The following is a 72089-nucleotide window of genomic DNA, read 5'->3' as shown; positions in this document are numbered from 1 at the left end:
GGATTACCATGTATTCATAACACGCAGCGGAAGAAAAGAAAGTAATCCTAAAGATCTATTTTGTGCTTAAACTTTATTCCAATAAACAATATATATTTTAGATTAGATCTAAATACATGTGTACGCTAGTAAAAATCCTTTTCTCCTTCGATACGAAGGCACTGTGCGTATCCACACCGAGACCAATCTTTGCTGTCAACTCCTTGACCAATGGATATCTTATCTAAATTGAGAAACTTCTTGCAACTTTTTGCACGCCATAAAATTCTTCTCTAAGAATTAGGCTCACATACGTTTATGTTTGTAGAGGTAAAAGAATAAAACTCTTGTTATTCTCTTCTCTGTCACATTCCTCTACTCTTGGCATACATATATATAGTATGAGATTTGTTATTGATTTTAAATTTGATTCTCAATTCAAATTTAAATCATATCTTGTTATTTTAAACTTGAATCTTTCACATTTATGAATCATATCATAACTCAATTTGAAACAGAATCAGTTAGGATCTCATCCAAATTTAGAATTCAAGTTTATAAATAGAATAACTAATTATTCTCAAATCTCATATAATATTCTCAATTATCATACTATTATTATATTCTTGGTGCTAGCAAAAAATATAATAATATTCTATTTGAATTAATATAATTATTTATTTGATCAAATCAAATTAATAATTAAATAATTCTACAGCAAAGATTAGAACACTCGTTAGTGTGTGACCCCATAGGTTCAATACTAAGCGGGTAGTAAATTAGTCATACTAAATTTACTAATTAAGGTTGGCGTCTAGCAACACTCCTCAACGACCCGATAGTATGAAGTAATATATTTTTACTAAGAACCTCAGAAGAACAAAGTATAATTCCTTCCATCTTTCCAACTCTTGGTTAACCTTTAGAGTATGGTTTAATTGTCAAACTCTAACTTGTTAACATTATTATAATGAACTGTGAATGACCTAAGAAACTCATTTCTTCATTCATATTCAATCCCCATGGCCAAGGTTTTATTTATCTCAGTCATTATAATCATAGAGCTCAAACTCTTTACCGAGAGTTGACGGATTCCTTATTGACTAATTATTAATTCTACAAGTATTTAAATCATACCCAATATCCATTCAACTAGCACCCTAGGGTATTAGGTGTCCGGAATCAAAGTATAATAAATACATTGTTAATTACTATGACAGTCGCAGGTCAAAGGAAACTCTATTACTATGTTCATCTTGAGAATATCCTATTGACAAATATACGGTAATTATAACCATTAGGAATTCTCAAAGTGAGTCAGTTCAATGGTCATATCTCTATATGCACCATCTATATATATAATTTAATAAATGAGATCTATTAATCTTCATCCAATGAAGACCATTATATATATATTGATCTTTCCGGATTATTAATGTCCTTTTTAATAATCCTATGACCAAGAACAATTTAGATTAAATTATAAAAGATTTATCTCTCAATATTATGATCACTATCACAATGATAAATCTCTAAATTTAATCAAGAACGTTATTATATTAATATTTTAATATAATAACAATAACAAATTATTTGACACGTAATTGATTGGATTGTGGTCATACTACTTATTCCCAACACAACACCTTACCACTGAATCAGCTACTTCAGTTTGATGTGAGCAACTGTGTAATCCTTTTTACTCTTACCTTGATCCTAATAAGATTGGAGAGTGGGTTTGTTATTAATTCTATGCTTATATTCAAACAAGAGATTGGTCAATTGCTTTATATTCTTTCACTGCATAGTACATGTTTATATCTATCTAACTTTGAAGTAAAAAATTGTCACATAGCATATCCTCATTGTACCTAAATTAGAAATGTTTCCCATCTTTTTTCTACAATTGCAAGTTTCCTGAGAAATGTTTCCGCTTCTTTACTCCAATTACAATTCCCAATTGTAGATTGAAATTAAGTGCTTAACAAAAATCTTCTTCCAATTTTAACCCTCTTTCACTTTCGAAATTCCTCTGCGCTGTTCCGCTTGAACCTTAGTTTCCAACAGCTTCCGCAACTTTCAAAGAACGCTGCCTCACCAGTCACTTCATAGGGTCTTCTTCCTCGATTTCCATCGCATAGACACCCTCTACCACCAACTGAGTCGCTCAATCATCTGCTCTCTACCACTGTTGACGATTCAATTCACCACCTTACCACTGCATCAGCTACTTCAGTTTCATGTGAGCAACTGTGTAATCCTTTTCACTCTTACCTTGATCTTAATATGATTGGAGAGTGTGTTTGTTCATAATTCTATGCTTATAATCAAGAAAGAGATTGATCAATTGCTTTACTTTCTTTCACTGCATAGTACAAGTTTATATATATCTAACTTTGAAGTCAAAAATTGTCACATAGCATATCCTCATTGTACCTAAATTAGAAATGTTTCCCGCCTTTTTTCTCCAATTGCAAGTTTACTGAGAAACGTTTCCCGCTTCTTTGCTCCAATTACAATCCCGAATTGTAGATTGAGATTAAGTGCTTAACAAAAAGCTTCTTCCAATTTTAACCTTCTTTCACCTTCGAAGTACCTATGCGCTGTTCCACCTGAATCTTCGTTTCCAACAGCTTCCGCAACCTTCAGAGAACGCTGCCTCTCGAGTCACTTCATTGGGTCTTCTTCTTCAATTTTCATCGCAACGACGCCCTCTACCACCAACTGAGTCGCTCAATCATCTACTCTCTACCACTGTTGACGATTCAATTCACCACCTTACCAGTGCATCAGCTACTTCAGTTTCATGTGACCAACTGTGTAATCCTTTTCACTCTTGCCTTGATCTTAATATGATTGGAGAGTGGATTTTGTTCATATTTCTATGCTTATAAGAGATTGGTCAATTGCTTTACTTTCTTTCACTGCATAGTACATGTTTATATATATCTAACTTTAAAGCCAAAAATTACCACATGACATCTCCTAATTGTACCTAAATTAGAAATGTTTCCCACCTTTTTAGTCCAATTGCAAGTTTCCTGAGAAATGTTTTCCGCTTCTTTACTCCAATTACAATCCCCAATTGCAGATTGAGATTAAGTGCTTAACAAAAAGCATCTTCCAATTTTAACCCTCTTTCACCTTCGAAGTACCTATGCACTGTTACGCCTGAACCTTCCTTTCCAACCGCTTCAGCAACCTTCAGAGAACGCTGGCTCAGGAGTCACTTCACTGGGTCTTCTTCTTCAATTTCCATCGCAACGACGCCTTCTACCACCAACTGAGTCGCTCAATCATCTTCTCTCTACCACTGTTGACGATTCAATTTACCACCTTACTACTACATTAGCTACTTCAGTTTCATGTGAGCAATTGTGTAATCTTTTTTACTCTTACCTTGATTCTAATATGATTGGAGAGTGGGTTTGTTCATAAGTATATGCTTATATTCAAGCAAGCGATTGGTAAATTGCTTTAATTTCTTTCACTGCATAGTACATTTTTATATATATCTAACTTTGAAGCCAAAAATTGCTACATGACATCTCCTCGTTGTACCTAAATTAGAAATGTTTCCGGCATTTTTACTCCAATTGCAAGTTTCCTTAGAAATGTTTCCCGCTTCCTTACTCCAATTACACTCCCCAATTGCAGATCGAGATTAAGTGCTTAGCAGAAAGCTTCTTCCAATTTTAACCCTCTTTCACCTTCAAATTTCCTATGCGCTGTTACGCCTGATCCTTCGTTTCCAACAGCTTTCGCAACCTTCAGAGAATGCTGCCTCAGGAGTCACTTCACTGAGTCTTCTTCTTCGATTTTCATCGCAACAACACCCTCTACCACCAACTGAGTCGCTCAATCATCTGCTCTCTACCACTATTGACGATTCAATTCACCACGTTACCACTAAATCAGCTACTTCAATTTTATGTGAGTAACTGTGTAATCCTTTTTACTCTTACCTTGATCCTAATATGATTGTAAAGTGAGTTTGTTAATAATTCTATGCTTATATTCAAGCAAGAGATTGGTCAATTGCTTTACTTTCTTTCACTGCATAGTACATGTTTATATCTATGTAACTTTGAAGTAAAAAATTGTCGCATGGCATATCCTCATTGTACCTAAATTAGAAATGTTTCCCGCCTTTTTTTTCTACAATTGCAAGTTTCCTGAGAAATGTTTCCCGCTTCTTTACTCCAATTACAATCCCCAATTGTAGATTGAGATTAAGGGCTTAACAAAAAGCTTCTTCCAATTTTAACCCTCTTTCACCTTCGAAGTTCCTCTGCGCTGTTCCGCCTGAACCTTAGTTTCCAACCGCTTCTGTAACTTTCAGAGAACGCTGCGTTACCAGTCACTTCACAGGGTCTTCTTCTTCAATTTCCATCGCAACGACGCCTTCTACCACCAACTGAGTCGCTCAATCATCTTCTCTCTACCACTGTTTGATGATTCAATTTACCACCTTACCACTGCATTAGCTACTTCAGTTTCATGTGAGCAACTGTGTAATCTTTTTTACTCTTACCTTGATTCTAATATGATTGGAGAGTGGGTTTGTTCATAAGTATATGCTTATATTCAAGCAAGCGATTGGTAAGTTGCTTTAATTTCTTTCACTGCATAGTACATTTTTATATATATCTAACTTTGAAGCCAAAAATTGCTACATGACATCTCCTCGTTGTACCTAAATTAGAAATATTTCCGGCATTTTTACTCCAATTGCAAGTTTCCTGAGAAATGTTTCCCGCTTCCTTACTCCAATTACACTCCCCAATTGCAGATCGAGATTAAGTGCTTAGCAGAAAGCTTCTTCCAATTTTAACCCTCTTTCACCTTCGAATTTCCTATGCGCTGTTACGCCTGATCCTTCGTTTCCAACAGCTTCCGCAACCTTCAGAGAATGCTGCCTCAGGAGTCACTTCACTGGGTCTTCTTCTTCGATTTTCATCGCAACGACACCCTCTACCACCAACTGAGTCGCTCAATCATCTGCTCTCTACCACTATTGACGATTCAATTCACCACCTTACCACTAAATCAGCTACTTCAGTTTTATGTGAGTAACTGTGTAATCCTTTTTACTCTTACCTTGGTCCTAATATGATTGGAGAGTGAGTTTGTTAATAATTCTATGCTTATATTCAAGCTAAGAGATTGGTCAATTGCTTTACTTTCTTTCACTGCATAGTACATGTTTATATCTATGTAACTTTGAAGTAAAAAATTGTCGCATGGCATATCCTCATTGTACCTAAATTAGAAATGTTTCCCGCCTTTTTTTTTCTACAATTGCAAGTTTCCTGAGAAATGTTTCCCGCTTCTTTACTCCAATTACAATCCCCAATTGTAGATTGAGATTAAGGGCTTAACAAAAAGCTTCTTCCAATTTTAACCCTATTTCACCTTCGAAGTTCCTCTGCGCTGTTCCGCCTGAACCTTAGTTTCCAACAGCTTCTGTAACTTTCAGAGAACGCTGCGTTACCAGTCACTTCACAGGGTCTTCTTCTTCAATTTCCATTGCAACGACGTCCTCTACCACCAACTGAGTCGCTCAATCATCTACTCTCTACCACTGTTGACGATTCAATTCACCACTTTACTACTGCATCAGCTACTTCAGTTTCATGTGAGCAACTGTGTAATCATTTTCATTTTTACCTTGATCTTAATATGATGGGAGAGTGGGTTTATTCATAATTCAATGCTTATATTCAAGAAAGAGATTGGTCAATTGCTTTACTTTCTTTCACTGCATACTACATCTTTATATATATATATATATATATATATATATATATATATATATATATATATATATATATATATATATATATATATATATATATCTAAGTTTGAAGCCAAAAGATTTCCACATGGCATCTCTTCATTGTACCTAAATTAGAAATGTTTCACGCCTTTTTACTCCAATTGCAAGTTTCTTGATAAATGTTTCTCGCTTCTTTACTCTAATTGCAATCCCTAATTACAGATTGAGATTAAGTGCTTAACAGAAAACTTCATCCAATTTTAACCCTCTTTCACTTTCGAAGTTCCTCTGCGCTGTTCCACCTGAACCTTCGTTTCCAACAGCTTCCGCAATCTTCAGAGACCGCTACCTCACCAGTAACTTCACTGGGTCTTCTTCTTCGATTTCTATCGCAACGACACCCTCTACCATCAACTGAGTCGCTCAATCATCTGCTCTCTACCACTATTGACGATTCAATTCACCACCTTACCACTGCATCTGCTACTTCAGTTTTATGTGAGCAACTGTGTAATCCTTTTTACTCTTACCTTGATCCTAATATAATTGGAGAGTGGGTTTGTTCATAATTCTATGCTTATAGTCAAGCAAGAGATTGGTAAATTGCTTTAATTTCTTTCGCTGCATAGTACATGTTTATATATATCTAACTTTGAAGCCAAAAGATTGCCACATGGCATCTCCTCATTGTACCTAAATTAGAAATATTTCCTAGAAATGTTTCCTGCTTCTTTACTCCAATTACAATCCCCAATTGCAGATTGAGATTAAGTTAACAAAAAGCTTCTTCCAATTTTAACCCTCTTTCACCTTCGAAGATCTTATACGCTGTTCCGCCTGAACATTCATTTCCAACGGCTTCCGCAACATTCAGAGAACGCTGCCTCACCAGTCACTTCACTGGGTCTTCTTCTTCGATTTCTATCTCATCGACGCCCTCTACCACAAACTGAGTCGCTCAATCATCTGCTCTCTACCACTGTTGACGATTTCATTCACCACCTTACCACTGCATCAGCTACTTCAGTTTTATGCGAGCAACTGTGTAATCCTTTTTACACTTACCGTGATCCTAATATGATTGGAGAGTGGGTTTGTTCATAATTCTATGCTTTTATTCAAGCAAGAGATTGGTAAATTGCTTTACTTTCTTTCGCTGCACAGTACATGTTTATATATATCTAACTTAGAAGCAAAAAATTGTCATATGGAATCTCCTCCTTGTACCTAAATTTGAAATATGTCCCTCCTTTTTACTCCAATTGCAAGTTTCCTGAGAAATATTTCCCGCTTCTTTACTCCAATTACAATCCCCAATTGAAGATTGAGATTAGGTGCTTAACAAAAAGCTTCTTCCAATTATAACCCTCTTTCACCTTTGAAGTACCTATGCGCTATTCCGCCTAAACCTTCGTTTCCAACCGCTTCTGCAACCTTCAGAGAACGCTGCCTCACGAGTCACTTCACTGGGTCTTCTTCTTCGATTTCCATCGCAACGACGCCCTCTACCACCAACTGAGTCGCTCAATCATCTGCTCTCTACCACTGTTGACGATTCAATTCACCACCTTACTACTGCATCAGTTACTTCAGTTTCATGTGACCAACTGTGTAATTCATTTCACTCTGACCTTGATCCTAATATGATTGGAGGTGGGTTTTGTTCATATTTCTATGCATATATTCAAGCAAGAGATTGGCCAATTGCTTTACTTTCTTTTACTGCATAGTACATGTTTATATGTTTATGTTTATATATATCTAATTTTGAAGTCAAAAATTACCACATGGCATCTCCTCATTGTACCTAAATTAGAAATGTTTCCCACCTTTTTACTCCAATTGCAAGTTTCCTGAGAAATGTTTCCCGCTTCTTTACTCCAATTACACTCTCCAATTGCAGATTGAGATTAAGTGCTTAACAAAAAGCTTCTTCCAATTTTAACCCTTTTTCACCTTCGAAGTATCTATGTACTGTTACACCTGAACCTTCCTTTTCAACAGCTTCGGCAACCTTCAGAGAACGCTGCCTCACGAGTCACTTCACTGGGTCTTCTTCTTCAATTTCCATCGCAACTACTTCTACCACCAACTGAGTCGCTCAATCATCTTTTCTCTACCACTATTGACGATTAAATTCACTACTTTACCACTGCATCATCTACTTCAGTTTCATGTGACGAACTGTGTAATCCTTTTCACTCTGACCTTGATCCTAAGATGATTGGAGAGTGGGTTTTGTTCATATTTCTATGCATATATTCAAGCAAGTGATTGGTCAATTGCTTTACTTTCTTTCACTGCATAGTACATGTTTATATATATCTAACTTTGAAGCCAAAAATTGCCGCATGGCATCTCCTCATGGTACCTAAATTAGAAATGTTTCCCACCTTTTTACTCCAATTGCAAGTTTCCTGAGAAATATTTCCTGCTTCTTTACTCCAATTACAATCCCCAATTGCAGATTGAGATTAAGTGCTTAACAAAAATCTTCTTCCAATTTTAACCCTATTTCACCTTCGAAGTACCTATGTGCTGTTCTGCCTGAACCATCGTTTCCAACAGCTTCCGGAACCTTCAGAAAATGCTGCCTCACGAGTCACTTCACTGGGTCTTCTTCTTCATTTTCCATCGCAACGACGCCCTCTACCACCAACTGAGTCGCTCAATCATCTGCTCTCTACCACTGTTGACGATTCAATTCACCACCTTACCACTGCATCATCTACTTCAGTTTCATGTGAGAAACTGTGTAATTTTTTTTACTCTTACCTTGATCCTAATATGATTGGAGAGTGGGTTTGTTCATAATTCTATGCTTATATTCAAGCAAGAGATTGGTCAATTGCTTTACTTTCTTTCACTGCATAGTACATCTTTATATATCTAACTTTGAAGTAAAAAATTGTCACATGGCATATCGTCATTGTACCTAAATTAGTAATGTTTCCCGCCTTTTTTCTCCAATTGCAAGTTTCCTGAGAAATGTTTCCCGCTTCTTTACTCCAATTACAATCCCCAATTGTAGATTGAGATTAAGAACTTAACAAAACGCTTCTTCCAAATTTAACCCTCTTTGGCCTTCGAAGTTCTTCTGCGGTTCTACCTGAATCTTCGTTTCCAACAACTTCCGCAACCTTCAGAGAACACTGCCTCACCAGTCACTTCACTGGGTCTTCTTCTTCGATTTCTATCGCAACGACGCCCTCTACCACCAACTGAGTCGCTCAATCATCTGCTCTCTACCACGGTTGACAATTCAATTCACCACCTTACCACTACATCTGCTACTTCAGTTTCACGTGAGCAACTATGTAATCCTTTTCACTCTTACCTTGATCTTAATATGATTGTAGAGTGGGTTTGTTCGTAATTCTATGCTTATATTCAAGCAAGAGATTGGTCAATTGCTTTACTTTCTTTCGCTGTATAGTACATCTTTATATATATCTAACTTTGAAGCCAAAAGAGTGCCACGTGGAATCTCCTCGTTGTACCTAAATTAAAAATATTTTCTGCCTTTTAACTCCAATTGCAAGTTTTCTGTTCCCATTTCTTTACTTCAATTACAATCCCCAATTGCAGATTGAGATTAAGTTAACAGAAAGCTTCTTCCAATTTTAACTCTCTTTCACCTTCGAAGTTCCTATGTGCTGTTCCGCCTGAACCTTAATTTCCAACGGCTTCTGCAACCTTCAGAGAACGCTGCCTCACGAGTCACTTCACTGGGTCTTATTTCTCGATTTCCATCACAACGACGCCCCCTACCACCAACTGAGTCGCTCAATCATCTGCTCTCTACCACTAATGACGATTCAGTTCACCACCTTACTATTGCATCAGCTACTTTAGTTTCATGTGAGCAACTGTGTAATCCTTTTTACTCTTACCTTGATCCTAGTATGATTGGAGAGTGGGTTTGTTCATAACTCTATGCTTATATTCAAGCAAGAGATTGGTCAATTGCTTTACTTTCTTTCACTGCATAGTACATGTTTGATGAATTTAAACTTAATAATTGGTGAATTACTTTACTCCCTTTTTCTTGCACATTACATGTTTGTTGAATTTCTAGGCCTAAATTTAGTTGCTGATTTTTTTTGAAGCATTACTTCCTTGCACATTACATGTTTGATGAATTGCTTTGTATTATAAATATTAGGTAGCGGAACTTAATAATTAGTGAATTGCATCTTTTCCTTTCTCTTACACATTACATGTTTGATGAATTGGAAGGCCTAAACTTAGTTGCTGATTTTTTTATAGCATTGCTTCCTTGCACATTACATGTTTGATGAATTGCTTTGTATTAAAAATATTAGGTAGCAGAACTTAATACTCGGTGAATTGCATCACTTCCTTTTTCTTGCACGTTACATCTTTGTTGAATTGCTAAGCCTACCATAATTAGTCATGGCCAGAATGGTGCCACCACTTATCTTCTATTCCTTACTCTTCCTTTATCCTTATTTTTCTTCTTCTTTCAAAAATAAAGAACACTTAACAAGAACAAAGTCTTTCCACCAGGTCCTAGAGGCCTTCCAATAATTGGAAATCTTCACCAATTAGATACTTCTTCCCTTTATCTTTAGCTATTCCAATTCTCAAAGAAATATGACCTTATATTCTCCATTTAATTAGGTCTAAGGCCAGCAATTATTATTTCATCCCCTAAGTTGGCCAAAGCATTGAAAAATCATGATCGTGAATTTGCTGGAAGACCAAACATGATTGCTCAACAAAAACTTTCCTATAATGGATTGGAGATGTTCTTTTAATTTTATATTGTTATAAGCACACTATAAGATATTAATTCAGATTGAACTTTATGTGGACCTAACCATTGTGGTGTATTGCATTACATGATATAAATTGAAACTTTAATTATCACATGAACCTCATTTCAATCTATTATACATGCTATCATTCTTATTTCAATCACATATGGCATTTAACTTGAATTTATACATAAGTTGTTTATACATATCTAAATAATACTTATTCATTAGTTTGTATAAATTTTATTAGACATCTTTAATTTAAATTGCTTTCTATTTTAAATTATTATATTATAATTTAGTATTTGATATTTGAGCCTATTAGTTTATTTTGTTATAATTTTTGCCGTTATTATTAGAAAGAAAAGAATGAATTCTACTAAAGATGAGTGTGGAAAGGCTAGATTAAGAAGAAAATCAATATTACTGCTAAAAAGAGGGCGACAAAAAAGAACTGGTGACTCTCAAATTGATGAAAGAAATATGAAAAATTTAGGAAAAAGAAAAGTGTTAGCTGAAATCACTAATAAAGAGTCAAAAAAGAAAAAGATTTTAATTGGTATTGGTGAAAATTCAAAAAAAAGCTGCAAGGATAGAGAGTTTGTTACAAGTACTTCATACGTACCAGCACATATGTTGACTCATGAACTTGAAAGACTAGAGTCTTTTACACAAATATTTTTTAATCCAAATGCATTTCAATATGGAGTAGCTGCTGGTCAAGATTATTCAAATACAAAGAAATCTATGACACATCCAAGTCGTCATTTATCTTCTGGACGACATGTGATCAATGGGATGAAGTTATTTTCTCAAGATTCTGAATTTGATATTTTAGAAGATGGATTAGTTTCTATTAAAGTTGATTATGATTTCAACTATGATGATATTTCTGGTGAGTTTGCTATGATAAATTAATTTTTTATGCTATTAGTACTGTTACCCATTCTTTGATTAGTTTAGTGTTTAATTTTTCTATTTTATATGCAAGCAGCTTCTCAAAAATTTTACTCTCTGAGTATTGGTTTATATGAAAGTAACACTGATTTTCAAGAAGGTACTATTATGCTATATTTTTATTATATTGTTCCACATATATTCATTTTGTCAATTACTTTTACATTTATTTCATTTTGAAGTAAAATTTATTTAGTTGAGAAATATTATATTTGATATGATATAGGTAATGGTCACCAAGAAAATAACTTTCAGTTCACATATGGAGATAAAAGGTTACTTTTTACCTATAAATATTCTTTTCTTTTTGTATTGTATATTCTAAAGAAAAAATTTTGTAATATAATGCAGATTATTTTGATTTCGGTGATCCAATTTCAATTTGTCAAGAGTGTGGTGCTTTAATATGGTATGATGAAAGAAATAAAAAAAATAGAAATTATATCATTTCAGAGTTTAGTCTATGCTGCAATTTAGGAAAACTGCAATTGCCTTTTCTAATAGAGCCTTCTGAAGTTCTAAAATAGTTACTTTATGATTATGGTTCAAAGCATTACAAGAATTTTCAAAATAATATCAGAGCATATAATCAAATGTTTGCATTTACTTCTTCTGTTGGAAAGGTAGACTCATCTATAAACAAAGGTCATAGACATGCTCCAATGGTCTACAAGATTAGTGGAGAAAATGTTCATTATATTGGTAGTTTAATGTCTATGCCCGGTGAAAAACCTAAGTTTGATCAGTTGTATATCTATGACACAGAAAACGAAGTAAACAATAGGATAGCACCATTTAGGTCATTTGCTTTATCTAAACTCAATTACTAATATGTTGTTTTTCATTTATATTTTCTGTCTATTTTCTATATCATTTTGTTTAGCTATAGAAGTTCTTATTTTTTTTACTTCTTTTTTATTGATGTTGTAGGTCAAATGATTCTAAATATGATATTGACCCTGAGATTGTTGGCAAGTTACAATAGATGTTAGATGAGAATAATGCTTTGGCAAAATCATTTAGAATGGCGAGAGAAAGATTTGCAGGTTCTAATACAGAATATGTAAGGTTGAAGCTTTTAAGTTCAAGGGAAAAAGATGGAAAAATTTATAATTTGCCTGATGTTTCTAAAGTGGCAGCTTTAGTTGTTGGTGATATTGATTCTCTTTCATCAACCAGAGATATAATCTTAGAAAGGCAAGATGGTCGCTTAAAGCGTATAAATGAGATTCATGTTGCTTATCTTAGCTTACAATATCCACTTCTTTTTTCATATGGAGAAGATGGCTATAGAATTGATATTCAACATAAAATTATCGGGAGTTTGAACCTAACAAGAGGAGCAAATTGACTATGCGACAATTTTTTGCATTTAGGCTTTAAACCAGGAAAATAGAAGCTCCAACAATATTGGTTTCTAAAAAACTTTTTCAGCAATTTGTAGTGGATGCTTACACCATGATTGAGTCAGAACATTTGTTATATTTTAGGATTTATCAAAAGGAACTTAGAGCTGAAGATTACAAGAGTTTGAAAAATGCTAAATCTACGGGTCAAACAAGTGGCTCAAGTGTAAGAAAAAGAATAGTTTTGCCATCAAGTTTTATAGGTGGTAGGCATTATATAGATGGCTTATACCATGATTGTGTTGCAATTTGTGGCCATGTTGGTTATCCAGATTTGTTCATCACTTTCACATGTAATTCAGAATGGCCAGAGATCAAGCGACTTTTAGACCCTTTACATCTCAAACCAGTAGACCGTCCTGACATTGTTTGTCGAATGTTCAAAATGAAGCTTGATATGCTAATTAAAGATTTGAAAAAGGAAAGATTCTTTAGTAAAGTTGTTGTTAGTAAGGTGTACATTAAAAAAAAGTATATACTATTTTAAGAACATCAAGTATATCTATAGTTGCTAATATGTACTATATTATGATTTATGTGCAGATGTTCATACAATTGAATTTCAGAAACGAGGTCTACCACATGCTCATATTTTGATATTCTTGGATTCTTTACGCAAATTTCCAGATCCAAAAGATATAGATAAAGTAATTTGTGCTGGGATTCCTAATCAATTTGAGCATCCAGAGTTGTACAAGGCTGTAAAAAAATTTATGCTTCATGGTCCATGCGGTTCTGTAAATATATTTTCACCATGCATGAAAGAAGGTCGTTGTTCAAAGTTCTATCCCAAGTCTTTTGCTGATTTAACAACTATTGATGCTGAAGGATATCCAATATATAGAAGAAGAAAGACTGGTTGTTATGCTGAAAAAGGAAATGTGGCTCTAGATAATCGCTATGTTGTTCCTTATAATCCTTCTTTGCTAATGAAATATCAAGCACACATGAATGTTGAGTGGTGTAATCAGAGCAGAGCAATTAAGTATCTCTTCAAATATATAAACAAGGGTTACAATCGCATCACTGCTATTTTAGATAATGCTGATGATAGTGAATAATAAACTATCTTGATTGTAATAAACTATCTTGATTGTAGATATATATCCCCATGTGAAGCTGTTTGGAGAATATTTGCATACCCTATTCATTCTAGAGAACCTGTTGTACAGAGATTGAGCTTTCATTTGTCTTGTCGGAATCCAATTCTATATGAAGATGGTGAAGATATTGATGATATTCTGTCAAAACTTGGGATTGATCAATCAATGTTTACTGCATGGATGGATGCTAAAAATAGTTACTCGGAGGCTAAAGAGTTGACATATTCTGAATTTCCAAGATTCTTTGTTTATAATAAAAAAGAAAAAATCTGGTAAAAAAGAAAATGTGGGTATACTATTGGAAGGCTTTATTATGTACCTCCAACATGTGGAGAGTTATTTTATTTACGAATGATGTTGAATTTTGTTTGAGGTCCTACCAACTATGACCAAATCAAAAGTGCAAATGGTGTTATTCACAATAGTTTTAGAGATGCTTGCTTTGCTTTGGGATTACTTAATGATGATAGAGAATATATTGAAACTATCAAAGAAGCTTCATGTTGGGGTTTAGGTGATTATCTAAGGAAGCTTTTCACTGTGATGTTAATGTCAAATAGTGTGAGCAGACCAGAACATGTTTGGGAAGAAACTTGGAAGCTTCTATCTGATGATATTTTGTATAATGAAAGAAAATTGTCTAAAAATTTAGGTTCTCCTTTGATTCTAAAAATTCAGCTGAAAACAAGATGCTTATATGAAATTGAGATGATATTGCAAGATAATAGGAAGAGTTTAAAGGAATATCCTCATATGCCTTTTCCAGAATGTTTTGTGAGGCTGAAATTTCAAAATGGTTTAATTTATAAAGAGTTAAACTATGACAAGAACAATTTGAAAAATGAGTTTCAGACATTATTCTCATTCTGAACACAAGAACAACAAGGTGTTTTTAAGAAAATTGTGGAAGCAGATTCTAAAGAAAATGGTGGAGTATTCTTTGTATATGGCCATGGAAGAATATGTAAGACTTATCTCTTGACAGTTTTGACTTCTTTTTTAAGGTCACAAGGAATGATTGTTCTTACTGTTGCATTGAGTGGAATTGCTGCTTTGCTACTACCTGGAGGTAGAACAACTCATTCTAGGTTTGCTATACCATTAACAGTGCATGGGGATTTTGTATGTAATATCAAATAAAATAGTGAACTAGCTGAGTTGTTGAAGCAAACAAAGCTTATCATATGGGATGAAGCATCTATGGTTCACAGATATAGTGTTGAGGCAATTGATAAAAGTTTAAGAGACATTATGTCATCTACAGATAATAATAATGCTAATTTGCCTTTTGGTGGGAAGGTAGTGGTTTTTGGTGGAGATTTTAGACAAATTTTTTCTGTCATTTCTGGAGGTGGCAGGACAGAAATTGTTAATGCAAGCATATGTTCCTCTTACATATGGGACTATTGTAGTGTTTTGAGACTTACAAAAAATATGAGATTAGAGTAATCTTCATATACTGATAATGATGAATTGGCTTTGTTTTCACAATGGATCTTAAAAGTTGGAGATGGCAATATAGATGGGCCTAATGATGGCATCTCTGAGATTATGATTCCTACTGAGTTGCTCATATCAAATTTTGAAGATCCTCTTAGTTCTATTGTGGATTGTATATATCCAAATCTTCTTGAAAATCACTTGGATTCTAATTGGTTGCAATCACGAGAAATTCTTTGTTCTACGCTTGATGTCGTTGAGAAAGTAAATCAATATATTATCATGAAAATTTCAGGAGATGAAAAATTTTACTTGAGTTCAGATAGTGTTGACAAATTTTATAGAAGCGGACAGTATGCTACTGAAACACTCCAGAGTTTTTAAATAGCCTCCAATGTTCAAGATTACCTCATCATGCTTTGAAGTTGAAGGTTGGAATTCCTATAATGCTTTTAAGAAATCTAGACCAATTTGCAGGTTTATGTAATGGTACCAGGCTAATTATAACAAGATTATCTAATCATGTTATAGAAGCAGAAGTATTAATTGGAAGCTATCTTGGCAAAAAGGTCTTAATCCCATGCATGTGCATGTTTCCTTCTCAATCACCATGGCCTTTCAAATTGGATAGGAGACAACTTTCTATTGTTGTCGCATATGCCATGACCATCAATAAAAGTCAAGGACAAGCTCTTAGCAATGTTGGAGTGTATCTTCTTAAACCCGTATTTAGTCACGGACAACTTTATGTTGCTATATCTCGTGTTCGAAGTAAGAAGGGGCTGAAAATCCTTATTCACAACAAAGAAGAACATGCTTTATTAATAAGGATAACATTTTAGATATTTTTATTATATTCTATCATAGTTAATTTTAGTCTAAATATACCCGTAATTTTTTACGGGTATATCTCTAATTTTACAACCAAAATGTGTCATATGTCACTTTCTCATTATAATTGGAATCAAATCTTTCCCTCCAAAACTAAGAAATTCTCCTCTCCTCCTTACTAATTTTACAACCAAAATGTGTCACATGTCACTCTCTCATTGTAATTGAAATTAAATCTTTCCCTCCAAAATTAAAGAATTCTTCCCTTCTCCTTACTAATTTTACAACCAAAATGTGCCACATATCATTTTCTCATTGCAATTGAAATCAAATCTTTTCCTCCAAAATTAAAGAGTTCTCCCCTCCTCACTCTTCCTTTCTCTATTTCTCTCATTCCTTCAACCACTCTATTTATTTTATATATCATTATCAATATCCATGACTAATTACTAATTTGACAATCAAAATGTACAACATGACATTCTTTAATTACATTAAAATTAAAATTAAAATATTAAAATTGAAATTGAAATACACCTATATCATGTATCACACATTACTATCTAATTTAATAATCAAATGTATCACATAATACTCTCTTATTCAAATTGAGAGATTTTTTTTTTCAAAATTAATAAACTCCCTTCCTAAATTCTCTCATCTACCTCTCTCCATTTTTTTATTTCTCTCTACTATTTTTACTCTATATATAATTTATATTTTATATTAGTAATTTAACAAATCAAAATATGTCATCCGATTTTTTTACAATTAAAATAAAAATTTTTCTTCCAAAATTAACAAACTCTCACTCTCACTCTCACTCTCACTCTCACTCTCATTCTTCATCTTTATCTTTCTCTCTCTTTTCTCTCATTCTCTATTTTTTCTATCTTTCTCTTCTACAGAAAACAAAATTAAAAAAATAATATAATTTAAATAAAAAATATTATTATTATTGTTATTATATACATAATTTTTTATTTAGTTTTAAATTTTCACCGCTTATCTTTTTAATCTATATTTCATTTTTCTTCTTTCAGATATTTATTACATATAATTTGGAGAGAATACTAATGTTATAATTAAAAGTTAGAATCAAGATTCAATTATTTTAAAGAAATTAATTTTACGTTAATTTTATAACTATCAGTATAATTTTTTTTATGCTAATATCTAATTATATTTTTATATACACAAGGAGAAAAAATATTATTTTTAAATAGCAAGTATAAAAATTAATTATTTCTATTTGTGCAACAGACTTAACAGTTAACACTTAATTAAATATAAAAGTATACACGTTAAATTGTTTTAAATTTCAGATAACGAATGTTAAAATTAATTATTAATAAAAAATTAGTCTTTTATATAAAAATAATAACTAAAAATCTTATTATTTATTTGATTTTTTATTTACAGATACCTTGGTCTTCTTAATTACAGACTTTTCTCAACCTACGATTTTCTTTTTTGTAAAAACAGTTTGATTTTATAAATCTTTTGTGTCTCATGCATGATAATCTATACTCTCAGAATAAAGTAGACCGTAATTTTAAGAAATTTATATTCTCGTAATATTATTACGGGTAAAAATACTAGTTAAGGGATAATAATATTAGTGAGTATAAGATTATAAATTTGTGTTTTGTCTCATATCATGGTCATCGTTATTAGGTGATTGTAAATATATTGGGAGGTACAATAATGATACTCATGCAAAGCATTTAATTCTTACGAATAATTGAGGATTCCTTTTAAATTGTGTTTTTTAGAATGGGTTATAAATTAAACTATTATTAGTGTAGATTTTTCATTATTATATTACATGATAAATTAATCAAAATATGTAAGAGAGATTTAATAAAAATAATGATGAAAAAAGAGAGAACATCAATTTGCATGCGACATGAGAATAGAAAATTTTTGAAAGAAATTAAAAAACAAAAAAGAGTTATCATAGCAAGAATTTTTAAATTTTAAACTTTTATATTCTGGATTTTTTATTTTTTTTGAAGTTTTATTTTATTGTTATTGGTTAGATTACCAAATTTAGATTAAATTAAAAATTAAAATTAATTATGATAAGCAAATTAATTTTATTCAATAATTATTAGACATATATGTAAAAAGTAACTTATCTTTTATTTTAAAGAAAGGTTAGTGAAATTCACTTTATAATTATTATTATTATTGTTGTTATTTTTATTACTGATTTTATTATTACTTTTATTATTATTATTATTATTATTATTATTATTATTATTATTATTATTATTATTATTATTATTATTCGTAAATCTCAAAAAAATAATAAATAATTAATTAAGAATTAATGATAAATTAAATGAGAGCGAAAAAAGATTAGAGATTTAATATTTATAATTTGAGAAAATAAAAATATTTAGGGTAGGGATGACAAAACTTCTTAAAGTGCGAAAATCTTCACGGGGACTGTCCCAAATGAGAATTCGAAGACGGAAAATTTTTTCCATGGGATGGGATGGGGTGAAATTTTCCCGAAACAAGCGTGGGACCTGAGCTCGAATTATTAAATTTATTTAAAAATTCTTAATAATTTATTTCTAATATAGATTTTTTAGTCTTTTCACATAATATATATATATATATATATATATATATATATATATATATATTTAAAAATATCTTTTCTTGTCTCCACAATATTAATACTGTGACATCCCACATTCCAAGTCTCTTCTCTCTGTGACTATGATGTGTTTTTTTTTTTTTTTGAACTTGTAATCTTGGACAATATTCTATTTATATGTTGTAATAATATTTTGTGATTTTTAAAAATTTTTTATTAGAATTTTCATATAAATTATTAATATAGAAAAATAAAAATTGGGTCCCCGTAGAGAATATCCTCCCACGGTGGGATCAAGGTGGGGACGAGAAGCAAATCTAAGGGTGGAGACAGAGAGCAAGGAGGCATCTTCTGCTCCTGCGTTGCCCCGTTGTTATCTCTAATTTAAAGTGCGGATTAAAACGCTTATCCTAAAAATTTTGATCCAAAATTGAGCCAACGGGTTAAGGAAATAAAATTGGACCTTTATTGGACCTAAGCCCACATATATAACCCACAACACTTTACAAAATTCACCATTCCTCCCTCTATTTGGTGAGAGTGCAGCTCATGAAAAAAAGAGAAAAGAAAGAAGAAACCATAACCTTCATCATCTTCGATCTATCATAACTTTTGCTCTAGAACTTCGATCGTCGCACCGTTTACGACCATGTGAAGTTTGTCTCTTCCTCTTCAATTCTATTTGATTAGTTTGGTATGTAACTCAAAATTCCAGCTCTAGTTTCTCATTCAAAGCTAATTGTGTGTTGAGTTTGTTGGGTATTGAGGACTTTTTGTGATTTTGATACTATAGGAGTTCTCTAACTTGTGTTCTTAGTGGTATCCATCACCACTTTCAGTGAGTAAAGGTAAAGAACCATTTTTTCCTTTTGGTTCATTAATTTATGTAAATTCTAATTTTTGATATTGTGCTAAATTGTATGATTTGGTGTTAGATTGAATATTTGGGAGCTTAGCTTAGTGAAATTGTGGAATTAAAACTTAGACATTGGTATAAACCAACTTGAGGCTTGAAAAATTCAGAAAAGAAAGTTTGGAATCTTGGAATTCCGACATTAAGGTACGAGTTTTAGTTTCAAGTAAGCATTATGTGATGTTATGTGAAAACCTAGGTTACTTGTCCTTAGGATAAGTTGAATGGACTAATTGTTGATATGTTTGAATAATAGTTGGTATGAGTATTGTGTTGGTTGATGTGTTTTGGCATGAAAGTGAGAATAAAAATAATGAGTTTTGGATGAATTGAGAAGTGTTATGTGTTATTGTTGCAATTGGATATTGTGATGTATGTTAGTATGATTGAAATTGTGTTGAGGTGATATGTAGTTTGAATTTATAATGGTAATGGATGTGGAATTGGGCCATAGGCTGTGATAGGGTGAGGAATCCCTTATATGGTAAGTTAAGTAAGTGGTGTGAATTGTTATATGAGAATGAGATGATTGATTATTGGTTGATTGAGAAATTTGATATATGAATGTTGTATGTTGTTAATGAATATGGATAGGTTGATAGAATGGGTTAAATAAGTTGAAAGTGGGTTAATTTAGGGTTGGAATGGTTGAGAATTGATGAATAAGTGTTTAGAATGTGTAAAAATGCTTTTGGAATGGTTTAGGATTGAATTGAATTGAGAATGGATGAAATTGAAGGATTATGTGAAATTGGTAAAAATAGATTTTGAGCCAACTTCGACGAGTCATAACTTGGCACTCAGAGTTCGGATTTGGATGAGAATTTGTCTTAAATTAAAGTTAGTGGAAAGATCTTTAAAACCATCTAAGAATGAAGGAAAATAAAATTTTGTAGAAAAAATTATGAAAGTTTGAATTTGGGGGTTAAAAATTGAATTCTGCAGAAGTTGCAGAAAACTAAGGTCATGGGTACGCACGACCCATGCGTACGCATGAAGGGAGTTTAGAGAAGTAAAATGGTTTCGTGCGCGTACCATGCACACACACAAAAGGGAACTCGTGCGTATGCACGAGGCATGCATACGTACGAATATCTTGTTTTGCTGAAAATATTTATTTTAACTGTTTTGCCTACTCCACTCTACTTTTTCACTTCTGTAACTTTATTTGAGATCTGATAACTAATTTTGAGGAGTTAGAATGGATCTTATGCCTTTAAATTATTTTCTTAATTTTTCAAACTTCCGTAAACCCTGTAACAAGTATAGAGATGGTGGATTAGAGGGTAAAAAGTGTTGGAAAGGAACCTATTGAGTTGAAGTGAGTTGAAAGTGATTGAAGGAATGGGTTGATATGATTGAATGATAAGAATGAGTTGATATGATTGGATGATAAGAATGAGTTGATATGATTGGATGAAGAGAATGAGTTTGATTGATATTTGAGCTTCTGGGGTAGATGCAAGAATTGTGATTTTGTCCCGCTTGTTTTCAGTTGGTATTTGAACTCGCAGAGAGACGAGTAGAGGATGAAGGATTCCCTCTCTTGCGGTGATAGACAAGTTGAGGATGAACAATTCTCTCTCTTGTGTTGTGATTATGCTTGATGTTGTGAGAACGGTGATGTTATCCCACTCACGTGATAATGGAAAGGATAAATTGATAAGGAATTGGAGATTTATGAATCTAAATGTGAGGAATTCATAATGAATTGGGGTTAGCGAGTTTAAGAACTCTAAAATTGCTAAAAGATATTAATGTTGACTGAGTGTGGCCTGGATGTCTGGACTGGCAAGGACGGTGGTGTCATCCTGCTTGCTAAGTGCGTTAGTCGCTTAGAGGGGATGGTGGTTTTATCTCGCTCGCGGTGAAGACGGTGGTTTCATCCCGCTCACAGTTTAGGCAAGTTGAGGATACAAGATTCTCTCTTGTTGCAGTGTGGATGTAGAGAATGTGGAAAGGTACTATCTTTCGTATTAAACCCTTACATTAATGAAAGGTGAAAAGACACTCTCCCTCGTATAATTTCTCTCACATCTCTCTTTGGTTGCAAGGTGGAAAGGCATACTCCTTCGTATGTGGAAAGGCATTCTCCTTCGTAATTCCTCTAGGAGAAGGTGGAAAGGCACACTCCTTCATATGTGGAAAGGTACTCTCTTTCGATTATAGGTCTCCTGGAGATGCGCAACAGAAAGACAATGTCCGAGTTAGCTACCGGATGTATCGGGTTCTGGCAGTTTAACCGACACGTGAACTCATGACTAGTAGGACAGACATACATCATTTGTATATGTGTGTATTGATTTGGTGTGTATCCTGTATTTGACTTGCCTTCTTGAATAATTGTATCTATATGCTAATTGACCTAATTAATTTAATTATTCTCTCTATTTGTGTATTTTTTGTATTATTTTGTCTATGTTTGAACAACTGAGCAATTTCTTATGCTGGCAGTGGTGACATTGAGGGTTGTTTCTAATGTGGTGATTGAGGTTTTGCAAAAAACTGAGAATGAATTGATACAATTAAAACTAAGTTCTGATATCGAATTACTGAAATTGGAAAACTATGTCATTGAGAGAGATGATGACTTGTATAGAGGAGAACTGAGATTTAGATATCACTAAAGTAGTTGAGATTTAGTTATGTACCTTGTTCGAATTAGAAAGAATCATAGGCTTGAACCTTGTGTGATTGGAGATTAGGATTGTCTAGCGGGTTCATGTAGTTTTACATAGTCTCTATTCAGAATTATTACCCTACTGAGAACCTGAAAGGATGATGTTCTCACCCGTTTTGAAAATTATTAATTTTACAGATACAAGACGTGACGCACCTCGCTGAGTATGTTAGACTCCTTTTGGCGAAAGCAAAGACTTTACTTTTGAAATTTATCTTGCATAGTATTTTTCTCCACTTTTGAATATGTATTTGTATATCCCTCTTAGAGGTTTTATTTATGGAGAAATAGGATGTATCTTAAACACTTTGGTTTTGTAATATATATTTCTAGCCGACCTTGTTTTCACTGGTCAAGATTTGTACTTATTATGTATTTCATTCTAAACTTATATTCGGTATACTGCTCGTGTTGACATGTTCATGTGTGATTAATCGTCTTTTAAGGTCTATCTTTTCTTCACGTGCTCTTAGTTATAACATTATCCTTCTATATCTATATGTATATTCTTCTTTTAGAGGTCATAATGTGTCTCACCATCGTTGATTTATGACTTAAGCGTAAAGCTCCATGTGGTAGGGTGTTACATTGTTAGCACTATTTGATATTATTATTAATCTTCTACCACAACATTACCTTTACCTATGAAATGTGAATCACCGTTAGTTAGTTAAGGCTAAATAAAGAAATGGTAATGGTAACTTTAATTAATAACATACCCAAATTCTCACATCCAAAAAATTTTGGAACATGCATGACTGCGAGATGTAGAGTTTGCATAAAAGACAGAACATCAAAGGGGTGCTGGTTGACAACTGCATCTGCTTTATTTTGCATTGTCGGGTTGCCTACCTCGTTTTCGTCATCAACTTCATAGTTGGCTTCGAGTTTTTGTTCACTATCATTGTTATCTTCTTCTCAATCTATATCATCAAGTTCATCTATATTCCCTCCTCGTCAATCGCATCCAGCCCTAAATGCTGTTCAAACTCAACGTACAACTCTATCATGAGCACGTGAAAATCGGATTTGTTGATGAATATATAACATCTGCTGGATACATGTGTCATCAATGATGACATTATTTAAAACTGTATTAGCCCACCAAAATATTTGCATAGGTTCCTGTATAAAATGTTGCTAACTCTCTTTGAAATGTGACTTTGTATATTCACACAAAGACCATTTTGCAACTCTACAAAACTCATGGTGCATGGAATAATAAAAGACAATGAATATTCACACATAAAAGTTACTCCCTCGTGTGTGTTTGCTATGATCTCACCGTTATAATACACTTGTAAATTTGTAATACCTTCCATATCCTCAACTTCACCTCACTTACTCTACTAATTGTCACAAAAAAAATCACAAATACGAAAAGAGATAAATGATAATGGTATTTATAGACAAGGTTCTCAGATTAAAATATTTTATTTTAATCAAATACAATATGCGCTTTACAAAGTACAATATGTGTTTTGTAGGTTTTATAATAAAAAGATTAATATTACAAAAAAAAGAAAAAGAGTAAAATGCAACCTTTGTTTTGCAGCATGTTAAAAAATAATAAAATTCTAATTACAACCTGCGTTTTACAGGTTTAAGATAACAGAAGAGATAAAATCAAATCACAGGATATATTTTACACTGACATTATAGTAGTGTAAATACTTTATATACACCAGTATTTCTTCATATAGAAAAAAATTAGCCATATATCTTTTTGTTTTGTTTTGAAAATTTTTTAAATTTAATTTTGGCTCTGAATTTTTTTTATTTTATCTTCTGTAGTTCTTAAAATTAATATTTCTAATTAAATGATAATGTGATCAATTCTGATATGAGAAATGCAAACATTCAATTAAAAAACAAAAATATCAAAATTTTTAAATTTCTTATGAAGAAAAAAATAAATATTTTACAATGCCTTAAATCTTATTTATGACAATGTAAAACAAAGTCTAACTTTTTTTAATGATTTGAGTAAATCTATGAAAATCAATCAGAAAAAATTAAATGTTCAAAAATTCAAATGTTTGATTAAAATTTAACTGTGATTACACTGGATATAATAAAATAATATATTTATATATAATATTTTTTTAAAGACATTTTTTATTTTATTATTTTAAATCTACTAATCGCTAAAACTCAAGTCAATGCGATTTGTATATCAATTTTTTTACTAATTTTTATTTTAAACTAAATCAGTGTGGCTATTAATTCTGATTAGTCTAATTGAATCGATCATTCATGAATTTGAGTAACTTAACTAAACCTTACAAATTGCAATTATATATATATATATATATATATATATATATATATATTTTGACAACTTAATTTTATATATGTTGAACATACATTTATCAGGCTACGTTTGTTTCTGTAGACAGGATATAGAGACATGGACAGTAGTACATATGTAAAAGTATTTGGACAGAGAGACATGAACATTGGACAGAGTGCATTTGTAAGTCTTTTTTTTTTCATTTTTGTGTCAACTTCTAAACGAAAGACACTAATAGACACGGAAATAGAAAGGTGGACATGAGATTTTTAATGAAAATTTTTTCTCTTTTTGTCCATAAATATTTTTCATTATTCTATTATTACCCATTTTTATTATCTTGTGAAAAACCCTAACCTAAGCTTTTATGCATCGTCATTTCCAGGTACTCTTTCTTCTTTTTGCTCTCTCTTTCTATTCTTCGTCTTCTTCTTGCTCTTTCTATCATTGTCTTCTACTTCATTTTGTTCTTCCTCTTCTTTCACCTTTTTTGCAGTAATATCTTCTTCTTGCTCTCTATTTCTGTCTCTCTTTCTTCTTCTTCTTTTTCTGATTCTGTATCTTATTTTCTCTTTCTGATTCTTTTCTTGTTTTTTTTTTTATTTTTTTCTCTCTTCTGATTTTGTATCTTCTTCTCTTTATTTATTTTTCATTGGTTTTTTGTGTGCAGTTAATCCAATAACAATATTTCTAACAGCCAATTACTGCTTGTTCTTATTATAATTTTTAGAAGCCTGTTCTTCTCTTTATCAGTCACATAGCATAACCAGGTGTTGCTTTGCCTCTCCCCTTATTGATTCTTATTTTTGTTTTTATTTTTCTATTCAAAAGAATTTCGTTCTGCTTTGTCTTTATTTTTTTTGTTTTAATTTTTGTTTTATAATTTTTCAATCTAAAAATCATATAAGAAGAAGAGCTACATTCTTTTCTTTGACAGAGTCTTAAATGTTTACAATGATAGTGTAAATGAATGAATGAAAAAATTATTTTGAATTTTAATATGTTGATGTATTTTGTTCATAATGAAAAAATGAATGAAAAATTGTATTGAATTTATCTCTTGTCATTAGTTTGAACTAAAAATTAAAATAATTAGTGAGTTATGTTGTTGTTGCTCTTATGGCTGCTATTCTTATTGTTATTGATAATTTTTAGTATGTGTTAATTATATAAGTTGTTTTTTATGTGTTGATTAGGGAAGAATGGAACCATTGGACCGCTCTGAGCAATTTAGACGATTTTTTTATTTCATTTTATGATTCAGGCTAAGCTTGAAACAGTTATGATATTAGTTTTGATGTTTGCATTTTTGTATTTGAGAAATAGGATAAGAGGACATTTGTTGATTAGGAATAGAGAAATTAATACTAATCCCTTAAGATGGAATGTATTAAACTGCATAATAGGAGGGAGCGATAAAATTATATTTGGGAATTAAGGATGAGTGTAGGTATATTAGAAAGATTGTGTGACTTACTAAAAGATCAAAGTGGATTACACTACTACATTTTAGACTTTCAGTAACATTTATATGTTAATATTTATTAAAATGTTAGTAATTATCAACAAATTAAATTTTAAGTAACATTTTTACTCAAATGTTAGTAAATATATTTATTTTTTTTAAAAAGTTACAAAAAGTGTTACCTATTCTATTCTCAGTTAGTTTTCAAAATCAAAACCACATCTCACTCTCACTCTCAGTACAGTGCTTTGAAACGTGAAATCTTGTCTCCATCCTCCTCAATTTCTTACTCTGCCTCTTCGATCTCTCCTCAAGATGGAAACCACAATCGCTTGTTCTGCTATGAAGTTTTGAATCCACCTTTTAATCCTCTTCAATCTCTTGCTCTGACTCTTCGATTTCTCTTCCGCCACTGTCATCGAAGCCTTCGTCGCGCCATCGTCACCGTCAATGTGAGTTCTCTACTCTAGGATCTGAATTGGAAACTCTTAAGGTACGTAGCACATAATCTATTGTTTTATGCTTGTGTTCTTGTGTTTAAAGTTAATCTCGTTGAATTGAATCCATGTCTTCTGAAAATTGTGCCTTTTGTTAATCTCATGCTTCACTACTCATTTCAATCATTTTGGAAATGAAAAGGTTGATTTGATAGGTTCACCGTTCACAAGTCTTTCATGCTAGTTCTCTTACCTGATTGTGCCTTAAGCGATTCATCAACATCATGCAATGGAGTTTCTTATTGCAGATCGAAAAAGAGAAACTTCAACAGCACAAGTAACTTCTCTTAGTTTTCGCTTAATTTGTTTATTCATTTGGCTTATCAATTATAACTAAAAAATTATAGTTAATGAATTTTCATTGTTATGCCAATGAATGCATATGTTGTATTTGATGAATGATAATAAATCCAAATTTTTTGAGTCCGAGTTTTTTTAATAAAAGTTCTTTATTCTTTTGGAAGTGCATTTAAGGTGTTTGAAGAAATGCCTCACAGAATTTTATATTACTATATATCTTATATCTTAGAGAAATTTGAACATAGTACAATTTAAGAGAGTATGATTTGAGAATATACAAAATAAAAATTTTCTTGAAGTCACCAAAAGTCTGAAATGGGGTGGTTTTGGTTGTAGAAATTATGAATAAAGATGGGAAATCGTCGCTGCTTTCGCTTGTGAAGGCCTTTGATCCTGTTCTAGCTGTTTATGAAGGTTTCTGCAATTTGAAACAGGTACGTTTTCTCTGTTTCTTCAGTTTCTTTGTTAAAAAAGAATGCAATGACATGCAAAATTTGAAACTTTGCAAAGACTAGTTCTAAATTCTACCCCCTTTTTGTGCTCTTGATTTTTGATTCCTTACTGGAAATAAACAAAGAGTTTAAATTTTCAATTTTCGTAATTTGAATTTGTTTTAGACCTAAATTGTGAGGAAATTTTGAGATTCTTTTGGTGGGGATGGTTCAGGTGGATCTCAAGCTCAAAATTTGCCGTGGTTCATCAGTGAAGAAGATTTTGGTCAGGGAAGCCATTGCTTATTCTGCAACTCATCTTGTGCTGGGAACATGCCATGGCCACCATAAAATCCGGTCATCTACCTCTGTGGCTAAGTACTGTGCCAAAAAGTTGTCTAAGGACTGTTCTGTTTGTGCTGTTAATAATGGGAAGGTTGTCTTCAAGAGTGATGGCTTGCCAGATACGGCTGCCCTCGACTCACAAGGTTTCACAATTTTTTCTGGTTTTAAGTTTTGATTGAGGTGAATTTCATGGAATTTATGTTGAATTCTCAACCATGGAAGTTTTTTCAGGTCACAGAAATGGTTTGCTTGGTTCAAATCACTGGAAAATCAGTAAGAGTACAAAAGTGCTAAGTGATGAGAGTGCAAAGAGTGATGCTGGTAAGAGTACTGGCCAATTTTCGGATCACAGTTTGGCGAAGATTTTAATGGATACTACTGAGTTTGATAGAAAAGATAGCTGCTCGGTTTGTGATCCAACCTTGGCATTGCCGCCTCCAGACTCTTGCCACCAATCTGCAGAAGAAGAATCTTGCAATGATCGTGGTTATGATAATTCCTTGGCTATAGTGCCCGTTCCGGCCATAGATGCCGCACCACCTGAATTGAAACCAGGCTGGCCACTACTTCACTAGAGAATCTTATCAGAAACTCAGTTTCCTGATAGACTATCGGCACGCCAGATCTCTGTGGTCCAGTGGGCAATGAGGTTGCCTAGTAGGAATCTTTCATATGCTTCGGATCAAGATCGCAAGCCTCAAGATGAATCTGTGCCTTTGGATAGTGAAACTGGTGCTGTTGTTCCAGTAGATTATGGAATAGTGAATCTGTGCTGTTGTGCCACCCTAAAATGGTGCTGGGGCATGCAGGTTAAAATCTGCAATGGGAAGGTAATAGAAGTGGCGGCTTCAGAGAAAGGGTTTTATACTGTTGGAAAACAATCTCTGCAAAGTAACACTTTGGTTGATCTTCTGCAACAGCTAAGTCGAGGTTTCGCTAATGTATGTAGTTTTCTGGTTACTAATCATGAACTTGTTGCTGTAATGGAACATATTCATGTTTTAAGTTTTAACATTTTCTATATTCTGTGTTGGTTGTTCTGCAAATTTTAAATAAGCACAATTTTGAAATTCAAGTTTTTTATTGAAATCCTTTTAAATAATTTTCTGATTGGTGCAGGCATATGAATCTTTAATGAAAGCTTTCTCTGAAGTCTGAACATAACAAGGTAATATTTATATCAACTGATTTTATTTTTTCTTTTAAATAAAAAAGTGTGTTCCTTTTTTTTCCTAACAATTTATCTCGTTCAGTTTGGCAATCTTCCATATGGATTCCAAGCAAATACCTGGCTTGTCCCTCCATCTGTTGCTGAGTCACCTTCAAACTTCTCCCTCAATTTCAGTTAGTCTATTCTGCTCCCTGCTTACTAAAATAGTGTGAGTTAAGTGATGAGAGCTGGATAAGTATAATTACAAACCTTAAAAATGAGTTGAAATGAAGTTTGATTGTCACAATTTTTGTTGGGACTTTTATGCAATGAATAGATGAATGTTTGTTACGAATACTTGTCACTGGTTCTAGTCATGTGCTCAGCTCTCTATTCTTTTTAATTGTTTGCTAAGAAGATTTCATTGGATAAGGTCTTAAGTAAATATTTGAGTCCTTAGGTGAAGTTATCCAGGCATATTTTGAAAAGTTTTATTATCTCATCATTGTACAATTTCTTGCCGAAGTTTTATATACTTTTGCTCAAAATTCATTAACCCCACTTACAAGCCTTTAATAAGAATAACCAAATAGTTTTCATTTATTTTTAAGATTAATTATAAAGATGTCAGATTATTTTTATTGTATTCCCCATTTTATGATTTTAGAAGTGATACAACTTACAAGATTTTCTTATTTCATTGTTTCCTTTAGAAAAATCTAAAACCATTTAGCTAAATGAAAACAAGTTGGCATTCTTTAGTAAGAGTGCATATAAGAGAGATATCATTCAATTCAGGTCCTAGAATTCCAAGTACATTACAGTGAATGGTTTTCCTCACATTTATGTGACCTTTCTATCTGATCTTGTATGAAATAATCTAGTTGTGGCTGCGAAAGCTGAGGAAGTCACATATGTACTTAAAACTTAGAAGTAACTTGCATACTTCATTCATGAATATAAACTTAACTTCATGTTTTGATTTAAGGGTAATCTCCATGATTATTCAATTATTTGTTGGTGATATGAAATAAGTTGCCTTGCATGCCAAGCTGACAAACTTAAAACTTTGTTTCAAGAATTGCTACATAGGAAGATCGTTATGATGACACAAACTTGTAGGCGAGGATAATCCGGTGAGCAGGTGAATTGTGAATTTTGTGCACTGCTGCTGTTGTTACTGTATTTTGGTTAAAGACATAAGATGTTTGGTTTATCTAGAGCTAACTTGGAGTGCCTGTTTTGAGGATTCAGTCAGATATAGAGATAGAAGTTACATGGGGGAATGTTGAAAAGGAGAGAGTGGTCAGAGATAGAAAAGCTTTCCTGCTGCACAGTCGATTTGTTGATACCTCGATATTCATAGCCATCAAGGCAATACAGCATGTCATGGAATCCAATATAAAGAATGAATCAAATTCTCCAAGTTCAATTCTGCATGAAGAGCGCGCAGGAGACTTATCAGTTGTTGTCAAATGCGATGTTCGCAATGGAAATAGAGTTTAAGTGCTATAAGTATTTTTTCTTATTTTATTTGCATCACAAAGCAAACTTATACAATGATTATTAATTAATAAAAGAGTCTATAAAAATTTTATTTTGTGAAATTGTGAATTTAATGAAATATTTTATGTTGTAGTAATTAATTTTAGTATATTTATATTGTGTATAATATAAAATAAAAAATAGTATAATATAACTAAAAAAATATTACTAAAGATCTTTTGTAACATTTTTTAAGTGTTACAAAAAATATCAACGGTAACATTTTTTTAAGTGTTACAAAAAATATCTATGGTAACATTTTTCCAAATGTTACATAAAATATCTATTGTAATATTTTTTAAGTGTTACAAAAAATATCTATGGTAAAAAATTTTTAAGTGTTACAAAAACTATCTATTGTAACATTTCTCTAAGTGTTACCAAGAAATATTTATTGTAAGATTTCTCAAAATATTACTATAGAATATCTTTTGTAACATTTTTACTAAATGTTATTAAATCTTTAGAAAAATGTTAGTAAAACTCTTTAGTAACATAGGGTATATTTAACATTTGTTAAAATTTTACTAATATACATAGGTAACACTTTAATATAATTTAGTAAAATTTTTTAAATGTTAATAAAAATCATTTATGTAGTAGTGTTAAGAGATGAATGTCGTGTAAGTATACCTGAGCAAGTGATTATGTTTTTAATAATACTAGCTCATCATAAAAAGAATTTCATGCTTCAAGTTAGATTTTATAGGTCAGGAGAAACAATAAGTAGGTATTTCAACAAGGTGTTATCCTTGGTCATACATGTCCAAAGTCTATTATTTGCAAAAGTTGTTCCTATTCCAGATGACTGCATAGATACCAGATGGAAATGGTTCAAGTTAAATGTAGTAAGTAATTGAGGTAGTGGTTTTGTATAATCTATAATTTTATATAGAATTAGTCTTGATACTTCAATTTCTTTGGTTTAGAATTGTCTAGGAGCATTAGATGGAACATATATAGATGTGACTGTCCCTGAAAAAGATAAATCAACATACCAAAGAAGAAAAGGTAAGATATCAACTAATGTCCTAGGCGTATGCAATCGAGATATGAATTTTGTGTACGTACTTAGTGGATGAGAAGGATCTGCTTCGAATTCAAGAATCCTTAAAGATGTCATTTTACGTCGTAATAACCTCAAGATACCAATTGGTATGCAATTCTTAATTTTTAGGTAACAAAAACATTTCAATATTTTTAGTTCATTCAAATTTCATAGTCCTCATAATGTATCTTTTTCAATTTATAGAAAATTATTATTTAGTGGATGCGGATTATACTAATTGCAAGGGATTTCTAGCATCATATAGGCATATTCGATACCACGTACAAGAATGGGCTCATGGTAGAAATGCTCCTAGAAATTTTTAAGAATATTTTAACAAGAAGCACTCTTCGGCTAGAAATATTATTGAGTGTTGTTTTGGTTTACTGAAGAAGAGACGTGTAATTTTGAAGAGTCCTTGTTTCTACAAAATTAAGACACAAAATAGAATAATTATTGCTTGTTATCTATTGCAAAACTTTATTCGGGTTAATATAGAATTCAACCCTGAACAGGACACACTACTTAAAGAGGAGCAAGTGCTTATTGGAGAGAAGCATGGTGGTAATGAAGATGGCAATGATGTCATAATTAAGTGTAGAGGGCAGCAATGATTGGACTGCTTGGCGAGACAATTTAGGAAACAAAATGTACAACGAGTGGATGAATTTCCGAATCAATTAGTTAATTTATTTGTTGTATGTGTGTTTTATTCAAATCTTTCAATTTGTTTGGTTGGACATTTGTTGTAAGAGCTAATTGTAAAACTTAAATTATGTGAACTACATGTAGCACTTTATTAAATGCATTATATTTTATAAGTTATTACAATGATGACATCATTTATATGTAATGTTTATTTGAATTTTGATTGAGTTAATTTAGATTATAGGGACAAATAAATAGACATGTCTAGACTGACAAAGAGACAGAGGCATTTGTTGGTTTTATGGAGAAGCTTGTCATTGAAGGAAGAAGAGCTGATGCGGGTTAGTTTAGACCTGGATCTTTTGAGAATCTTGCTACAAAATAAACGAAAAATTTTCAGGTTATAGCTTTCAAATAAGTCATTGCAAGAATAAGGTTAAAAAGCTAAAAGAGAAGTATCAATTTGCAGCTGACATGGCAGCCTGTAGCAGTTTTGGATGGGATGATGTGAAGCAATATGTGATTGTGGATAACAAAGAGATCCTAGCTGCATATTTGAAAGTTAGTTTACTAGTTTGAATTTACTAAATTATTTATATTCTGCTCAACATCTATTTCTGCCCTTCTATGATATTTTTGTAATTCCTTTTCCTAGAAATAAGGACAAAGGTTGTACACTCCAGGAAAGCCCTTTCCCCTATATCCACGTTTGGAGAAAATATTTCGTAAAGAAAGAGCAAGTGGAGTGGATGTTGTAAGTGGCAATGACGCTGAAGAAGAAGTACAAAAAGATGGAGATGAAGAAATGGATGACGAAGAACTTTTTATGTTTAACTCAAATCATGATTTTAGTGAATCTCTTTTCCAACAATCTAATTTTGTGGCTTCATCTTCTGAGAGAAAACAAGGAAAGAAACCATACTCATCTAAGGCGACAAAGGACACCAACATGATGAAAGAGCTAACTGAGACCCTAAAACACGTGTTTGATCAACAGAAAAATCATTTGGATGCATTTGCTCAGCCTATGATAAACACTCATGAAGAAAAAATGGTTGGTGACATGCTTAGCGAAACTGGCATCACAGATGACAATTGTTTCTATTGCACTCAAGTTCTCCACAAAATCTCAATTGGAGAAAATCTTTTGGTCACTAGGACATAATCAGAAAGCTGGATTTGCCAGAGCTATATTGCATAGTTAGAGTTAATCTCTTTTAAAAAAACAAATTACTGAAATCAGTATTATGTTTTATGTGTAATTTGTGAGTTAGGATGTGACATGTGATACATTTAGTTATGTGGTTCTAATTTGAATTTTGCATTGAATTTTTGTTAGTGCAGATTTTTTATGCAGAATTTGAGTTCATGTTAGTGCAGAGTTTGGGATTTTGATTCAATTTTAATTTGCATTGAGATTATAGTGCAGAATTTTGATGCAGAGATTAGTTTATTAATGCAGAAATCTAATTTTATGTTAAGGCAAAATTTGGGATCAGAAATTGGTTTAGTTAGAGCATAAATCTAATTTTATATTTGTGCAAAATTTTGACATAAATTAGTGTATACATGATGCAGAATTTGCCTTAAGCATAAGTTGTTCATGTTCTCTCACTATAAGGTTTTTATTTATTTGTGGCAATTTTTTTTCTTATTTGTGAAGGTTTATAACCCCCACCAAATCGTTTGTGGGGGTTTCTAAAACTTCCAAAATTTGAGGTGCCACGAGGTCTTTTGTGGGGGTTTTATATTAGACCTTTGCGGCAGTTTTAAATCACTTTTGTGGCAGTTTAAAACCCCCCACAAATTAATTTTTTAATTTAACAAAAATTAACTATTTTGTGAGATTTTCAAACCTCCACAAATTCTGTAATTATTTATTTATTTTAATTTCAAATCATTCATTAATCTCATTTCATATACATATTCTCAAATTAGAAATTTAGTTTTTTATATCAAAATTTGAAAACTAAATCTTTTATAACACAATTCCTCGATATAAGATATAACTCTATAGATAAAAAAATTTTCAATGTTAATAGTTCCAAACATAATTGCATGTTATTGTTCTACATAACTATTACTATTTTTCTTTAAAAAGTAAAATAAAACAACAACTTTAATATTTCAATATCATCCAATTACATAAAAGTCTCAAAATAAAAATATGAATGCAATCCCAAAAGACCTTTAGGGAGGTATTTTATATTCATGAACTGAAGCAGAGAACGCATCTGGTGAACCTTGGAACTCATACCTGCACAATTATGCAAGCATTTTAAATTTTTGTGACCCTAACTTCATATAACTATTACACTCAATAAGGGAAATAAAATCATATTAACTAACCATGTTCCACTTATAGGGGCATGTAAGAGCTCAACACTTCTATTTCATTTAACTTAATGCATGCTCTCATTGCTAAAAAAAAATTGAAAAACATTCTTTAAATGCATGAGTTTTTCCTAACATATAAATTTTCTAAATTAATGAGGCAAATTTGCCAAACATATATGAAAATAATTTTTAAAAAAATGAAAAAAAAATAAAAGAATGAAGAAGTAAAACTTATATGCAGAAGACACTGTTCCAAATATCCCAATAGAAAAGTCTGAAGAAGAAAAAAAACTTAAAAGGTCCAAAAATCCACAACACAATACACATTTACACTATCTATTAATATTGAATGAAACTAAATAGATCAAACACACCCCAATATAAACATACCTTTTTTGAACATTCTTCAATCTTAGACTTAATCCTAAGTAAAAGATAAATGAAAAAAAATAAAATTAAATGTCAAGAGAATGATGATCAAATTAACTAAGAAGCCTGGGAGACATACTTATGTGATGTATGTCTAGAAATCCCACAATTGTAGTAGCAACTTCAGCCGCATCCAGCACCGCCTGTGCCTACTTGCACTATACGAAGTTACGAACACAGTGCCCAATGAATCAGTCATAAAATGTAAAAATAAAGGAAAAGAAAAAAAACTCTTATCATTCTTAAGTAATACTACCATATATTGTACATGTGGACATATCATTAATTAATGCATAAAAAAATCAACATATGAATAAAGAATGGTGCTCTGCTCACAAATACAAACATCACTATATATGATTTCATTCCAATTGATTTAGTTAGTTATATATATTAGATGTGTTTTAGCCTTTAGACAAAGCAAAATGCAAATACTTTAAACAACTTTACTTTTATCATACAGTGGCCGAATACAAAACAATATCTTCCTTAGTTAGTTTGAAAGCATGACTACTTCTATATGATGCAAGATTCAAGGCAACATGTGGTTCTGCCTGATACAATAGCACACATTTCATTACATGCCTTAATCTCATTCATATTTCGTGCGATTCACAGGATTAAGAAAATCATTAGAGGATTTTGAAAGTAACTCACTTAAGATCCTGTTGTTGTAATCATAAATTTCTAAACATAAAGAGGCAATCTCATAATTAAACTTTTACCTCTCTAGCCATAAGGAAGAGGAACTTGTGATAAGCTAAGTTTCTCTCGACCAATTTTAGGACCGCGACAAGTCCAGAAAGGACCACCAACGCTGCTCCCTACAACAAAGCAGAGGGAATTATAAGAGATAATCATTGGTTAACAAAACAGGAAAATTGGTTAGAGAAGTTTAAAATCACAGGTTAGGCTTGAAATTAGGAAGTTCCATTAGTCATCATCTATACTAAAAAGTAATATAAAATCCAAATAATTTATCAAGCACGTTAAGGAAGAAAATAAAGAAAGAATAAAAATAGAGATATGGAAGAAGCATGATAAGCCAGGGCCTAAGTTATGATTGTGGTCAACCTGAGTTAGAATGAAATCTTTTGATAGTTGAGGTTCATTATATGATGTCAAAGACTAACCAACCTCCCATTCATGCTCAAGTAAGCCCGAAGATAAATAAAGCAAACCTGCTACTAAACTTAAAGCAAACTACACCATGAATCACCATCATCCTCAGAAACTGCAACAAGGTTAGTAGACAGTGCATTAACCATGACATGAGAAAATGTTAACAATGTAATCTAGAACCACAAATTTGCAAGTCATGCTAAATGGAGCATAAATCATTTTAACTTTTCAATATCAAGCGAATCTAGCAAAATTTAAGCTAGAATTCACCACAAAAAATAAACAAATAACTTGGTCACCACAAAAATCAAACTGCTTTCAAGTTGGTCAAGCACCAAAATACTAAGCAATAGAACAGAATACAGCATATGTTAGCTCTCGATTCACATTTATTTTCTAAATTTGAAACTAATGGCCCTAATGGTAAAAATAGCAATTACATTTTGTACCTTGCATCAGCAATAACCTAGATCTTAAAGCTGCCACCATGCAAGTCATAGAAGACAAGCTTGGAACCCGAAGGGCATTTAACCATGACCCGGCCTAAAATTCAAACATACAAACTAAGAAGTTATAAATTAACAAAAACAAACCACAGAAAACACAATGCCAAGAATTAGAAGGTGGGGTAGTACCAGACAAAGAGACAGAGACATCTTCAAGGAGCTCCCCCTTTTTCAATGATTCATATTTGTCAATGTATTGACTAATTGACATTGTCACAGAGAACTTGAGCGGGTATGGGTTAATCCCTTCAGCCTTTTGATCCGCAAGGTACTTGAGCCTATTCTCAAGGTATTGTTGCACCCAAAAAGATATGGAATATTTTAGAAAATCAAATCACTATTGAAAAGCATTGCAGTGCTGCAATGGAACTTACAGTGGGGTTCATATCTTCATCATCAGCAGATGCAGGCTTGTTAGCTTGAGCATAAATTTCCTTTTTCTTGTTACATTCTTTGGAGCATGAAACCTCAGCAAAATTTGATTTCTCAATAAGAATGAAAGCTCAATTCTCAAAAAGCTCATACAAATAAATATCCTAGTTCAGTTCATGGAAACCTTTACATAAATTTTCAATACGACAAAACTAGTTGCTTGCAGGTATTCTCAACTAAAGAAGTATATCAAATCCATCATATAAATGCAATCAGTCCTTGCTAGTATCAGCGTTCTTGTTCTGTGGTAAGAAATTATACAATGTACTACAAGAATTCTCTTTAAATAAATATTATCTTTAAATATCATGATCGAGTGACCAATGTCTTTCTGTTTAGATGTGCTTATTTGAAATATATAATTATCACATAAATTAAAATACAGAATATGTCATATATAATTTACATCATTGAAACTACAAAATTTAAGTCCCGAACTAAACAAAAACAAAGTAGGAACAAATCCTCACCTCAATGACTTAGAATGACATGAGAATCAGTTCAACGAGATTTGATATATAGCTTCGAACGCAGCTTCAATCGAAGCTTCCAGAGTCTCCCGCTCGCTCGCCTTCCAGATCTACTCAGCCAGCAACACCGAGTCTGTGCCTAAACCGCGCTAAGCCGCTGGAGCAAAAGCAGAACCTGCCGTGGAAGACGACGCAGAACATATAAACTCTCCAAGATCTACAACATTACTATCCCAAGAGGTAAGAGCTCCACAAATTAAGGGGCTCCACGATCACCTCGTCCTCCATTCATAACCCCACCAGCGACGCATTGACGGAGGAGACTTGGCAGCAACGGTGGCAAAGAGATGAATGGCAGTGGCGATGGAATCGAGATTTTAGGGTTTAGACTCTCCCTTGTTCTCTCTCTCTCTCTCTCTCTGGAAGAACTCTGCTGATATGTTTTTTTGTATGGTCAGTTAGTATTTGTTTGGGTTGGGATTTTCATAATTAATTAGGTTAAGAGTATTATAATAGTGGGAGGTTTTGTTATATTTATCACAAATAAAATATAGTATGGAGGTTTTAATAACTCCCACTAAAAAACTTTCACAAACAAACAACAATTTGTAGTGTCTCCAGGCAGCCATTGGCGGCTGCTGCATAGTTCTCTAGTAAGTAGATAGTTGGCTGTAACACCCCATTAATGACCAGCTTTGGTTGGTGGTTATTTTTGGCTTCAACTATCTTTGCAGTGTATGGTTTCGTATTGACCAACTAGTATTGAATTTTCTACTTTCATTGATATCTAAATTTTATAATATCAATTTAATTTTATTTTGATCAAGTTTTTAATCCTGTATTCAGTTTGATCCTTAGGAAACATGATTTTTTTCCTCAATTCTCTCTGAGCATCATCGTTAACCATCAATCAATTAACATACCTTGATCCTGCATTTTTTCCCTTAATCTTTACTGGTTAAATTTGTTACTAATTGCCCTAATTCGATATTAATTTCCTCAACCATGAAAATTTTCTTGTTATCTTTTCTCTAAGAAAGTTAAGTTACTTTATTTAATATATATATATATATATATATATTCCTCCAACAATTTAATATTTCTATATATACTCTTCTAACTATTTAATATTTCTCGTGAGAAGATTCCATGTATTTGATTGCATGTGGTTGTCATTCTTTACAAGCTTGAATAAAATGAACCTTTTGTTACCATGATAAAACAAAGTACAAATAATTTATTAGCTAGAATCCAAATTTTAAGTAGTATTTTCCAATTGCTTTTGAACCCACGAATAATAATCTTGAAGCATTTGCTGATACAGGCATCATAGTGAATAGTTTTGTATAAATCTATAAAATACAAATGAACACAAGAAAAGTTATCAAAATATAGTTAATATTGTAATAATTTTGATTGCAAAATATTGACATTATAGCATATAAAGATGCAGCTACACAAGCTGAACAAGTGAAAACCAGAGAGATTCCACATTGGTAAATATCAAATAAATTTGAGATGAGTGCAAGACAAGACTAAGAGAGAAGTGAGAAGCTGGACACGAGAGGTGAGACCATGAGAGTGACTGTTGAGGTGAGGGGAGAGACTAACAAGGTGAGGTCGTGAGGGACTAACAAGACAGAAGAGGGACAAGGGCTAGCGGAGTGTGTTGGGGGGTGAAATTAGGGTATCATCAGAAGGGGGGGGGGACTTGAACGACGCCGTTTCGGGTGTAAAAAAATAAAAAAAATAAATGTGATCCGGTCCAGGTTATATAAACTGGCCGAGTCACCAATTTTGTTGAAAACTGGGTGAGTCAAACCGATTTTCATCGGGTCCAATACATGTCCGGTTCAACGAGTGGCTTGATCCGGCCAGGTGTCTGGGTGACCTGATTTCCTATCGAATTGGTCTGGTCGAGCCAGGTTTGATAACTATAGTTTCCTCTAAATACTCGGTGAAAACTCAAGTGCAGTAAACTTCATGTGAAGTTGAAAACTGAGAGCTGTTAGATGACAATTTAGTCAAACCTGTCAAATTATTTAATGACTCTAAGCTATCAACTTCACATGAAATTAATTGCGCCTGAGTTTCTACCTTAAATACTATGTACCAAAGAAATTGTGTTTTTTTTTGTTTGTCAAAGTTACACCCTCGACATGACACATAATATTTCAAGCAACTATCATTTATTTTTTTTCTTTTTTGGTTAGGAAGCAACTATCATTTGTGTCCAGCTATGGCATTGCCTATTTAGATAGTCCAACCAAAACTGATCTAGGCCGAGAGAGTCTCATGTTGAGTTCAGTTGCCACTTCACGATCTTTGATTCTGATTGAACACCGTTATTCCCTCCCATGAACATGTTCTACGCAAGAAGACCATTCTCCTACTCCTCCTCTTCTTCATGCTCTTCAAAGAACCATTCACTCCAAACATTACTAAAGCGTGGATTCACCCCAACCTTGAAATCCATCAACATATTCCTCCTCTCCCTCCTCCGCCATCACAAGTTCAACCTCATCATCCACCTCTTCACTACTGCCACACTCATCCCCACTAACCCTATCACCCACTCCATCTTTACATGGGCACTCCTCCATCCTAGAAGCTTCCAAGATGCCGATAATCTCATGTTAACTCACTTTACCCATTCCTATCCTCACATCTGGGACACACTCATTTGTACCCACCATGACCTTCATAAGGCACTCTTTCTTCTACGCTTTTGCCTCCAAAACGGTACTATTTTGCCCTCTCATCTCACTTTCTCTTCTCTTATTCACAGGCTCTCTTCTCAGGGGGACCTAGGCATGGCAATGGAGGCATCGGAGATCATGACAGATCATAGGGTATGGTACCTTTACGGAGATTTTGTTTGTAGCTCTGTGATTTCTGGGTTTTATAGGATTGAGAGGCCTGAACTTGTGTTAGGGTTTTATGACAATGCTGTGGGTTCTATGGTACTATTGAGGCTCTGGTTGGTTACTTTAACTGCAATCGTTGGTGCACTTGTTAAAGTAACCAAGTCAGGCCTCAGTAGTGCCCCAAAATCCACAACATTATCATAAAACCCTAATGCAAGTCCAAGCTTCCCAATCCTACAAAACCCAGAAATCACAGAGCTACAAACAAAATAAGCAAAATGGTGCCTTATCCTATGATTTTTCTTGATTTCCAGTGCCTCCATTGCCATGCCTAGGTCCCCATGAGAAGAGAACCTATGAATAAGAGAAGAGAAAGCAGGAGGAGATGGCAAAAAGGGACTGTTTTGGAGGGAATAGCTTATAAGAAAGAGTGCCCAATGAGGGTTATGGTGGGTACAGATGAGTGTGTCCCAAATGCAAGGATGGGAATGGGCGAAGTGAGTTAATATGAGATTTTTGGCATCATAGAAGCTTCTATAATGGAGGAGTGCCCATGTAAGGATGGAGTGAGTGGTAGGGTTAGTAAGGATGAGCGTGGCAGTGGTAAAAAGGTGGATGATGAGGTTGAACTTGCTGTACCAGAGGAAGGAGAGGAGGAATATGCTGATAGATTTTAGGATTGGGGTGAATCCATGCTTCAGTAATGTTTGGAGTGAATGGTTCTTTTGAGGAGCATGAAGAAGAAGAAGAAGAAGAAGAAGAAGAAGAAGAAGATTGGTCTTCTTGTGTAGAACATGTTTTTGGGAGGGAATAATAGTGTTCAATCAGAATCAAAGATGGTGAAGTGGCAACTAAACTTAACATGAAGCTCTCTCAGCCTAGCCAGTTTTGGTTGGACTCTCCAAATAGGTGGTGCGAAATTTAAAGTCCACAAACTAACCGGCAAGTGCACCGGGTCGTACCAAGTAATACCTCAGGTGAGTGAGGGTTGATCCCACGAGGATTGATGGATCAAGCAATAATGATTGAGTGATTGGCTTAGTCAGACAAGCAGAAAATGATGTCGAGAGTTCAATTGCATAGAAATAGTAAAATCAGAGAATTAGAAAGCAAGCAGTAAACGGATTGTGAAGATTATATGAGAGAACAGTTAAGGTTTCAGAGTTGTTTATCTTCCGAATTTCTATTTCCTACCAACTATTTTAATCATGCAAGATTCAATTCATGGCAAACTATATTTGACTAAACCATAATTTCTTAGTAATTTAGTCTCCTCTAACCTATTTAACCGCCAATTCCTTGGTCACTTAATTTCAATTAGAGGTTTAAGTCCAATTCTAGTTTATTAGCCACAAAAACCCTAATTATCCAAATATAAGAGGATTATATGTCATGGATCCCGTTAAGTCCAAATAATTAGTAATTTAGGAGAAATTATTTTCAAGCTGTTGTTCAAGTAAATTGCTTTTCCAAGGTTCATAAGAACTCAAATAGAATAAGGATTATTATTCTGATCTACCCAAATCCGTAAGATGAAGAACGAAAACAAATTCTTAAAATTGAAATCAATAGATGAATTAAAATAGAAGAATAATAGTATTAATTCATAGAATAAGCAAAGCTCCTAACCTTAACAGTGGAGGTTTAGTTTCTCATGGCTCAGAGAGAAAACTAGGATTCAGAAAAATGTTAAACTGTAGATGAGGTGTGTAAAAGAGAAGAGTGCCTGAAGGGCTAAATCTTTTCCCTTTTATATCTAATCCTAATTAATGTAAAATATATTTTCTAAAATTAAATAATATCTTTTCCTATTTACAAATAAAATAAAGTTTTAATAAAAAATAAATAATATCTTCGTACCATCATCAATGTGGACGTGGGGACCATTCCTTAGCTGGGATTGGCATCTAACTTGGCAACTTCCAAGTTAGGCATGGATGTGGCCAAATGGACTAGAGGCTGGCTACACGCAATTGGAGAATTTTGTGATCATGGCACCTAACTTGGGAAATTCCAAGTTAGGCACCACTTTGGCCGTACAAAATGAGAGAGAAGTGTATATTATTATATATCGTTAGAAAGCTTTGAAAGTTAGCTTTCCAATACCACTGAAATCGCGTCAATTGAACCTCTATAGCTTGAGTTATTTCTATTGGAGTGTAAGGAGGTCACGGTTGATAGAACCATTCACTTTCTCCCTTTTCTGCTACACAAACTTGTCAAATCCATCCGAATGCTACTTGAAACAAACAAAATTTCACACAACTCAAAGTAGCATTTTAGTGGCTCAAAAGTACTTAAATCTTGATTAAACTTACAAATTCAAATGCAAATTCACTAGGAAAAGATAGAAAAGATGCTCACACATCACAATACCAAACTTGAATTGTTGCTTGTCCTCAAGCAACCAAAACTAATATTAACTTAGGATGTGAATTTACATGAGAATTGAGTACTCGATTAAGCTCTAATCTTTTCTTAAAGTGGAGTTTATACACTGAAGCTCTGAATAGTTTTGGCATCTCACTATCCTTGGAATCTGAGGAAAGTCATTGTCATTTGGAACTAAAATCTGGATAATATTATGAATTCTCTGGCCTTTTTACTTCGGATTAATCCTTGAACACAGTAAATATTATCTTATTATTTTTCTTTGGTGCTTTGCACCTTGAGATTAGCCGTGACTTTAAATGTTTTGTCTCAAACTTTACTTGACACAAAAACACTACAAGCACTTGACTAGGGAACTCTCTTTTAGTTCTGATTTTTTTTTTTTCAGTTACTTCCAGACAGTGGTGCTCAAAGCCTTTGGCATACTATGTTAAATGCACTTGATTTCGACTCTTAGTGCTCTGTCTCAAGGGTTACTTGACACATTCACACCACAAGCATATGGCTAGGAAAACAACTCTTTGAGCTTTTAATCATATTTGACCTTCCTAGCCAATGATGCTCAGAGCCTTGGACCTTGCTTTTCTTTATTTTCTTTTTGCTGTTTCTTTTGCTTCAAAGATTAAGCTTTTGTTTAATTTAGAGAATTTATAATAGTTCTCTAAATTCCTATTCTTCATGCATCAACATCTTTTGATTCAAATTCAAATATGTACTATTCATATCATGCATTCAAAATCACAGATAACACCACCATATTTAAGTAAATAAGACTATTTTTAAACATAGACTCAATTTCTCATGCAATACATCACTTCTTTTCTTCTTTTTTTTTTTCTAGATTCAAGCTCAGTGAGTGGTACATGAGACAATTTTTTAAAACTAAAAGCAAATAATAGAATGAAACTAAACCTAAGAACTGAAAATACTAAAGATCATGGAAAGCAACAGAAAATAGGAGACAACAAAATAAGAACGGAAGAGAAAATAGAATGAAAGGAACTCAACCACCTCAGTTATCCTAGTGGTCATCCCTTTCCTCAGGCTATGCTCCTACATGAAGAACATTCACCTCCCCATGGTGCCACTGATGATAAGGTACACAGAGAGAACAAAGAGCTTGCTCGACCCACAACACCAAACTTAAAAGTTTGCTTGTCCCTAAGCAAAAGAAGACTTGAAAAACATGCCTCCTGGGTGTGCTAAACTCCCTTCTGATTGCACATGTTCCTGTTATAAACACTTTCCCTAACCCAAATACTAAAAATTGGGTTGCCTCCCAATAAGTGCTTCTTTACGTCACTAGCTTGACGGTTGGTTCTTGAATTTTTTTTTCCTCTTCTTCAGTTAGTTAAGAGAAATAACTTTAGTAGACATTAGGAGAAAAATGATACCCACCAAAAAGTAACTCCCATACAACTCTCTGATTCATTAGGACCAAGGAAAGCATATTCAAGTGTTGGGGAGAAGACTTCAATTCAAATGTGGGCAGTGCATTCAGATTTTTCTTCTCAGAAGCTTGCATGCATAGAATTAAAGGGACTTGTATGGCTTCCTCTGGAATTATTGGAATGTGCAAGCATAGAGTGTGCATGACTTCCTCCTTTGTTTGTGTATCTTCCTCCTTTGTTTGTACATCTTCTTCCTTTGTTTTTGCATCTTCCTCTTCTTCCGTGTGTGAGGGTGGAGAGTTCTCTAATTTACTGGAGTATGAACTCCTTTGATTGATTTTCTCACTTTCTTCCATAGGATCTTGCATTGTATCTCTTGGGAAGGAATTTGCTTGATTCTCATCCACGTGCTTGACAATCAACTCTACATGTTTCTCTATATTTTTTACACTTATCCTCATATCATGTACGCATTCTTTTATGACAAGCTCAAGAGCTGATGGTTCTTGATATGAATAAGGAGATGGTGGCTCTTGATATGATTAAAAAGAAGATGATTCTTCGTATGAATAAGGAGATGGTGGCTCTTGATATGAATAAAAAGGAGATGATGGATCTTGGTATGAATATGGAGATGGTGGTTCTTGGTATGAATATGGAGATGGTGGTTCTTGATAGATGAAACATGGAGCATTGAAGTTTCTTTGGTCTTGACTTTTCCAACCAAAATTCGGGTAGTTCCTCCATCCACAATAATATGAATCACTCATTGGGTGTGAATAGTAACCCATGTGATCTTTCTCTATTATTTTTCCTTAGCACAAAACACCAAACAGAATTAAACGCACCATGTGATAAACAGAAAAACAAAGAGGAAAGAACAGAAAGAATTTTATTTTCATTTTTTTAAATATATATATATTTTCAAAATAAATAAAATAAAGAAAACTAAAAATAAAAAAGCGAAAATAAAATAAAATATAAAAGACAACAAAAATAAAATAAAAATAAAATAAAGAGAATAAATTGAATTATTGAAAAAAATAAAAAAGAAGAACGAAAGTTTTAATTTTTTTTAAATAAAAATTAAAATTAAAAGTAAATAATAAAATAAAAAGAAAAAAAAGGAAAACAGGGGAGGAGGGACGAAACGGAAGGGAAAAGAAAAAGAAAATAAAAATAGAATTTATTAATAAAAGAAAACTAATTGAAAAAAAAAGTATCTAATTTAAGTAATCAAATAATTGAGGCAACACCAAACTTAATTTCAAAAATTAAGAAAAAATAAACTAGGTTAAATTCAAAAATTTAAAGAAATAAATCAAGCAAAACTAAAGCAAAAACGTCTAATCTAAGCAATCAAACAATTGGTAGTTGTCAATCACAGTCAATCCCGACAACGGCGCTAAAAACTTGGTGCGGAATTTAAAGTCCACAAACTAACCGGCAAGTGCACCGGGTCGTACCAAGTAATACCTCAGGTGAGTGAGGATCGATCCCACGTGGATTGATGGATCAAGCAACAATGATTGAGTGATTGGCTTAGTCAGACAAGCAGAAAATAATGTCGAGAGTTTAATTGCATAAAAACAGTAAAATCAGAGAATTAGAAAGCAAGCAGTAAACACATTGTGAAGATTATATGAGAGAACAGTTAAGGTTTCAGAGTTGTTTATCTTCCGGATTTCTATTTCTTACTAACTATTTTAATCATGCAAGATTCAATTCATGGCAAACTATATTTGACTAAACCCTAATTCCTTAGTAATTTAGTCTCCTCCAACCTAGTTAACTGCCAATTCCTTGGTCACTTAATTTCAATTAGAGGTTTAAGTCTAATTCTAGTTTATTAGCCACAAAAATCCTAATTATCCAAATATAAGAGGATTATATGTCACGATCCCGTTAAGTCCAAATAATTAGTAATTTAGAAGAAATTATTTTCAAGCTGTTGTTCAAGTAAATTGCTTTTCCAAGGTTCATAAGAACTCAAATAGAATAAAGATTATTATTCTGATCTACCCAAATCCGTAAGATGAAGAACGAAAACAAATTCTTAAAATTGAAATCAATAGATGAATTAAAATAGAATAATAATAGTATTAATTCATAGAATAAACAGAGCTCCTAACCTTAACAGTGGAGGTTTAGTTGCTCATGGCTCAGAGAGAAAACTAGGATTCAAAAAAATGGTAAACTGTAGAATGAGGTGCGTAAAAGAGAAAAGTGCCCGAATGGCTAAATCTTCTCTCTTTTATATCTAATCCTGATTAATGTAAAATATATTTTCTAAAACTAAATAATATCTTTTTCTATTTGTAAATAAAATAAAATTTTAATAAAAAAATAAATAATATATTCGTAGCCATCATCAATTTGGACGTGGGGACCATTCCTTAGCTGGGATTGGCGCCTAACTTGGAAATGTGGATGTGGCCAAATGGACTAGAGGCTGACTTCTTCTTATGGCACCTAACTTGGGAAATTCCAAGTTAGGCACTACCCTGGTTGCACGCAATTGGAGAACTTTGTGATCATGGCACCTAACTTGGGAAATTCCAAGTTAGGCGCCACCTTGGCCGTACAAAAAAGGAGAGAAGTATATACTATTATATATTGTTGGAAAGCTCTGGAAGTTAGCTTTCCAATGCCACTAAAATCACGTCAATTGGACTTCTGTAACTTGAGTTATTTCTGTTGGAGTGTAAAGAGGTCAGGGTTGACAACACCATTCATTTTCTCCCTTTTCTACTACAAAAGCTTGTCAAATCCATCCGAATGTTACCTGAAATAAAAAAAATTGCACACAACTCAAAGTAGCATTTATAGTGACTCAAAAGTACTTAAATCTTGATTCAACTTACAAATTCAAATGCAAATTCACTAAGAAAAGATAAAAAAGATGCTCACGCATCAATAGGCAATGCCATCGTTGGACACAAATGATAGTTGCTTCCTGACAAAAACGATAGTTGCTTGAATTGTTATGTGTCATGTCGAGGGTGTAACTTTGACAAACAAAAAAAAAACACATAAATTCTTTGGTAGAGAGTATTTAGGGCTTGTTTGGGTGAGCTTTTAAAAAAAGATCTTTTTTCGAGTTATCTTTTTTTAAAAGATCTTATAGAAAAGTAAAAGTAATTTTATGTTTGGATATCTCATGTAAAAAGGTCTTTTTATCAATCAATTATGTTTGGGTATAACAATATAAAAGTACTTTTTTGTTTATTTATTACATGAAAAACATCTTTTTTTTAAGGAAAAAATATCTTTTAAAAAAAGATGTAAATTACAGCTTCTCAAAAAAGATCTTTTTTTTTATTTTACTAGTGCTTTTACTTTTACTACTAGAAATTTGCCAAACATGTTAAAAAATAAAAAAAGATCTTTTTTCATTGAAAAAAGATCTTTTTTTAACAAAATAATGGCACCCAAACATGCACTTAGTGTAGAAACTTAGGCGCAGTTAACTTCATATGAAGTTGATAGTTGAGAGTCGTTAAATAATTTGACAGGTTTGACTAAATTGTCATTTAACAGCTCTCAGTTATCAACTTCACATGAAGTTAACTGCACCTGAGTTTCCATCGAATATTTAGAGGAAACTATAGTTATCAAACCCGACTTGACCCGGCCAGTTAGGAAACCTGGTCACCCGGACACCTTGCCAGATCGAGCCAATCGTGGTGCTGGACATGTATTGTACCCGATGAAAACTGGTCCGACCCAGCCAGTTTTCAACAAAATTGGTGATTCGGCTGGTTTATATAATCCGGACCGGATCACATTTATTTATTTTTTATTTTTTACACCCAAAACGGCGCCGTTCAGGTTTCCCCCATTTTCTGATGATACCCTAATCTCACCCCCCATCACACTCCGCTAGCCCTTGTCCCTCTTCTGCCTCGTTAGTCCCTCACGGCCTTACCTCGTCAGTCCCTCAGGTAGCATTTGGTGGAGAGACAGAGACAGAGACAGAAAGATTGAGACTGAGAGACAGAGACTAAGAGACAGAGATGTAAATAAATCTCAGTATTCTGTTTGGTGCAAAATGGGAGATAGAAATTGAAACAAAAATAAAATTCTAATTTAATTTGTACAAAGGGTAAAATTGGAATTAATTAATTAAAATAAAGATATTTTTGGTATAAAATGTTATTAAAGTTTCAGTCTCCACTTTTTGGAAGTACTGAAATACTAAAATTTTGGGGACAGAGATAGAAATTTTAGTACTAGTCTCTGAACCAATAAACATGATACTGAGTCTCAGTCTCTCAGTCTCTGTCTCAGTACCTCAAAACAAACGCTACCTCACGGCCTCACCTCATCAGTCTCTCCCCTCACCTTGATAGTCACTCTCACGGTCTCACCTTTCGTCTCCGGCCTCTCACTTCTCTCTCGGTCTCGCACTCATGTCAAACTCAAACTTGTCATCGCGGTCTCACACCAATCGCTGCCTTCCCTACGCTCGCTTCGTCGGAGGTAGAAACAGACATAACCAGCATTTGGATTCTGGTTTCTTGGGTGGTGGTGGTTGTCGTCTTCTTTTTCAGCCGTTTGTTCAATTGGTTAGCTTCCCAGGTGAGCTCCCTTTGAGTATTCGACCCTGTTCTTTCAGACTTTCAGTGTCAATTTCTGTGTATCTTAGAGTTTCATAGTGAAATTAGATTTTTATGGTGGTGGACTGGTTGCTATTGTTGTTGTACATTTTTGTTGTTGGATAACTGAGTTGAATTGAATTTGTTGCTGAACCTTGTTGCTGTGTTGCTTAAAAAATGCTAAATCTTTTGTTGTTGTATGTTAAGGGATAAGGGATAAGAGAGTTGGTTTGTAACAAAATCAGTTTAGTATAGTTAGTTTGGGTTTGTTATTCTGATCTTTGATCTTTCTCTCTTTTCCAACTCTGTTAAAAATAAAGCTCTTGCATCCGTTAAGAGGTGTATAGGATTGATTCATTGATGGAAGAATAAGATGAAGTTAATTCAGTTCAGTAATTTCTTGAAGCTCTCTCTTTAAACTCTTCTTTCTCTGTTTCTGTTATTCTGGATAATACAGTGTTTCTTATGGAAGATATAGATACAAATCAAAATGAGAAAAATATTGATCAAGTTTTAAATTTGTCCTCTGAAGATATAGATGTCAATTTTGAGATTATTTGGATTTGATTTACCGATTGTGTTATCTTTTGTTTGCTCTTGTTTATTTAAATTGAGAAAGTATTTTGTACTAGAGACTAGTTTATTATCTCTTTTGTATAATCAGTTATGTCTAAGAATTGATATTTGATTATTATTATTATTATTATTATTATTATTATTATTATTATTATTATTATTATTATTGTAAAGACTTGTATTTTAAGTTTTAACCATGGTTCTGAAAACCAGATCGAACCAGCTGGTCGAACCAGTCTGATCAGGAATCTGGTGCCTTTACGGTTCGGTTGAAATAGAAAACTGCAATAATAAAACCGTTATTGGACCGCTAAATTGACTAGGAATTAGCCGGTCAGTTCAAACCGGGACCCCTGGCCGGTTTGCATAAAGTGACACTGATTTTGAAAGAAAAAAAAAAAGGAAAACGGTGAGCTAAAAATCATGGTTTTGAAAATTGGATCGAACCGGTAAAGAAAACTGTCCGGTCCACTGTCAAAAACCGCCAAATGTAAAATCGCTCAGAAATTGTTGAACCGGTCGGTTGGACCGGACCAAGAACCGGCCGGTTCTTGATAAACTACTTTTCGTTGCTTTAGAGTAAACCCACGCGGCGCGAGTCAGTCACCCACCCCCTTGCCCCAACACCCCCTCCTTCGTGAATCAGTGAATGAGACTCAGCATCAGAAGCAAACAAAGCCTTAGCTTCTTCAAAAATCAAAACCCAAACCAAATCCCTAGCTCCTTCAACGGTTCCGCCGCTGCCGGCCGTGGTTGTCGACGCCTCCGCGGCCTCCTCCTTCCCCCTGTTCAAACCCAGACCCTCTCTTGTAGCTCGGCACATCGTCCATGCTGCGGTGGCTTCTCTGTTTGAGGCTTCGAGCTCCTCGCCGTTGTGTCGCCGTCGTCTCGCTGTTGTCTCTTCGTCGTCCCGCTCGCCGTCGAAGGTAAGTAGCACTGCTTACAGGGTTTTCACTTTTTTTCCCTTTTATGCTCTCGAGTGTTGAGTCTGTTTTGAATGTCTGATACGATTTTTATCATTTTTGAAGGTTAGTGGCAGCTGCTGTTTATCGTTTGAGAGCTTCTGTTTATCGTTTTTGAAATTTTGTTGATAGATTTTTGATTGGGTTTATCGTTTGAGAGCTGTTGTTTATCGATTTTTGAATTTTTGTTGATAGATTTTTTATTGGGTTTGTCGTTTGAGAGCTTTTGTTTATCGATTTTGAATTTTTGTTGATAGATTTTTGATTGGGTGATTATTTGTTGCTGTTTTTTAATTTCTGTTGCTGATTGTTCTTGTTTTCTGGCTCTGTTCAGTCTATTGTGCCGTTGGTAATGGTGTTTTTGATTGTGTTTATGAGAGCTGCTCTTCTTTACTGTGGTGTTGCCTTATTGTTGATGGGGTTTGTCATAAAATGTTGATTAAGGATTATGACCGAGGGTGTTGAAGAGTGCAGAAAGGGAAGCGACAATTGTTGAGAATCTGATCGAACACGGGATAGAAGTTTTGCACCATGTCAAACTTATAATTTTCATTTTTGGGTGTTATTAAGATTTCTCCTTAACCGTCTCTGTGAACCTTGATTATCTCATGTTGTATTGTGGATTTCATGATTGAGCATATTGATTCATCAATCCATAGGTAAGCCTTTTTTTTTAATGTAAAGTCAAATAGTCAATAAAAAGTTTCTGTATATTTTTCATAAGCTTAACTTGCCATTTGGATAGTAGAACTGGAATTGCAATATAGAGTTTCAATTTCTATTCTGATTCATTGAAATCAGAATTTTTTAATTTTTTGTATCATTGAAAATCTAGACGATGACTTGTAATTCTATGTTTAATTTTAGGGTAAAAAACGTATTTAAGCCAAGGCAAGAAATGTTTAACGTAAATACGCCAAACTGAAAATCGTTTCAGCAATAAGCCGGAAGCTATTTTTATGTAATTCGAACCAGGGTGGTTCGAACTACGAACCTTAGTAATTCGAACCAGGGTGGTTCGAATTAGGTGGAGAGGATCTTTGAATGTAATTCGAACCTATGTGGTTCGAACTTCTACCTAAATTTTCTTCATAAATCGAACCAGGTTGGTTCGAACCTTGACTGCACATAGTTCGAACATGGGAGGTTCGAATTATAGAGAGAGTCCGGCCTGAGTAAATCGAACCGGGCTGGTTTGAATTACACTAACCATAATTCGAACCGGTTAGTGGGAGAGAGACCTCTAACCGTTCTAAGCGTGAGTTGGTCTCATTAGATGGAGTAAGATGGCTAGTGAGGAGAGTTTTGTTGTTCTGGTTCACCACAGAGGATCCATTAAGAGGAAAACTCGTTTCGGAGTGAAGTTCACAGATAAGGATCCTCTCTGTATTGTCGTGAATCCAACGACAAGCTATGATGACCTTGTTAGATCTGTGCTGATGAAACTTGGCCTGGAAGGTGCGAAGCGGGTTAAGAAGTTTTTCTATCGCATTCCAGTCACGATACTGCACGATACGGTGAAGTATGATTGTCTCACGATTGGTAGTGATGAGGACCTGCAAGTCATGTTTCTTTGTCGGAGGCAGTTTCCGGAGGTGAGGACACCAGAATTGCTCGCAAAGCTGATTGATGTGGTATCCAGCTCAAGGGGTTCCAACCGGAATACCACCAATGTAGCTACGGCAGCTGGTTCCAGTTCCAGGGCTGCCGTGGCTTCTTCCTCCGTCCCAGTGTACGAGCCAGCGGTCCAACTTGTCGCCTCCCCGTCTTTTGCTGTTGATCTGAATGACGGCGTAGGCGACGAGGTAGGATCCTTTTATATTCTGCCGAACGCTTTAGAGGGCGTTCCACCGGTTGGCGTCGGAGACGGAGTCTTGGGTGATGCAGATGAGGACGACGTCGAGCCGGATACGATTGAGGATGACAGCGGCGACGAGGTTGGAGCGACTGGTCCTGCATTGGCGGGCGGTGGTTCTAGCTCTAGCACACAGCAGTATCCACCACATTTTTCCTCGTTGGACCTGGACGCCATGAGGCATGAGGGGGTTTTAGGGCACGCTGTTGGATTCGGAGCTAGAGATGCGGAAGGGAGTGCTGGTTTGACAGAGTTCCAGGTTGGTCAGCAATTCCAGGATAAAGACGAGGCCCTGTTAAGTGTGAAGAGTTACAGCATCCGGCGAGGGGTACAGTACAAGGTGCTGGAGTCCGATCACCGCCTGTATGTGGGCAAGTGTTCCGAGTTTGGGAATGGGTGCACATGGTTGATTCGACTGAGTCTCCGGAAGCGCAAGGGGGTTTGGGAGGTCAAACGGTACAACAGACCTCACACTTGCCTGGCCACATGCATCTCGAGTGACCACAGGAGTTTGGATTATCATGTGATTTCAGCGTTCATTATGCCAATGGTTAGGGCTGACGCATCCGTGAGCATATAGGTGCTCCTTAACGCCACGGCAGCGCACTTTGGTTTTAGGCCGACTTACAGGAGGGTATGGATGGCAAAGCAGAAGGCTATTGCCCTCATCTACGGTGACTGGGATGAGTCATACAACGACATACCTAGGTGGGTGTTGGGTGTCCAGCTGACGATGCCTGGAAGTGTTGCGGTCCTCAGGACGAGCCCGGTTCGAGTTGGCGGACAGGTGGACGAGTCTCAAGCGTATTTCCACAGACTTTTCTGGACTTTCCCTCCGTGCATCGAGGCATTCCGTCATTGCAAGCCGCTAGTCAGCATTGACGGCACACATCTGTATGGGAAGTATGGGGAAACGTTGCTCATCGCGATTGCACAGGACGGGAACTCCAACATTCTACCTGTCGCATTCGCACTAGTAGAGGGTGAGAATGAAGAGTCCTGGACATTCTTTCTCTCGCACCTTCGACAGCACGTGACCCCGCAGCCCGGTCTGCTGGTTATATCGGACAGGCACAACGGCATCAAGGCTGCGCTTGAGGCCCCTGACGGAGGTTGGTTACCGCCCTCTGCGTACCGTGCATTCTGCATACGACACGTAGCGGCTAATTTTGCCCTTACCTTCAAGGGCAAAGATGCTAGGAGGCTTCTAGTGAATGCGGCGTATGCGAAGACCGATGTTGAATTCGATTATTGGTTTGATATTCTGCAGTCTGAAGACCCGGCGATCTGCGAGTGGGCGAACCGGATTGATTACTCCTTGTGGACTCAGCATCGTGATGAGGGTTGGAGATTCGGTCACATGACGACGAACATCTCCGAATGTGTGAACTCAATCCTCAAGGGGGTCAGAAATCTCCCTGTAGCATCCCTGGTGAAGGCAACATATTGTAGGCTTGCGGAACTCTTTGTTCGCAAGGGGAGAGAGGCTGAGGCCCAGATGGGAACCGGACAACAATTCAGTCAGCATTTGGTGAAGTGTATTGAGGCCAACTTGAAGACGGCCAGGTGCTTCACGGTGACGTTGTATGACCGGGATAACTCCGAGTTCACCGTAGCAGAGACCACTTCGACTGGTTCTTTTTCCTTGGGTACCTACAGAGTATCGCTTGCATCGCGGACATGTGACTGCGGGTACTTCCAGGCGCTTCATTTCCCGTGTCAGCACGCACTTGCATGCTGTGCCTACTCACGGGTCACCTGGACCTCTTACGTTCACAGCGTCTATCAGATTAGCTTGGTGTTCAGTGTGTATCGGATGGGATTCACACCGCCGATCCCGGAGGGCTTCTGGCCACCTTACGACGGGCCCACGGTGATTCCGGACCCTGACAGGAGGCGTGCGAGAGAGGGTCGTCCTAGATCCACAAGGATACGGACGAATATGGACGAGGCAGATCCGAATCCGCCAAAGAGGTGCGGCCTATGTCGCCAACCCGGACACACACGACGTTGTTGCCCACAGGTTGGAGGATCGTCTCAGGCAGGACGCCATTAGTGGGCATGTTGTTAGTGTTAGTATTATTTACATTTTAGTTTTCCTGTTAGATGCAATGTTTGAGCACGTATGTAACTGTTTGATCTTTATACATTGTACTTTGATTGTTGCGAGTAGTAATGAATATGTTGTCTTTCATTATGAATACTGCTACAAGTTCCGTCGATGCAAATTTTAATATGCAAAGGTAAACACTAAACTGTTTCATGATTCGATGATTATAAATTGTCAATGTCCCACAACACAAATAACAAATAACATAGGTAAATAGACTACAACATAACAAGAAAAGTACATATCATTATCATACATGATTGAACCATAGGGAACAAAATACATGAAACGTGCATCATCTAAACAGATGCGATCCAGTACCACAGCGACGGGCTACCCGTGCCCTCTGACCTCGGCGGATAAACGGCTCCTCATCCTCGATGTCATCCCCATCCTCCTGCGGGGTAGGCTGTGCAGGTGGCGCAACATGCAGGGGTGCCGCAGCCACCCCTGCGACAGACTGTGATGCAGCGGTGAAGGCGGATGGAGGGGTACCTCCGAGACAGAACTGCTGACCACCGGATGACGATGGAGGCTCGTTCAGATCAACATCTAACGGGGCCTGTGTGCCTGAGGTCTGACCACCACTGCGGGGAGTGACGTCCCCCTGCATGATGGCGGTGATCTCCTCTAGGAAGCGTGGACTCCCGAAGTCCCCAACAAGCGTGTCTGACCCAATAAAGTCTGACCACTGTGATCCCGGGATAACCCAAGGTGTACCCCCCTGCTCAGGCTGGTCATCGGCTGGCACACCAACGAAGTAATGTCCAAGAGGGCCCGATCCAAGTCCAGCGTCACCCGTGTCAGCCCCGTCACCCATCCCTGTACCATACCACTCACCCCCATGACCGCCATCGTGTGTACTAGTACCCGCAGCTACAACAGCCCTTGAACCACCCCCGCCAACGTGCCCATGCTGATCATCGTCGTCGTCCCCACGGTCAGCACGCCCCCTCGCCCTACCTCCCTGGGCTCGTCGTCCGCCTCTAACGGGACCGGCGTCGTGATCATCGTCCATACCATGATCAGGCCACCTAAACTCACGCTGGCTCCGCCGTGTCCCCACACCCATCCTCCTCTCAACCCTACGCCTGTCCGGCACGTCCTCAGGACGATCCATGTCAGGAACTCGCCCCGGACCTCGTTGTGACGCCTCAACTGGAACCGGAACTGCTTTCGGATCCCCCAGCTGCGTGTCCGGAGACAAGAACCTCTTCCCATGCTGACTCCACCACTCAAGGAACTCATGCGACAGTCCGGGGTCAGCAACAACGTCGAACCTCAGCACACTCTCTTGACGAGAGTCCCAGTAGAGATGCCACTTCTGCAAATAAGACGGGAACCACCGATCGCCACCTCTCCCGTCCTTGGACATCAGAAAGTCGATGTTTAGGGCGGGAAGCGGAGGGGGCTGTACCCCTCCAAACTGCGGAAGAACACGATCTATCTGATGCCACTCTATGACAGCAAAGTAGATAAGCGCGGTCACAGAGCGCCACAACGCCATATGCCGAGGCTCCAAAACCTCCGGATGCAAAACCTAAAGTACGTCGGGGCTACTGTACGGCATCCATATAAACTGCACAACACAAGGAAGCCATTCTTGTCAGGGCAACTGTTGGAACCAAATCGAAAAGCTTGCTTATAAAAGGACACTTGTTAACTTGCATACTCACCTCCCTGTCCTGTAACCGGTCTATCCTGAGCCTCCACATCGCCACTCTAGGACCCTTCTCACTCCCGGAAGGGTTGTAACCTGACCATCTGCTACATACACATGTGTTACATCGACTGAAATATGTGTTTAGAGTATGCAATAGACTATTAATGAAATGCAGTGATGTGTGTAAAATTGAAATAGAGAAGGCCGTTTCTAGTACCTCGAGGCCAACGGCCAGCTGAACGTCTCATATCCTGCAGGCCTAAACCGAGGAAAGCGCCAAAAGATCCAAGACTGAAGTAGCTGAAGCGGGCCCGCTAACTTGACGACATGTCTGTTCGCCACTCGGCACATGCACCGGTACAACCAAGCCAGTGCTGCAGAACCCCAGCTGTAGGTACCCAGCTCCTCCAGCCTCGTTACGTACGGAAGCCATCTGATGTGAATCCGGTTCCCGGACTTGTCCGCAAACAGCTGCGTGCCCAACAACATCATGATGTACGCACGGGCATATCGGCGCACAGTCTCCTCATCTGCATCCTCAGGGCACTCGCCAAAAGTCTCCTGAAACCAGCTGCAGTTCACGGCGTACTTCTGAACCTGACTAGGAGGAGGTATAACTCCGAGCAACTCCTGGAACCAGACCTAGGCTGGACGGCCACCCTCGATGTATATATGGAACTCTGACAGGCACCCGCTCACGTAACGGCCGTCCACTGGCAAACCCAGCTGGTATGCCACGTCCTGGAGTGTGATAGTGCACTCTCCGAACGGCATATGAAACGTGTGCGTCTCGGGACGCCATCGCTCCACGAATGCACTGACAAGGGCCTCGTCTAGCCGGAACCATCGGTCGTTCAACCTTGTAAGATGGTATAGACCTGGCATCTGCAAGTACGGAACGTATCTGTCATCAAGTCGCATGCCCTGCTGCCGCCGCATGCTCCTAATGCATCGCTGGGGCTGCGCATGAAATGAACCGCATAGTTAAAACCAGCTTAAAAACCAACCACAACCGTAAGCAACACGATAAATCATCAACAAACCATTCTGCTAAATAAAACCGCATAACATTACATGAAAGATAAGCAACTGGAAAACAAACCCATATACCGCACAACTAAACCGTTAACATAAACCGGCTTAACGAGATCCACTAACAAGAAAAACCTTAACTAAACCGGTTTACATAAAACATCTAGCGTAAAACAACTACAATCAAACAAGTCAAACAAATCACCAACATAAAACCACTAACGAAAACCACCTACCCTAAACCACTCACATAAACCGCTTGCATAAACCACTCACAAAAACCGGTAACATAAACCACCAACATAAACCACTAACATAAACCACTACCCTAAACCACCAACCTAAACCACTAACATAAACCACTAACTTAAACCGCTAACTTAAACCACTAACATAAACCACCAACATAATCCCCTCACATAAACCACCTACATAAACCACTAACATAAACCACCATCTAACCCACATGCAAAACCATTAAGTCACAAATACCGCTAGAATAAAAAATATTTCCGTACTAACCTCGTCGTTGATGACTCCGGCTATATGAGTGACTCTGTCCAAGCGATATAACCGTGCCGGATCGTCCCCCACCAGCAGAGTATTCCGTTCAGGTCTTCCTCGGAGAGAATCTGGGTCGTTTTCTCTGAGATTTGGTGGGATAGGGGGAAGGAATAATAGTTCGAATGAGGGTGATTCGAACTCCTTATATAGCCGAATCACCCCTAATTCGAACCAGCATGGTTCGATTTATGAAGGAGCACGCCAAGGGTAATTCGAACCAGCCTGGTTCGAATTACATACGTTGCACAATTGGCTATAGTTCGAACTAGGTCAGTTCGAATTACTTGGGTTAGTAGTTCGAACCACATTGGTTCGAATTACATTCAAAGCTCCTCTCCACCTAATTCGAACCACCCTGGTTCGAATTACTAAGGTTCGTAGTTCGAACCACCCTGGTTCGAATTACATAAAAATAGCTTCTGGCTTATTGTTGAAACGATTTTCAGTTTGGCGTATTTACGTTACACTATTTTTGGCTTGGCTTATTAGGGTTTTTTACCCTTAATTTTAGTTTTATTAGTATATTTTGATAAGATCATATGGTTTTATTAGTATATTTTAATTTTAAATTTAAAGATATTTTAAGTTTTATATCAGACTATAATTATATTTTAAGATGTTTATTTATAATTTATTTATTATTTTATTTTAAAATAATTTTTTCGGTTAAACCACAGTTGGACCGATTAGATCAGTAAATCAGTGATTAGAGCGGTTCGATGACCGGTCAGGTTCTCAGAACCTTGCTGAAAACGCATTCGCCCCTTCTCCACTTCTACACAAAACAAAAAGAAAGCTGAAGCCTAAGGGTGAGAAACCCTAGCTTCCCCACCACCGCCGCAAGGGTTGCTGCTGTCCATCGTGCCCAGGCACCACCGTCGCATGGACTGCTGCAAGGATTGCCACCGTTTGTCCGTCGCAGCTTCTTCCTCGAGCTCGGTGTCAGTCCCTGGTGTTCATCTGCTCCGTCGCACTCCTGCCGTCGTCCGTCGCTCTCCTGCCATCGTCCGTCGCTCCCCTGCTGCCGTCTGTCGCACTCAGGCACCGTCTTTGTCTGGTCGTGGTGCTCGAAGTTCCCAACCCACCAATCGCAGCTTCTTCATCGAGCTCGGCGTCTTCGAGTGTGCTCTTCGTTTGCTCAGCTGCAGGACTGCCGCCGTCCGTCGTCATTCTCGTCGTCTGGGCTCCGTCTCCGTCGCACTTTTGCCCCTCTGCTCAGACTGCTTAGAAGTCAGAACGAAGGTTTAGGATTCTGCTACTCATATTGGTTTCTTCGTTTTTGTTTTTTTAATTTTTCATTCTTTGTTCTTCGGTTTAGGATTCTGCTACTCAGATTGGTTTCTTCGGTTTATTTTTTATTTTTCGTTCTTCATTCTTTGTTTTTCGGTTTAGGATTTTGCCAGATTTAATTGTTAAATGATTAGCTCTGCTCAGCAGCAGTGTACTCTGTTTTTTTGCTTTTATTTGTGCTGTGCTGAAAAAATTGTGCTGAAATTTTGATAATCCTTGTTAATTTTAGAAAAGTTTGTTAATCTTTGTTAAAATTGTGCTGAAACCTTATTTAACATTGTGATCTGCCTGCTGAATGCTGAAAATCTTGTTAATATTTGTTCAAATTGTGGTGAGAACTTTGCTGAAACTTAAAAATTTGGCACGTTACTACTGTCTGCTGAATTGGTCAAGTTTGTTCAAACTTAAAACTCTGTTCATTATGATCAACTTTTTGTTAGGGAAGGAATAAATTGGTCAGCTTTGTTTTTAATTCAGTGAAGAAATAGATGAATTGAATCAAGTCAATTAACCAAATGAGTGTGAGTAGATGCCTGAATGAATTTTTCTTGTTTCTTTAGACTATTTTGATAAGTTCAATAGTGATACAAAGACTAACGAGTGTGAAATTGTTAATAATTGAGTAAATGACTGAATAAATTTTGTTTCTTTTGTTATTTGACTTTTGAGTTTGTTGATGGTATGGAGTTTTGAGCTGTTTGTTAGATATAAGTTTAGATTGTGATAAATTTTGATAATTGTTATGTTTTGAGAAGGTTTGGTTCAGTGATTAGGTTGAGCTTAATTGTAGAAGAGGTCTTGCTACTCAGTACAGTATTAACTTATTAAATGATTAGAATTGCGTTTTGTTTGCACGGTGTTGACTTATTGAATGGTATTTCGTGTTTGGAATTGCATTTTGCTTTAGATGGTGATGATTTTCTTATGGAATGACTAAGTTTGTATTAGACTACGAGTATGTATTTGGGTGTTTATTTATAATTTATTTATTATTTTATTATAAAACGGTTTTTCTGGTTAGACCACGGTTGAACCGTTTGAACCAATAAACTAATGAACTAGTGACCAGAGCAGTTCGATGATCGGTCTGGTTTTTAGAACCTTGGTTTTAACACATGATTTTAATTTTATTTATATAATTTTATATTTTTTTAAATTATGATCGGGTTAACCGGGTAAATCAGTAACCTACCGGTTGAACCAGTAACCTGACCGGGTCATATGATCGAATTGATTACCGGTTTGGTTCTGATAACTATGGGTGCAGTTAACTTCATGCGAAATTGATAACTGAGAGCCGTTAGATGACAATTTAGTCAAACCTGTCAAATCATTTAACGACTCTCAGTTATATTAACTTCACATGAAATTAACGGCGCCTGAGTTTCTACCCTAAATACCAAAGAACTTATGTGTTTTTTTGTTTGTTTGTCAAAGTTACACCCTCGACATGACACATAACAATTCAAGCAACTATCATTTATTTTTTTCTTGTTTGGTCAGGAAGCAACTATCATTTGTGTCCAACTATGGCATTGCCTATTTGGAGAGTCCGTCCAAAACTGGCTAGGCTGAGAGAGTTTCATGTTGAGTTCAGTTGCCACTTCACAATCTTCGATTCTGACTGAACACTGTTATTCCCTTCCATGAACATGTTCTACGCTAGAAGACCATTCTCCTCCTCTTCTTCTTCATGCTCCTCAAAGAACCATTCACTCCAAACGTTACTGAAGCGTGGATTCACACCAACCCTGAAATCCATCAACATATTCCTCCTCTCCCTCCTCCGCCACCGCAAGTTCAACCTCATCATCCACCTCTTCACCACTGCCACACTCATCCCCACTAACCCTACCACCCACTCCATCCTCACATGGGCACTCCTCCATTCTAGAAGCTTCCAAGATGCCGAGAATCTCATCTTAACTCACTTCACCCATTCCCATCCTCGCATCTGGGACACACTCATCCGTACCCACCATGACCCTAATAGGGCACTCTTTCTTCTACGCTATTGCCTCCAAAACGGTGCCGTTTTGCCCGCTCCTCTCACTTTCTCTTCTCTTATTCACAGGCTCTCTTCTCAGGGGGACCTAGGCATGGCAATGGAGGCACTGGAGATCATGACAGATCATAGGGTAAGGTACCCTTTTGATGATTTTGTTTGTAGCTCCGTGATTTCTGGGTTTTGTAGGATTGGGAAGCCTGAACTTGCGTTAGGGTTTTATGACAATGCTGTGGGTTCTGGGGCACTGTTGAGGCCCGGCTTGGTTACTTTAACTGCAATTGTTGGTGCACTTGTTAGGTTGGGGAGGCTTGATGAGGTTTGTGGTTTGGTTAGGAGGATGGGATTGGTTTGGATGTTGTTTTGTATAGTGTTTGGGTTTGTGGGTATGTTAAAGGGAACGACTTGGTGGAGGTTTTTCGAAAGATGAGGGAAATGGTGGTGGTGAAGGGTATCGATCATGATCATGTGAGTTATACTATACTCATTGATGGGTTTTCTAAGTTAGGCGATGTGGAGAAGTCATTTGGGATCTTGGCTAAGATGATAAAGGAAGGGAAGAGACCCAATAAGGTCACTTACACTGCAATAATATCTGCTTATTGTAAGAAGGGTAAAGTTGAGGAAGCACGTGGTGTTTTTGAGAGGATAGGTGAGTTGGGAATTGAGTTGGATGAGTTTGTGTATGCAGTTTTGATTGATGGATATTGTCGGATTGGAGATTTTGGTAGTGTCTTTAAGCTATTTGTTGAAATGGAGAAAAGAGGGGTTAGTCCTAGTGTTGTTACGTATAATACCATAATAAATGGTTTGTGCAAGTTCGGGAGGACGTCTGAGGCGGATGAGTTATCGAAAGATGTGGCTGCAGATGTGATTACGTACAGCACGTTGTTGCATGGTTATACTGAAGAAGAGAACACTCTGGGGATTTTGCAGACAAAGAGGCGACTAGAAGAAGCTGGAATCGCCATGGATATCATAATGTGCAATGTGCTGATCAAAGCATTGTTTATGATGGGGGCTTTTGAAGATGTTTATGCTCTTTACAAAGGAATGCCGGAAATGGGCCTGGTTCCGAATTCTGTTACTTATTGCACAATGATTGATCAGTATTGCAAGGTAGGTAGAATTGACGAGGCACTTGTGGTATTTGATGACTTCAGAAAAACATCATTCTCTTCACCTGTATGCTACACTAGTATTATTCATGGACTCTGCAAGAAGGGTATGGTAGAAATGGCCATTGAGGCATTAGCCGAACTCAATGATAAAGGACTGGAGTTAAGTAGATATACATTTAGGATGTTAATGAGGACACTTCTCACTGAAAAGGGTGCAAAAGAGGTTTTAGATTTAGTTTACACAATGGAAGGATTGGGCCAAGACTTATATGAGTCAGTATGTAATGATGCAATCTTTTTATTATGCAGAAGAGGATTTCTTGAGGATGCATATCGCTTGTGCTTGATGATGAGAAAGACAGGTTTATACGTTACAAGAAATTCTTATTATTCTGTTTTAAGAAGCTATCTTAGTAACAGGAATAGGGAGCACATGCTACCCCTATTGAATATCTTTCTAAAAGAATATGGCCTAGTTGATCCAATGATGCGAAGGATACTAGCATGCTACCTATGCTTAAAAGATATCCATAATCCCCTTCAATTTATGGGAAAAACAATCTCTCTTCCTGTCGCCATCTTCAGGATTCTGATAAAGGAAGGTAGAGCTTTAGATGCATATAAGCTTGTGGTAAAGACTCAAGATAGTTTACAAGTCATGTATGCTGATTATGCCATTCTGATTGATGCCTTATGCAAGGGAGGATATCTCAATAAAGCATTGGATCTTTGTGCCTTCGTTGAAAAGAAAGGGATCACTTTGGACATAGTTGTATATAATTCTATAATAAATGGATTGTGCCATGAGGGACGTCTTATTGAAGCATTTCGGCTATTTGATTCATTGGAGAAACTTAATTTGATACCATCTGAAATAACTTATGCCACATTAATTTATGCACTAAGTAGGGAGGGATATCTGGTAGATGCTGAGCATGTTTTCAGTAAAATGGTCCTGAAGGGCTTTCAACCAAAAACACAAGTTTATAATTCACTACTTGAGGGTATTTCAAAGTTTGGTCAATTAGAGAATGCGCTCGAGCTTCTAAACGATTTGGAGACAAAATATATTGAGCCTGACAGCTTGACGGTTAGTGCTGTCATAAATTGCCATTGCCAAAAGGGCAACATGGAAGGAGCACTTCAATTCTATTATAAGTTCAAGAGGAAGGATGTATCACCTGATTTTTTTGGGTTCTTGTACTTGATAAGAGGCTTATGTTCAAAGGGACGGATGGAAGAAGCTAGGAGTGTCTTGAGAGAAATGCTCAAATCGAAGAATATTGAAGAGATAATTAACATAGTTAACAATGAGGTTGATAATGAGTCAATAGGTGGCTTTCTTGCCATTTTGTGTGAGCAAGGAAGTATTCAAGAAGCCCTTGCAGTTCTCAATGAAATTGCAAGCACGCTTTATCCTGTTCTAAGGTTATCTACATATAATCAAGGAGCTCACGCACAGAGGAACATTTCTGAGCTGAACGCTGGTTTACAATCTTCAAGGCGTCTATCCTCCTCTTGTAGAACTGGTTTGGATTTTGGATCTTGTGATGCTAGCGATGAAAGTGATCTTACAATAAATAATGATAGTCATGTGACAAGGTCCCGGCCACTCAATTTCGACTTCTATTATTCCATGATTGCCACACATTGTGCCAAAGGGGAGCTACAGAAAGCTAATCAAGTAGCTAAGGGAATGCTTTCCCACCTAAGTCGAGGAGCTGAACATAAGAAAGAAGAGAGAAAATGAATTCTTTCAATGTGGCAAATTCTCTATTTTTAATGCCAGGAGAGATCACACAGTTGACATCTGCAGGTATATATTTTTCCTCATAATTAAGTTTTCAGTATATATTTATAATCACATTCGTTTCAGGTCAAAGTATTACAGAACATTAGCATACACCTGATAGATTGATTTGACCTTATTACAAGTTCATAACTTCTTAGACAACTTCAGCTTGCCTTGCTCAACTGTTATGTTCACAATTCCCCTTTTTTATTTGATCATCTCGGATTAGCTTTATAGTCCTCGCTACAGTATAAAGTTCTCAAATTTTCATTGTAGCATCAACCAGATAAACAAGAAAATGATTTCCTAGCCCTCTGTCATTCCAGTTTCTTTGACCGCAGAACCAGTCTGAAAAGGACAACAAGGTGCCAATTGGAGTGCAAGGGATCCATATCTGACCTGTAAGATATATAAATGGTAAATACATGCTCAACTTTGATTTAACTTGAGTTATAAACCTTTGCATGTAATTAAGAGCTTCACTACAACGATTGTGTCAATGTATATCTTGAACATACAATTGAACTTTTCTTTTTCTTTTTTTAGTTTTAGATACTTAGGCCAGGAGGATGATGAAATTTAATTTTTATTCTATTTGTTTTTAATTAATATTAGGCAATGCATATACATATTGGTTGGCTAAGATAGTACTTCTATACAAAAACGAGGCAAATTCTTTTGGGTTCTAAATGAACATATAGAGACACAGCTCTTTTGTAGCATTTTTGTGGATTAGGAAGTGTTGTCATTATCAGTATGACATGGGTCCATTCATGTCTTTTGATAACTTGTTTCTCAGGCACCATATGTTTTTGTAGTAAAGGATTTGCACTTAAGAATGCTTAATGTTTTCTTATGACAACAGATAATGGCAGCAGGCACTTGATTACATGCTAATTGCTGCTTTAAGCTTGAAATTAAAAAAAGTCATGCTCTGCATTTGTGGAGATAAAATGTAAGTACTTTTTCTGGAGACAATTTTTTTTATTTTAAAGTGGATTGAGTTGTATTTTCAGTTTGTTCTTTCATTTCCTTACACTTTTTCCCTCCCTGCCTGAACTCCCTATTTAACCAGAGAATGGTTGACTTCAAACAAATGAAATCTACCTTAATCCTAATGCCTTTTGCCCTTCATGGAGGAGTTTTGAATGACAAAGAACCAGAAATGATTTCATTCTTAAATCAGATCTCTTTTTCTTTTTTGGGTATTTAGAGAAAAGAATGAAGTGATTTCATTTATAGATCAGATCAAATTGGGTATTACCTTATTTTTTTCCCCAGATCTTATCATTTTCCTATGTATTTGATTGGAAATCATTTGCTATCTAAATGTTTGAAAAGACTTTTATACCCTTCTTAATTTTGGTTCCATTTTTAGCCCATTCTTTGAGTGGAGGGAATTCCCCTTGTTCCGAAGCTGAAACCCTCTATTTTATATGCAAGATTTAGCTTCTGATTGGGTCAGTGTGAAGCATTGGCTTTCTGCCTTAAGCTCATGAGGCCATGGGAAATTTCTTTTATTACTTTGTCAAACAGGTATGTTGCCTCAAATCATAAATCTAAGGGAAAGGAAGTCCGGTGCACAGCATTCCACATTATGTTGCCACAGTTAATAGTGTATACTCAGGTTGTTATAATATGTTGTCAAGTTTGAGCTTTTGGTGAAACAGATTATGGTTTGCACTTTTTATTTTGTGTGTTAACATGTTGATATCAGAAGTATGTGATTTGGTTCTTCAGTTTTCTGAATCTTCACTGCCATATTATCTTTTATTCAATTTATTTCAGAAAGAATGTATGCAATATACTTTTAAGGATATGGCGGTTTTTCTTTTTTCTTTTTTTTGGTTGTGGCCATAACTTTTATCTGGAAAAAAACCGTGTTTTTGTTGCTGTAAGCCTGTAAGTATAAGTTCTTGTTACTTTTCACATGGTCACATGCACACGCACAGCATGTAACTTTGTTCTTTGTGATGCCAATAGTTGCTTAGTAATCAATTGTTCTAATTCCCATTGTATTTTTCAACAGTTAATTTTATGTTGCACTTTTGAGAAATAGCATGGCCTTGCTCAGTTGCTGTTGACATCAGTGTAGAAGTATTTGGTTCTGAGCCTGCTCTCATTCAATGCTTAGCAGGAAATTTGGTCGCTTGACTTCCATCAGCCACTAAGCAGTTGACAATCAATTCTTTGAAAGTAAACAATCTGGTTAACAAGGTCATATCCGACGTTGTAACTCTGCTGAGCCAATAAGCCGATAACAGAAGATCGGTTGTCGAGGCCAGTCGCACTGACTGGACCTATAGCCATGCAAAATACGCTGTCTGTGAGCTGTTCAAAGAAGCTTCCTGTGTCCAAAGCCAAGTCTGCACCTTGAGCAAAATGGAATGTAACCACTGGAAATCCAACTAAATCTCTACTCACAACCCCCAAATGGCAATATAGCCAGGGATAAGTTTCGATTATAACTTTCCTAAAGGACCCGCCGAGGATATTCCTAACTTCCTTGTATAGTAAATTTTGCACATCATCAGGTAGGTAGGTGAGCGTAGATCCTGTGTCAATGATGACACCACCCGCGCCATTCTCTTTTATCTCAAAAGTTGCAGGAGCAATGTCAAGCCTCCTTTCTCCTATACTTATGCCTTCCATGGTGATGTAATACATGCCACGAAGAGCTTGAAAATGGGTTGGATAGCCTTCAAGATCTGCTCCTTCGCCTAGGATCAGTTGGTTGTAATTACTACTTTTGTCAGCTAGGCTTCCTATGCAGTAAGAGAATTTATGGCCTATTTGTGATGCCAAAGACATAGGTGCATTGTTTAGTCCTAGTATTCCATTATACCCTGGATCATTATTGTACACAATGTCGCGGCCACACCCGAATTCTATATTTGGTATTTGAATGGAACCTTCGTCAGATGTCTCAAAGACTAACGTTTCATAGGCAAGGGTTCCCGATGCTGAGGAATTGTCTGCGTAAGTGATACTGAATGGCGACCTATCCAAGGGGTGGCAATTGCAGCCTCGAAAGCCGCAAGGTGTCCTGCATAATTGGGTGTAGGTGGAAGACTTTGAAGGGTCAAAAAGTTGACCTAAATGCTGATCACAATTCGAGCAAGGGTTGCACATAATCCAGAAGATTTCGCTGGCAGTGTCCATGACAACTAGCTGTGGGGTGGGAGGTTGGCCTACCGAGATATTTGCCATTATCGTTCTACCAGACGAGGAGGGAGAAAGTTGAGTCCTATGGTCGTTGGCAGCCATAGTTCCTTCAATCCTCGCATGCAAATACGTGACACGTGCAATGGAATGTTGGATGTCGAGTTCGATCCTTTCTTTGGCTGTTTCACTTTGGTTGTAGTGTGGATGGTGAACAGATCTTTGATGAATGAGTTTGGTGACCAATCTTTTAGGCTTTGCAGTTGTAGCATTTGGTAATTTAGCCAAGGATGTGGTTGTTGAAGAATTGGTGCTGATTGATGTTGAGAAACACCAGGTTGAGAAGGTTAGTAACAAAAGAATCAAAGTTTCATGTACAAGTGCCATTCCACCTTCAGTTAATTGAAATGGCTTTTGGCAAGTTGTAGATACAACTTTCTAAGACATGTTAACAATATATATAGTAAGCAAGGATTTTGTCTAATATGTATATGTATAGACATATAATAAGCTTGAGTCATTACTCTATTATCAATTGAAATGGTTGCATTGCAGGTATGATTTGAACAAAAGAAAATTGATGGCAGGTTTGTAAACTAAGAGAGGTTTCAAAAGTGCTGTGCAAATGCATGAATGCTGTGACATTTTGTTTAATACATCCTCTGCTAAACAATTCTGGAGAACAAGGAGCATGTGTTATGGTTTGATGATATTTTTAAGAAGGGAAATGTTTGTATATAGTGACTTCAATTGACATTTGATGATTGCAGTCTAAATAAATGTGGATTTAAGTTGAACATGCATTGAGTGTGATTGTATCTGAAACAAAATGTACACATTTGTTTAGAGCAGTTGATATATGACAAATAAATTAAAAGGTGACATTTTTTTTGTTGTTTTTCCCCCGCCCCCCGGGGGGGGGGGGGTAGATTGTAAATAATTACACTTTCTAAAGGCTATAAATATTTTGCATTTATAAAATTTAATTGTTGTCTTAAATAATTGACTATTTAAAAGATTTAGACAATATTAACTATTTTTCCTTTTTAACTGAGAACCTATAAAATATAGAACATTTAATTATCTTATATGGATAGAAGGTTTATTGTCCGATCAACTAATTTGTTATTACCCTCACATTTATAATCAAATATAAATAAAGGTACAAAAATACTTTAGTTGATTAATGATTGATGTTTTTGCGTTATGAAAATTCGATTATTTTGGTGCATGATTGATTACTTTATTGAAAATATATGTAATATACATATAAATATATACAAATATATTGGGGTTGATTTTCAATGTTAATAAAATAAATTCTTTTTGGTAAAAATTAATAATAACAAAATTTTAAGCGCACTTAAATTTATTTTAAATAAAACAATTTTAATCATAAATGGATAATTAATTTTTATTTTTGGTCAAGTGGATTGAACAACCCCTAATCTTAGATATTAGTCCCATGTATTACACACTCACACATACTACATGGGTATTACTAACATGGTTCTATATTCCTCACGAGGATTTGAACCCAGGTACAGCTCCCAGCGAGGCAGGTGATGCTGCCATTGATACAAGGCCTCGGCTGCAAATGGACAATTATTTAAGACCAAGATTGTAAAAGTACAACTCATATTTTAAATACTTTTTATTAAGGAGTACTATATCCCTTTTTTTTTAATTTGACAAAACATAATTCTATTTTAACCTGTCAAGTTAATACTTTTTTTTAATTTCCAAATGGATTATATATATATATATAAAAGTAAAAATAAAATTAAAATCTATAATCTACTACTTTATTTATCACCGCTAATAGCAAGGTAACTATTGCATTATTTTTTTATAAATTATTTCATTATTATTATATTTTATATTTTATTTTAAATTACTCAATTATTTTTTTGGTGCTCATTTTTCCTTTATATATGTTAATTTGTTTTTATCATTCTACTATTATTTTGTTCTTTTAAATGATACTATGTAATCAGGAGTTCCAGTTTTTTAATTCATATTTTAACTATGTTCTCTTATTATCTTACTTTGTTTCTTTTATATTTTAAATTTTTGTTAAATTTTCTTTATATTTTTTTATTAATATAGCCATACATAGTTGTTGATAAAAGAGCATATACATGGCTTCTTCAATATTTATCTCTTATTATTATTCCATTAATGTATTCTAATTATGACATAATAACAATAAAAGTATTTGTTTTATTCAATGCATAACACTCCTATTTTAGTTAGTCTATTTATAATTATAATACTATATTATAATAACATGGTCTTTTTTCTTAATTATATATTTATATTTTTAATAATTATTGAAAAATGTTTATACAAAAAATATAATCTATGTTCAAAAACTATTTAAAAACATATATGAAATAATTATTCAAAAATATTTATACAATAAAATAGGATATACACAAATTAAAAGAACTAGTAAAGAATAAAAAGATTCTAAAAGAAATATAAATGGAATAGAACGGTTACCTACCCTAATATAATATTAATCGAAAATCATCAGGTGTTCCCATGTACGATCTTGGAACACTGATGTTCCATGTACGTCCAAGTGGCCTGTGTTGCTTTTAACTTTTAGCATATTTGGAAAGACAAAAATAGCCTCTTTTTCAGAAGTGATTGGACATGAATAACTCGTGGGTAATTGTTATTGGAGGAGTGAGGCTGCATCCTTGCTATGGACCAGCTTAGACTTAGCTTCTTGATTTTTTTTATGTTCCCTGTATGTTATTGTGTGGTGGATAATAACAGAGTAAACGGGATTTTTTTATTCAAATTAATAAAATATATAATATGTAGATAAATTGTTATTTTAAATATCCACCACAACATTGTGCTACATAGACAAAAAAATTATTAAGTACACAAACCGAAAACTGTGCCCGAAATGTGACCGTTAAATTTGGACATGGTTGCACTTAAGATATGTATAATTGCGTAGTTGTACATAAATTAAAAATTGGGTAATGCTATGGTCTGAAGGAAAAAATTTTCAGCGCTGAAACTAGGTGTCGTTATAGAGAAGTTTACGCGTGTATTTATTGCCTTCAAAGTCCTGACAAATTCTGTAGTGTGTTTAGAAATTAATGGAAGAAGACAGTTGATTAAATGTTATTCGATTTTGTTAATGATGATGATTAGGTTGTTGGGTTTTTTTTGGGAGTCTAATAAATATTTGATATATAATATATTGCGAGTTCAAAAAAGATTGGATGTTGTGATAGAAAAAAATTGTACAGTCCGATAAAATGAATAATGATAATAATAGTACAATAATTATAAATAATTTATTGGTAAAAAAAAAAAATCAAGTCCCGAATGAAGTGTAGAAGGTGTTGTGTTGGCGGCATATAGGGCTGGAAGTGAGTCAAGCCAGCTCATGAGCTAGCTCGAGCTCGACTCGTTAATAGTTCGATAAGCTAAGCTCGTGAGTTAGTGAGCAAAGCTTGAGCTTGGAATTGAGCTCATAAATTAAATGAGCCGAGCTTGAGCTTGGATAAGCTCAGCTCATTAGTTCGTGAGCTGACTCGATTATAATATATATATATTAATGATCTTAATTATTTAAAATTTTATATTTATTTTTTACATATAATTTTGATGTAGGACACAAATAAAAAATTTATAATTTATTGATAGATAACAATATATAAAATTAATTTTTTTAAAATATTTTTTAAAATATATAAGTTATAATTTATTAATATAGAATTATAGATTATGTATTTATGTTTCTATTATTTGAGACAGCTCGTGAGCTCGAGCCAGCTCGTGAGCTTTCGGTGAGCCGAGCTTGAGCTTAAGAAATAGGCTTATTGTTAATGAGTCGAGCCGTGAGCCAAGCTCAATTTTTGTGAGCCGGACTTAAGCTTGGTCTAGCTCGACTCGGCTCATTTTCAGCCCTAGTGGCATATACATTCCTATGCTTACTCTTATTATTGGCTTTGATTAGAAACTATCTCAAAATGTAAGAGTCCACCACCCTACAAATAACAATAATAATGCATCTTCGTTATTTATACAATATTTAGGGTTAATTGCATGTTATACAGATTAAATATTTTAGGTTATGTATGTAGCCTTTGGATTTTAAAAAATATGCGAAATTATTTTTTATTTTATTTTAAATATAAAAATAGCTAGACCTTTTAATTAATTTTCTAAAATATTTATTTTAATTAAAATAAGTGTGTAAATTATGCATAGATTTTTTTCTAATTTTTCTTAAATATGCCACTTTGATAAATGATATAAAAAGATATGTATATATACCTAGGTTCACAAACATCGTTACCTCATGTATGTTGTTATTTTTTTTTTCTTACTAAAAATAGGGACACTCGAATGTATGACCTCTTAGATGAATATGAGAATACTATACTTTTTTAATTATGACTCATTAGACTACCTCATATATGTTAGTTGTTTGTTTTAGGTATGAATAATGTATGAAAATATACTTTATGAAATTAGATTACTCATAATTTATTTAGAATTATTTTATTTAGTACTATTTTAAATTATAAATGTTATTTTGATATAACTCTATTGTTAATTATAGTTAATTTTTTATTTATTTTATCCTTTTTAGTAGGATGAATAATTTATATTTAAAAAAATTACAATGATAAACATAATATACAACTATCACAATTACAAATTTTAATAGAGGTAAACCAATAATAAAAAAAAGTTTGTATACAGCAAAAATAAAGTAAAAAAAAATAAAATAAAAGACAAGAATTCAATTCATTTGGGACTTGATTTCTTTTTGGACTAATAAATTATATATAACCAGTGTGACTATTTTTTATCATTATTTATTTTATCGGGCTGTACAATGTTTTTATCACAACACCCATTCTTTCTTGGACCTGCAATACATTACAAACAAAATATTCTTAGACTCCCAAAAAAAGTCCAACAACTTAATCATCATCATTAACAAAATCAAATCAATCTAATTAATTGGCCTCTTCTATCAATCTCTGGACACAGTGCAAGACTTGTCGGGAACTTTGAAGACAATAAACACACGCGTAAGCTCCTCTACTGCGCCACCTGCTGAAAATTTTTTCCTTCAGCACCATAGCATTACCATTAAAAATTAGGTGATGAGTATTTGAGATATAATTATATAGAAATTTTAGTTAGCGTATTTGGGATATGTTCATAT

At 35.1% G+C, this 72089-nt stretch overlaps 5 protein-coding genes and 1 long non-coding RNA gene across 30 annotated transcripts; 3 read left to right on the top strand and 3 right to left on the bottom strand.

The window, feature by feature from the left end:
- The first annotated feature begins 12481 nt into the window (after window positions 1-12481).
- Window positions 12482-26799, top strand: LOC140178558 (uncharacterized). The gene is made up of 10 exons (XM_072215744.1): window positions 12482-12713; window positions 12941-13351; window positions 13446-13887; window positions 14002-14277; window positions 15010-15074; window positions 15270-15413; window positions 15510-15709; window positions 24876-24956; window positions 26436-26690; window positions 26782-26799. The coding sequence occupies exons 1-10, from the start codon at window positions 12482-12484 to the stop codon at window positions 26797-26799; spliced, it is 2124 nt and encodes a 707-aa protein (XP_072071845.1).
- Window positions 26428-30568, top strand: LOC112741887 (uncharacterized). Of its 3 annotated transcripts, none has more exons than XR_011870845.1 (9): window positions 26428-26731; window positions 26878-27012; window positions 27372-27469; window positions 27702-27954; window positions 28043-28752; window positions 28931-28979; window positions 29065-29155; window positions 30041-30105; window positions 30216-30568. XR_011870845.1 is itself a non-coding variant. In XM_072214019.1 (5 exons), exons 2-5 carry the CDS (start codon window positions 26913-26915, stop codon window positions 28384-28386), a joined length of 795 nt encoding a protein of 264 aa, XP_072070120.1. In that variant the 5' UTR covers window positions 26615-26731; window positions 26891-26912; the 3' UTR covers window positions 28387-28532. The 3 variants fall into 3 exon arrangements, 1 of the variants encoding a protein (XP_072070120.1); XR_011870846.1 differs by having other exon boundaries at window positions 26556-26731; window positions 30041-30097; window positions 30216-30354; XM_072214019.1 differs by lacking the exons at window positions 28931-28979; window positions 29065-29155; window positions 30041-30105; window positions 30216-30568 and having other exon boundaries at window positions 26615-26731; window positions 26891-27012; window positions 28043-28532.
- Window positions 30569-34195: 3627 nt separating this feature from the next.
- On the bottom strand, window positions 34196-38148 carry LOC112741886 (uncharacterized). 2 transcript variants are annotated; one of them, XR_011870844.1, is made up of 9 exons: window positions 37499-38148; window positions 36971-37063; window positions 36726-36874; window positions 36540-36633; window positions 36043-36202; window positions 35694-35792; window positions 35048-35126; window positions 34930-34963; window positions 34196-34459 (listed from the first exon to the last, which is right to left on the bottom strand). It is a non-coding gene; the product is annotated as an uncharacterized lncRNA (long non-coding RNA). The 2 variants fall into 2 exon arrangements; XR_003171703.3 differs by lacking the exon at window positions 36043-36202 and having other exon boundaries at window positions 37499-38117.
- A 17640-nt stretch (window positions 38149-55788) lies between these two features.
- On the bottom strand, window positions 55789-57017 carry LOC140178557 (protein MAIN-LIKE 1-like). The gene is made up of 6 exons (XM_072215743.1): window positions 57014-57017; window positions 56903-56958; window positions 56693-56796; window positions 56129-56512; window positions 55925-56012; window positions 55789-55827 (listed from the first exon to the last, which is right to left on the bottom strand). Exons 1-6 carry the CDS (start codon window positions 57015-57017, stop codon window positions 55789-55791), a joined length of 675 nt encoding a protein of 224 aa, XP_072071844.1.
- A 1256-nt stretch (window positions 57018-58273) lies between these two features.
- On the top strand, window positions 58274-67761 carry LOC112742468 (uncharacterized). 22 transcript variants are annotated; one of them, XM_072214014.1, is made up of 7 exons: window positions 58274-58749; window positions 60301-63739; window positions 64057-64132; window positions 64581-64670; window positions 65159-65251; window positions 65853-67223; window positions 67433-67761. In XM_072214014.1, the coding sequence occupies exon 2, from the start codon at window positions 61229-61231 to the stop codon at window positions 63671-63673; it is 2445 nt and encodes an 814-aa protein (XP_072070115.1). In that variant the 5' UTR covers window positions 58274-58749; window positions 60301-61228; the 3' UTR covers window positions 63674-63739; window positions 64057-64132; window positions 64581-64670; window positions 65159-65251; window positions 65853-67223; window positions 67433-67761. The 22 variants fall into 22 exon arrangements, with proteins under 22 accessions (XP_072070115.1, XP_072070106.1, XP_072070109.1 ...); XM_072214005.1 differs by having other exon boundaries at window positions 65745-67223; XM_072214008.1 differs by having other exon boundaries at window positions 64042-64132.
- On the bottom strand, window positions 65876-67264 carry LOC112741883 (aspartic proteinase CDR1). Its single transcript, XM_025791051.3, has one exon. The coding sequence runs from the start codon at window positions 67262-67264 to the stop codon at window positions 65876-65878; it is 1389 nt and encodes a 462-aa protein (XP_025646836.1).
- Window positions 67762-72089: the final 4328 nt, after the last annotated feature.

Source organism: Arachis hypogaea, chromosome 14 (assembly GCF_003086295.3).
Source record: "Arachis hypogaea cultivar Tifrunner chromosome 14, arahy.Tifrunner.gnm2.J5K5, whole genome shotgun sequence".
Taxonomy (NCBI): Eukaryota; Viridiplantae; Streptophyta; class Magnoliopsida; order Fabales; family Fabaceae; genus Arachis; species Arachis hypogaea.
This window is presented reverse-complemented; position numbering and strand designations above follow the sequence as displayed.

Coding starts and splice junctions, on each gene's coding strand:
- LOC140178558 (XM_072215744.1), top strand. CDS start 12,482: ATGTTAGATGAGAATAATGCTTTGGCAAAATCATTTAGAATGGCGAGA. Junction 14,278..15,009: donor AATAAAAAAGAAAAAATCTG/GTAAAAAAGAAA, acceptor TTCTTTTTTAAG/GTCACAAGGAATGATTGTTC. Junction 15,414..15,509: donor CTCTTACATATGGGACTATT/GTAGTGTTTTGA, acceptor GGATCTTAAAAG/TTGGAGATGGCAATATAGAT.
- LOC112741887 (XM_072214019.1), top strand. CDS start 26,913: ATGCTAGTTCTCTTACCTGATTGTGCCTTAAGCGATTCATCAACATCA. Junction 27,013..27,371: donor GAGAAACTTCAACAGCACAA/GTAACTTCTCTT, acceptor TTTTGGTTGTAG/AAATTATGAATAAAGATGGG. Junction 27,955..28,042: donor GGCTGCCCTCGACTCACAAG/GTTTCACAATTT, acceptor AAGTTTTTTCAG/GTCACAGAAATGGTTTGCTT.
- LOC140178557 (XM_072215743.1), bottom strand. Junction 56,513..56,692: donor TGGCGTCCCGAGACGCACAC/GTTTCATATGCC, acceptor ACCTCCTCCTAG/TCAGGTTCAGAAGTACGCCG. Junction 56,013..56,128: donor AGCTGGCCGTTGGCCTCGAG/GTACTAGAAACG, acceptor TGTATGTAGCAG/ATGGTCAGGTTACAACCCTT.
- LOC112742468 (XM_072214014.1), top strand. CDS start 61,229: ATGAGGGAAATGGTGGTGGTGAAGGGTATCGATCATGATCATGTGAGT.
- LOC112741883 (XM_025791051.3), bottom strand. CDS start 67,264: ATGGCACTTGTACATGAAACTTTGATTCTTTTGTTACTAACCTTCTCA.